Source organism: Phaseolus vulgaris, chromosome 10, assembly GCF_000499845.2.
Source record: "Phaseolus vulgaris cultivar G19833 chromosome 10, P. vulgaris v2.0, whole genome shotgun sequence".
In the NCBI taxonomy this organism is placed as follows: Eukaryota; Viridiplantae; Streptophyta; class Magnoliopsida; order Fabales; family Fabaceae; genus Phaseolus; species Phaseolus vulgaris.
The window spans coordinates 17,352,614-17,424,702 of record NC_023750.2 but is presented as its reverse complement, the minus strand read 5'-3'; the positions used below and the strand labels follow the sequence as shown (position 1 = coordinate 17,424,702).

The 72,089-nt window shown below is 42.8% G+C and overlaps 2 protein-coding genes across 3 annotated transcripts in view; one reads left to right on the top strand and one right to left on the bottom strand.

Moving 5' to 3' along the window:
* Positions 1–2,773, top strand: part of LOC137815837 (uncharacterized) — an 11,575-nt gene extending 8,802 nt beyond the window's left edge. The window contains exon 2 of the mRNA XM_068618950.1: positions 2,255–2,773. Within this exon, the coding sequence (XP_068475051.1) occupies positions 2,255–2,773 (519 nt within the window). The remainder of the gene's footprint in view (positions 1–2,254) is intronic.
* A 17,313-nt stretch (positions 2,774–20,086) lies between these two features.
* Positions 20,087–52,275, bottom strand: LOC137818895 (2-oxoglutarate-dependent dioxygenase 19-like). 2 transcript variants are annotated; one of them, XM_068622542.1, is made up of 5 exons: positions 51,940–52,275; positions 41,613–41,836; positions 40,678–40,688; positions 21,071–21,390; positions 20,087–20,332 (listed from the first exon to the last, which is right to left on the bottom strand). In XM_068622542.1, exons 1-5 carry the CDS (start codon positions 52,174–52,176, stop codon positions 20,087–20,089), a joined length of 1,038 nt encoding a protein of 345 aa, XP_068478643.1. In that variant the 5' UTR covers positions 52,177–52,275. The 2 variants fall into 2 exon arrangements, 1 of the variants encoding a protein (XP_068478643.1); XR_011082169.1 differs by lacking the exons at positions 20,087–20,332; positions 21,071–21,390; positions 40,678–40,688; positions 51,940–52,275 and adding an exon at positions 42,165–42,403 and having other exon boundaries at positions 41,580–41,836.
* Positions 52,276–72,089: the final 19,814 nt, after the last annotated feature.

Sequence of the window (72,089 nt, the reverse complement as noted above, 5' to 3'; positions counted from 1 at the left end):
TGCCTAAGCTATCTCCAACTCAAGTTGATTCCATAGAATGTCAAAGAATCATCTCTTCTTTGCTATTGGAATCATCAAGATGGAATTATATCTTTTGAAAACCACGTCTACAAAACAAGTTTCTACTACAAATTCTTCTACTCCTAAGTCACCTACCAAAACTTCCAATATAAAATGTTTTTAAATGTTTAGGTTTTGGGCACATAGCTCTTCATTGTCCACAAAAAACCTTAATGACAAACAAGGTAAAACAAGACCTACCTCACCCACCTCCCTCACGTAAAAATGAAAAAGACAAAGAAAGCCAAGTTGACATGAGTCTTATCCTTTCACCTCCAAGGTGTTTTCCTTCCTTATCTTTTTCATTACCCAAGGTTTCTATTTCAACACCATCTTGGTTAAAAAGTGTTAGGGATGATTTCATACCTCCTAATGGTTTTCACCATTTAAGAGGCCTTTTTCCAAAAGATATCATCATTCCCAAACAAATTTTTCCAACTTGGTCGATTTATAGAACCTCCTTTTCTGAAATCCCATTGTTTACAAATGATAAGTCATGTTTACAATTTTCTTCCACTTTTAATTGTAAAACTAAACTGACTTTGTTATATGCAGGGATTCAGAATTCGTGGACGAATTCTCTCCAACTCGAGGAGTATGATGAGAATCAAATAAAGGAGGCTTTTATTAATGAAGGGAGAGGCCATTCACCTACACATTTGAAGTTCTTCCTTCTAGTCTTTTCAAAATTAAAAGAAGACATAAAATAAAGAGAGGATCAAGCCTAAAGCCAAAGAAGTCTACAAGCCTTCAAGGAATGGGCTTCAAATAAATATCTCTCTTTATAGTTTCTTTTATAAAATGTAGAATGTTTAAATATATAGTTTTTAGGAAGGTGCTTAGAGGGAAACCTTAGATACCTCTTTTGTAAAAGCATCTTTAGGCATTAGTTTAGAATTTTCTAGAAGGTGACTCTTCATGCTTAACTTTAGGTGCTAGAAGTGAGTAGCATGCAAGGGACTTTTGGTTAGCTTGTTTTGTAAGCTTCATGACCAGCCCTTGCTCTTATAAAAGGAGGGCTTAGGTCCTTCATAATGCAGATTTGGAATTTGTAGTATCAAAACTCTCCCAAATTGGTGATTGAGTGTAGTGAGAACTTGTCTTCTCCTCTTCCTAGTCTCATCTTGAGTGCCTTGGTTCTCTCAAGTGGCGACATTGCACACTTATCTTGGAGCATTCACACTTCAAGTGGCGTGTTCATCAACCAAGAACTACAACCACATAACTCCTCTTTCTTCTCCATTTTCTCATTCCATTTCCGTGCCTATTTGAATTCCTAAACATGTCTTAGGTTCCTTTCTTGCTTTCTATTCGGTGTTCTTGCTTATTTTCATGTTTCAATCGGTTCATCTTCTTTCTCCTTGGATTTGTTCGGTGCATTTCAGTTTTGAAGCATTTTAATCGGTTCATTTCATTTGTTATGCATTTTAATCGGTTCATTTGCATTTTTACATTTTTTAATCGGTTCAATTGGCAAGAAATGGGTCTTCCATGTGAGTTTGGTGTTTGGTGCAAGTTTTGGTGAGTTCTTGAAACATAGAACATAGATCCAATTCTATTAAAAGTGCCTAAGCTATCTCCAACTCAAGTTGATTCCATAGAATGTCAAAGAATCATCTCTTCTTTGCTATTGGAATCATATCACCCCCCGAGCGCCTCCACGCCATATGCATCAACTGGAGGGGGTCCTCCTTCCAATGCCTCAGCCGCAGATGTTGCTCCAATCGGGGATGAGGTTCCCCATACCTCTCCGATTCTGATCACCGAATCCCCGACGTCGCCACCACGAACAGAAGCGCCTACTGAAGAACCAACTAAAGAAGGTGGCGACGAAAACCAACAACAGGCCCACCCAGCGCCTCTACAAGCAGCAAACCTCCCTCTTGAGGTCACGAGGATGTGGGAGCCTTTATCTGCTAAGCTGAAGACGATAGCAGAAGACATCCCCGCCATCATAACCAGAGTTGTGGAGAGCTCCACCAGGAAGCTCCAGGATGACCTCTTCAACCTTAGAACTGAAAACAGCACCATGAGGGTTGAGGTGGAGAAGTTGTCCTTCAACCTGACACTCGCGGAGATTGAACACTCCCGAGTAGAGGACGCAATGAGCACCGAGCTCAGGATGGCGCGCAAGGAGGCCACTGAACTCCGCCATAAGGTGCAGCAACTGGCTCAAGAAAAAATTGAACTAGAGAGCAAGATTGTGCCTTATCGCGTCAGGGTGGCTGACCTGGAGGCTCTGATAAAAACCGACGCCGTCAAGGTGAAGAAACTGGAGCAAAGGTCAGCCGACCGGGAGATCTTCCTTGGCAAGGTGGAGAAGGCGAGGGATGACGCCATGGCTGGGCTCGACGAAGCCAACAAGAAAAAAGGGGAGCTTGCTGCTGAATTGGGCAAGGTGCAAGCAGAATCCAAGAAGGTTGCTGAAGACCTTCTCCAGGCTCAAGAAACCAACGAACAACTTAAGAAGCAAGTTGAAGAGCTGGAGCAACAGAATAAGGGGCTGAAAGAACAAACTGAACAACTCGAGAAACAGATTGAAGAGCTTAAGAAGCAAATTGAAGAACTTAATCTGAGTTCTGCCCAAATTCTGGCTGCTGGATTCGAGGCTGCACGGGAACAGTTCGCCTGCTTGTTCCCCGATCTGGATCTCAGCATGGTTTCTCTGAATAATGAGGTGGTGGATGGAAAAGTGGTTCCCGCCGAAGACTGATCAATTTACTCCATCCACTGCCCTTATACTTCCCTTTTGTGCATAACTTGTAATAAACTTTATGTCTTCCCGTACATATGTTCTGAACTGATATTTACCTTTAATGACAAAAGTCTGTGTTTTTCCTCTTATGACTTCTTCAACTGCTTTAACTTTCCTTGCGTGTTTTACTTCAAGAAATTAACTTAGCGATTTCGTAGGCACGATCTTTTACTTAACTGCTTCGAACCACTTCAACTTCAAACAACAATCACTTTAACAGCTCGTAATCTTAAGGCAATTAACCTTAGCGTAAAATCATTCCTCAAGCAACAAACTTTAACTCAGCTACTGGCTTAAACACTGCTTCACCCGATCTGCTTCATCAAAACGGGTCTTTTAACTTTCTCGCCACTGTTTGAACTTTTCCTGGTCGCCAAAGACTCTTGGCAATCAGCTTCTTTCTGGTTTCATCTCGGCCATCGTTCATTGATCTGGGGGTAGAGGCGCCTTTCGGATCCTCCTCTACCTTCCTGAACTTCAGGACAAAAGGCCGGGTGGCTAGGCGCTATCTTCAAACCTACCTTAGCCACCTTCCAAACTTCGTCCACCCTTAACACCATACCTGAACTCGTTCAAGACGAGAAGGATTTTATCTTGCCTGAACTCGCTCGTGGCGAGAAGGTCTTTAACTCGCCTGAACTCGCTCATAGGCGAGAAGGTCTTTTACTTGCCTCTACATTGCCCCAGGGGTTACATCTTCTCGCCCCCAGAAACACTGAGGACTTTTCACTCTTCCTCGCCTGCACTCGCTCGACGACGAGGAGGTCTTTAACTCGCCTCAGGACGCGCGAGGGCGTTGAGGTCTTTTAACTGGTGCCTCCGATCGCCGAAAGACGATGAGGATTTTAACTTTAACTGATGCCTCCGATCGCCGACAAACGATGAGGACTTAAAACTTTAGCTGATGCCTCCGATCGCCGAAAAACGATGAGGACTTAAAACTCTAACTGATGCCTCCGATCGCCGAAAAATGATGAGGACTTAAAACTTTAACTGATGCCTCCGATCGCCGAAAAACGATGAGGACTTAAAACATTTTAGAAAGCATGCAATATATCCTTAACTTGCCTTAAGTCACATATAGGTGACAAGGTCTTTCTTCAAAACTTTCTGAAAACAACAGGCACGCAATCTAAAACAACTTGTACTTTGAAAACTCTTCTTTTATTGGGTGGCCTCATCAAAAACCCTCCTTAGGGAAAAAAGAGTGTCCCCTGCAACACTATTTTAACAGAGACATTGTAAAGTAACTTTGTGTTTATCTTTACTTACAAAGTTCTCAACTGTAATACAACTTCAGGTGCGTGGCGTTCCAGGTGCGAGGAATCGCCCCTCCTTCCAATGTCTCTAAGCGGTAGGCGCCGTTCCCGAGCGCCTCGGTTATTCTGAACGGTCCAGTCCACTTGGGCGACAGTTTATTCTCCATCTCGTACTGGTGGGCTTTCCTCATCACCAGGTCGCCTTTTCTAAACTGTCTCGGCATCACCTTCGAGTTATATCTTCGCTCAATCCTTCTCTTCACCGCTTCAGCCTTCAATCTCGCCTCTTCCCTGACCTCATCCAGTAGATCCAGGTTCAGCCTTCTCTCTTCATTCGAGTCTTCCTTTACAAAGTTCTGGAATCTCGGCGAGCTCTCCTGGATCTCTACTGGAATCATTGCATCACACCCATAGACCAAACTGAACGGGGTCTCATGGGTTCCTGACTGCTCGGTGGTGTGGTACGCCCAGACTATACGGGGTACCTCCTCAACCCAGCTTCCTTTGGCTTTCTCTAGCCTTCTCTTCAAACCTCTCAGCAACACCCGATTAGCTGACTCCACCTGGCCATTTGTCTGAGGGTGCTCGACGGATGCAAACACTTGTTGAATTCCCACCCCTTCGCAAAGCTTCTTCAACAGGTGGCTTGCAAACTGAGTCCCATTGTCCGACACCAGGCGCTTACGCACTCCAAACCGGCACACAATGTTCTTCCACACGAAACCTTCGATCTTGTGTGCGGTGATCTGGGCCACTGGTTCTGCTTCGATCCACTTGGTGAAATACTCAATCGCCACCACCAAGTACTTCATCTGCCTGATCGCCAGCGGGAAAGGTCCCAGGATGTCGATTCCCCAGGTATGAAACGGCCAAGGGCTGTAGATCGACTTCAACTCCTCGGGAGGCGCCTTGTGCCAATCGGCGTGCTGTTGGCATTGTTTGCAACATTGGGCATACTTCTTGCAGTCTTCTCTCATCGATGGCCAGTAGTAACCTGCACGGAGAGTCCTCGCGGCCAGAGCTCGACCCCCGACGTGGCTTCCGCATATACCTTCGTGGAGCTCTGCCATGATTCTCGTGCACTTCTCGCCATGTACGCATTCCAGGAGTGGGTGAGTGAACCCAAACCTGTACAGATCGCCATCAATCAACGTGTACTTGCTAGAGTTTTTCTTTACCTTCCTAGCCTCTGTCGGATCCTGTGGGAGAAGGCCATCTGCCAGGCACCGCTTGTACTGTGTTATCCAGGTGTCTGGCTCATGGATAGCGCACACCTGCGTCATGTTCACCTTCTCTCCTCGACATGCTCTAATTCTCGGCGATCTCAGAGTTTCTTGTGTCAGGGATTTATGACTTCTCGCTGCTTTCTCCGTCGTCTTGCTTATCTAAAGAACCAGGTGATCTGCCACAAATTCTCTTGGCGTCTTCAGAGTTTCTTGAATCACCGTCCTCTGTCTACCCCCCTTGCCTGAACTGGCAAGCTTAGCTAGCAAGTCAGCTCGGGCATTCTGCTCTCTGGGCACATGCACTACTTCAAAGGAGGCAAAGGAACTCTTCAATTCCTGCACATACTCCAAGTAAGCCGTCATTTGTGGATCTTTAGCCTGGAACTCGCCTGTTACTTGCCCTGTGACTAGCAGCGAGTCACTCTTAGCCATTAGCACCCTGGCTCCCATCTCTTTGGCCAGCAAAATCCTGGCGATCAGCGCCTCATATTCTGCTTGATTGTTACTGGCTTTGAAGGCAAATCTCAAAGATTGTTCGATTAGCACGCCGTTGGGTCCTTCCAAAATGACTCCAGCACCGCTACCCTGCTGGTTTGACGATCCATCCACCGAGAGTACCCAACAGAAATCGTCCCCTTCAACCCGTGTCGCCTCGGATGAGAGCTCGACCACGAAATCTGCAAAGATTTGCCCCTTGATCGGGCCTCGGGGCTCATATTTAATATCAAACTCTGACAATTCTACTGCCCACTTCACCATCCTTCCCGCAACGTCAGGCTTCTTCAAGACCTTCTGGATGGGCAGGTCAGTCATCACCAGTATGGTGAAGCTATGGAAATAGTGGCGCAACCTCCTCGCCGAAAATACCACAGCCAGCGCAGCCTTTTCTAGGGCCTGATATCTCGTCTCGGGGCCCTGCAACACCTTACTCACAAAATAAATAGGCTTCTGAGCCTGATCTTGATCCTGGGCGAGCACCGCACTCACCGCCCTCTCAGTTACAGCAAAATACAACCTGAGAGGGGTTCCCACCAGCGGTTTGCACAAAACCGGCGGGCTCGCCAGATACTCCTTCAGCTTGACGAAGGCTTCCTCGCACTCCTTCGTCCAAACAAACTTATTATTGCGCCTCAAGCACTGAAAATAGGGATGGCCCTTTTCTCCGCTAGCTGACACGAAGCGAGACAGGGCTGCCATCCGACCTGTTAGCTGCTGGACTTCTTTCACCGTAGCTGGGCTCCTCATCGCCAATATGGCGGCACACTTATCAGGGTTGGCCTCTATGCCTCTTTCAGTCAAGAGGAAACCCAAAAACTTTCCAGCCTCCACGCCGAAAATGCATTTCTCTGGATTAAGCTTTAATCTGAACTTGGCGATCGTCGTGAACAATTCTTCCAAGTCTGCAACGTGCTTGCTCTTTTCCGGCGAGGTCACGACCATGTCATCGACGTACGCTTGCACGTTCCTTCCCAGCATCGGTGCAAGTACTCGATCCATCAGCCTCTGGTACGTGGCCCCCGCGTTCTTCAGCCCAAACGGCATCACCTTATAGCAATAGCACGATCTCTCCGTCATGAAGGCTGTCTTCTCTTCATCCATGGGATGCATTTTGATCTGATTATACCCCGAGAAGGCATCCAGGAAGCTCAGCAACTTACACCCTGCAGCACTATCTACCAGGGCGTCTATGCTTGGTAAAGGATACGAATCCTTTGGGCAAGCTTTGTTCAGGTCAGTGAAATCGACGCACATGCGCCATTTCCCGTTACTCTTCTTCACCAGCACGACATTTGCCAGCCATTCAGGGTACTGGACTTCCCTGATGTGGCCTGCAGCGAGGAGTTTCTGTGTCTCGTCCTTGATCGCCTGCCTCCTCTCCTCGTTGAACATTCTTCTTCTTTGTCGTACTGGTCTCACCAAGCTATCCATCGCCAGATGATGGCACAGGAAGTCGGGATCGATCCCGGGCATGTCCGAAGCGGACCATGCAAACGCGTCCAGATGCCGCTCAATCACCTTGGCGATCTGGTCCTGGAGCTCAACCTCCAGGGATCTTCCCAACTTGAAGATCTTTCCCCCGATTTCTTTCTCGAGCCACTGCTCGACGGGTTTTGGTCTGGTTTCTCTGGCGATCACCGCCCTGGCGATTCCCAGTTCTCTCGCTTCCTCAGGGTGATTCCTTGCCTCTTCCTCTTCCAGACTGGCATTCCCCTCCCCTAGCTCAGCATCTACCATCTCCACGTCCCTTCCGGCGGTCTCTTCTGTTACCGTCGATCTGGGCTTCACACCAGGAGGCGGGGTGGTCGTTACGTAACTCACCGATCTCTTGTTTTTCAGGCTATTCTCATAGCACTTCTTTGCTTCCTTCTGATCGGATTTGATGGTGATAACCACCCCCTCCATAGACGGCAACTTCACCTTCATGTGCCGGGTCGACGGTATGGCACCTATCCAGTTGAGCGTGGGCCTTCCCAACAGGATGTTGTATGCTGAAGGAGCGTTTACAACGAGGTATTTGATTTTCTCCGTTCTTGAACCCGCCACATCTGTAAACGTTGTCCTCAATTCTATGTACCCCCTGACCTCCACCTGGTCACCAGCGAACCCATATAAACACCCTCCATAGGGCCTCAACTGGTCAAGGGGCAGCTCTAGCTGCGTGAAAGTCGGCCAAAACATCACATCCGCCGAGCTTCCTTGGTCCACCAGCACCCTGTGGACCTTTCTTCCTGCTGTTATCAGCGAAATTACTATGGGATCGTTGTCATGAGGCACAACATCCTGGAGATCTTGCTTGGTGAATGTGATATCCACTTCTGGCGAGTGGTCTTCAAACATATCCACCGTCATCACAGACCTCGCGTACCTCTTCCTCTGTGATGCAGTGCATCCACCTCCTGAGAAACCCCCTGCAATGGTATGGATTTCTCCGTGCGTAGGCATCTCGTGCTGCTGAGCTTCAGCACCTGCCGGTTGGGGGCCACGCTTCCTCTCTTCTCGGCGACTTCGCTCTCGTCGGCGATGTGAGCCACCGCAAGTCGCCTAACCTCAGCGAACGTGGCGGGGTGTGCCCTGATCAACGCCTCACAGAATGGTCCCGGCAGCACGCCTTTCTTAAATGCATAGACTAGCATTTCTTCATCCTTGGCCGGCGATCTGACCATCTGCGCCCCAAAACGATTCAGGTAGTCCCTGAGGGACTCTCCCTGATACTGCCTTATATCAAACAGGTCGTAAGACACCCTGGGCGGTGCCTTATTCACGATGTACTGCTCGACAAAAATCTTCGAGAACTGTTGAAAACTGGTTATGTGACCGTTAGGCAGGCTCACAAACCATTCCAGTGCCGTTCCCTGGAGCGTGCTCACAAACATCTTGCAGTACACGGCGTCTGATCCCCCTGACAGCATCATCTGCGTATGGAACGTGGTGAGATGAGCTTCAGGATCCTCCACGCCGGTGAAAACAGCCTTAACCGGAACCACGCTCGCAGGAATGGGCGTGTCAGTAATCGCCTGATCGAAAGGCATAGGAAAAACGCGAGGTGGCGATGACGGCGCGACCTCTTCAGCAACGGAACGCCCCTGCTGCTCCTGAAGAGCCTGACGCAGCTCCTCAGTCACCTTGCTAAGCTTGTCATTCCTGGCCCGAGAGCCGGCCAGGTCCTCGTGCATTCTCGCCTGTTCTATGCGCGAGGCTTCCACAGTTGCCTGCAACGAGCGCATAATCTCTACCATCTGCGCCATGGTCATGGCGGCGACGCCTTCAGCAGCGACGGGCGCAACTGGACTTGAACGATTGCTTCTCATTTTTCTCATGAAACTCAGCGAATCACAGAATGCAGCGAACAACACTTACTTCAGCTACGATCGATTCAGCGATCAATCGAAAAAACTGTGCGAAACTTTGCAAGAAAACTCAAGAACACCGCAAACCTTCAAACAAACCTGCAACTCTACCAGAAACCACCGCTTTCCCCGCGGATAACCAAACGAGCGAAAGAACTCAAACTCCACCGAACAAATCACGCGTAAACAGCAGAAAACCTCACTTCACCGATCAAAAACCCAAACGAACGGTATAAAACGCGAAATCACCGAACAAATCTCAAGCAAACAACGAACGATGGTTGCACCAGCACACAACCACGCAAAAAACTTCGAAAACCTCCAAGAACTCACGCTGTGGATGGGAGCAAGTTTTACACGGCCCCACGGTGGGCGCCTGATGATCCTGCCTGTTGACCAGAACGCTGGAAACTGCCTCGTCAAAGGATCGACGTCTGCACCGCTTCAAACCTCCGTTCTTCTTCGAGATCCACCTCAAGAACCTGCAAAGGAACAGAGCGGCGCCGCTGCGGCCGATCGCACTCCAACGCCCAAGTCAGTGACCAAATCACCAAATACTAAGAGGAAACTAGGAACAGGAACCGTGCAATCTTCTCTCTCACAGTAAGCTCTAGAACTCGCAAGCGTAAAGAGTGTAATCTGAACGTGCGTACCTCAGAAAGTTCGTTGAGAACTCTTATGTACCTGGACACTTTCTCTCTCCTGGCAGTTACAGATCTGGACACGTGGCTCGCATCCAGTCGTACACGTGCCACCATCTGGAGCCTCCTTGACTTGGGCGCTGCTTCTGACTCTCTTTTTGGCTAAGTTACTTATGCATGGTACTGCCCAGTGCATAGCTAACTTGGGAGCGCGATCTCTACTGGAATTGGCGAGTTAGGGTGCTCTCGTACACCTTCCCTGTGGTCTCGCCGGCCGCCTTCATAATCTGCACCACCTTCATCTTCGGCGATGTGCTTGTTCTGGCGATCTCCAATCACTTGGTCGCCTGAGTTTACCATCTGGCGATTTCATCTTCAACTGGGCGATCGCCTGGTATGCTGGAGATCGGAGCACGCCAACTTAATAACTGGCGATTACACGAACCCTCCGACTTCCTTCCCTTCTGCAACTCTGGCGCCTTGTCCACACGCCTACTCTGTGGCTTGGTGCCACGTCATTACTTCCGACTACCAGGGCGGTACAGTTTGAATTACCAGTTTTGGAAAGTTAGAATGAAAATATTTATGGAATCTCTTGACAAAGGAATTTGGGATGCAATTGAAAATGGCCCTTTTATCCCAAAGTTTGAAGAAGATGGTGTTGTCATTGAGAAGCCATGGTCTCAATGGACTGATGCAGAAAGTAAAAAGGCCAAATTCGATTGCATTGCCAAAAATATTATAACCCCTGCTTTAAATTCTGATGAGTTTTTCAGGGTCTCACAATGCAAATCATCAAAAGAAATGTGGGATACTTTGGAAGTCACTCATGAAGGAACAAATGAGGTGAAAAGAGCTAGAACGCATGCTCTCATCCAAGAGTATGAGATGTTTAGAATGCTTAAAGTTGAAACCGTAGCTGAAGTGCAGAAAAGGTTTACACACATCATCAACCACCTTAAGAGCCTAGACAAGACGTTTGACAAAGAAGAGATGAACATCAAGATCTTGAAATGTTTTGATAGAGCATGGCAACCAAAGGTAACCGCTATTTCCGAATCTAAAGATCTAACATCATTAAGTGTTGCTTCTTTGTTTGGAAAGCTTAGGGAACATGAGCTAGAGATGAATAGACTCAATGTTCAAGAGAGTGAAGATAAGCACACAAGGAGCATAGCATTGAAAGCATCCAAACATAAGGGAAACCAAGATTCAAGTGATGATAGTGATGAGGAAAATCTAAGTTTGCTGTCAAGAAAATTCAGCAAATTTCTAAAGAGAAACCGCAACAAAGACAACAACAAGGATAGGTATGGAAACAAGAAACCCAATGAATTTAATTCAAATAACTATACTTGTTTTGGTTGTGGTGAGCAAGGTCACATAAAGGCAGATTGTCCTAACAAGAGCAAAGAGTAAAAGACAAGCTACAAGGAGAAGAAAGGCAAGACAAAAAGAGCCTACATAGCTTGGGATGAAAATGAGGTGTCACCATCAAGTTCTTCATCAAGTGAAGATGAAAAAGCCAACATATGCTTAGTAGCTGAGGATGATGATGATGATTCTTGCAGTTCAAGTCAGGTAAGTTCATGTGCTTCCTTAAATGAACAAAACTATAGTGAATTGCTTGAAGCTTTTCAAGAAACTCATGATGAAGCTAGGAGATTGTTTCTTTCAAACAACCGATTGAAAGATCTTAACAATGGGCTTGAAAAGAAAGTTAAATCTCTTGAAGAGGATCTGAGAAAAGCAAAAATTGATTTTGAAAAACTGGAAAATCGTTTAAAAAATGCCTCTTGCAAGTGTGATACTCTCATTTGCACAAATTGTGAAAATCTTGAGAAAATGGTTCACTATCTTGTTGAAACTGTGGACAAGCTTTCAAAAGGGAAATCAAACTTTGAGAATGTCTTGGCATCTCAAAGTTTTGTTTTTGGAAAGGCTGGTTTAGGCTTCAATCCACAGAACAAGCAAGATAGGTTTTCAAAATTTTTTTTAAGAAAATCAGAAAAACAACCAATTGTTAAGACGAAACAACCGGTTGTTACATGCTTTTACTGCATGAAGAATGGCCACTCTGTTAGATTTTGTAAAATTAGAAAATATTGTGTTCCTAAAGGTTTTATGAAATGGATTCCTAAGGAATGTGATGTTTCTAACAGCAAAGAAAAGCCAAAAGGACCCAAATTTGTAAGGGGACCTGATGAGAATCAACTAAAGGTGGCTTTTTATAATGAAGAACAAGATCATTCGCCTTCACATTTAAAGTTTTTCTTGTTAATCTTTGCAAAAGATAAAGCCCAAGCCCAAGCCCAAGAAGGCCAAAGCCCACAAAAGCCCAAAGACCATCCCATGAAGGGCAAGGCCAAGTTTTAAATAAATATTGTTTAGAAAGGTGCTTAGAGGGAAACATTAGAAACCTCTATTGTTAAAGCATCTTTTAGTCTTTAGTTAAGAGTCTTAGGGGGGGTGTATTAGTAGATAGGTGTAGGAGTAAATAAGGAGGTGCCAAAGTGAGAGAAAGGATCACACCTTCCTCATGCCTTGTTTTAGGCGCAAATTCTAGAAGCTTTTTGGGAGGGAGTTTTTTTGAATTTGTGTAGCTTACATTTCAGCACCTTAGGCTATAAATAGAGGTGCTCTCTTTGTAAAATTCAGATTTGAATTTATCTAAAGAAACTATACTCAAAATTGGAGTGAGCATTTGGAGAGCTTTTGAGCTTCTACTCTAGTCTTATCTTGAAGGACCATGGTTTCCTCAAGTGGCGGCTTCCACACTCATCTAGGAGCATCCATACTTCTAGTGGCGTGATCATCCAACCTATCTTCCATCTTCATGAGCATTCTCTTCTCCTTCCTTTCTTCTTCTTCAATTGTTCTTGTTGCCTTGTGTTTTTGAGTTGTCTAGCTTTCGGTTTTTCTATTTTCAACACCTATATTCTGTTTTGTTTTTAATTCTGTTCGGTTCATATGATTAGTAGCTAATTCTGTTCGGTTAATCTAGTTTCTATTCCTTTGTTGATTCAATTTGACAATATTTGGTTCATCCAAATGAGTTTGGGATTTGGTACTTGTTATTGGTGAGTTCTTGATCTTAGAACCATGATCCAACTTCTAAGAAAGTGCCTCTACATTTTCCAGCTCAAGGTGATTCCTCAAAGTGTCAAGAATCTTGTTCTATGTGGCTATTGGAATCACATCAGGACCAAATCTTGCAACTTGAATTTGTTTATGCAGGAAAAATGAAGGGAAAAAGAAGAACTGAGCCATCTGATAAAGCTGTTGAAGAAAAAGGCAGTCATTGAAGCTGTATCAATGCCATGCAAAAGGTCAAAACAGTGAAAAGAAGTTTTCTTGATCAACAAGCAATTGGCTCATTGAAGAAACAACACAAGGATAAGACTTTCCTTTATTTGTTCTCAATTTCTGTTTCAAAGTTCTTTCTTATGATTAATTGTCTTTCAATCAATGTCATGTGCTTTAATCTGTTTCTGTTAATGGTTAAAAATTTCAAAATCAAAGTATTTAACCGCTGCAGAAAAACAACCGATTGTTTCTTCGAAACAACCGATTGTTTTTAGTCTGACAGCACTATGAAGAAATTGATTTAACTGCTTTTTGAAATTCTATCCGTTGCAGATCAATTTCAAAGGGAGAATCTTGGTCAAAGGATCTGTGTTGAAAGCTAAGCATGATTTAAAAGAAGTTACAACAGTCATAAAGGAATATATTCCAAAATCTTGGAAATTCAAGAGCCTTAATGACTAGTCAAAGATCACATGTGAAGACCATGTGATTTTCAGCTTTTTCTGACATTTTCAGTGCAGAACTGAGTCAAGACCTCTCTCTGAAAAATCAGGTACCCATTGAATGAAATTAAATTCAAATTGATTCTCTTTCTACTATAAAATAAGGTGCAGATTTCTTCCATCAAGAACAACCAATTGCAACATCTCTTGCAATATCTCTTCCACCATCTCTTGCAAAATTTCTGTGAAGTGAGTTTTCGTCTCTGCTGTCATGGAATCAACCCCTCCCACCTCTAAAAGAATCAAAACCAGAGACATACCATAAACATCCCATGCCTCAGAACTCTTTGAAAAGTTTGTGAAAACCCCTTCAAACAATTCACCCCCCTCCTCTAGTTTAAAGCCATCTTTTCTAACAGAAATGTCTACCCAGACTTGGTGAAAGTGTTTTATAGTAATCTGGTTCAAGATGGCAAAAATCTGGTCTCCCATGTGAAAGGTGTGAAGCTGAAAACTACAAGGGAAATATGGAGCAATGTGGGAGGAATCAAGTATTCAGGAATGAAGGTTAGCAAAGGAAATACTGCTGGAATTCAAGGGTTTAGCAAAATGCAGTTTTATAGGAGCTGTGTTAGGAATCCTGCTGAACCAGTAGCTAGATTTCATGCTGGAAATTTGACATTAATTCCAAGACTCCTTGCCTACATAATTGCTTGGCAGCTTACTCCAAGAGGAAGTAATCATGCTACTCTCCATGAAGTGGATTTGATTCTGCTGTACTGCATAATGAATCAACTCCAGGAAAATTGGGTGAGTACAATGGTAGAGCATATGCTCAAATCCACAAGGCTTCCAGATTATCGTTTTCCATATGCTATTTTTGTGTCAAAGCTAATTGATTATTTTGAAGTTGACACTACAAATGAGAGAAATGACACCATTAAGGCAACAAGTGAAATAGACAACTCCACTCTCTTGAAGATGGGGTTCCAAAAGGAGGATGACAGCTGGGTATTTAGAAGGAATGTTGCAAACAAAGCTGAGAATGAAGCAGCTGATCCAACAAATGAAGAATAAGAAAATGCTGATGGGGTGCAGCACATGGATGAATCACCAGTGCACTCTTCTGGAAATGAGGATGTTGATGCTACAAGTCAAAATGCACTGGTTACATATGAGGAACCTGTGTATAGAGGTGAACCTCTGTCCATGTTCGAAAGACAAGTACTAAGCAGGCTGGACACACTCACATATGACCAAAAGGCACATTATGAAATGGCTCACGCCAGATTTCAACACTTGGATGACCAAATTGAAGGAGTTCAAGTGCAGCTAGCTGAGCTTTACTACAACAACAAGTGATCCTATTTCTTAGTCTTTATCTTTTATATCTTGTTGAACAATTTGGGTTTAGTCGGTTTGTCTTTATTCTGCACTAGTTTTAGTTGGTTTTATTTTGGGTTGTAATAGAACTCTATAATGGTTATTTGTTTGAACTGTTATGAATGTCTATGGTATGTCTTTATCCCATGCCTTATTCTGTTTGATGAATCCAAAGGGGGAGAAGAACAGAGAAACAGCTCACAAAGGTTGATGTTCTGGTTAAAGCTGCAGGGAGGTAGCACAAAACTCACACACTGCTATTTTCTGGTTTTATTTCTAAAAATTGTTGTGCAGGTTTTGGCAGTTAATACAGTGCAGGTTTTGATCATCAAAGTATGCAAAGCAAAGGGATTTTTGTCTCCATCTCTACCTAGTCTTAGTGTGTTTGATGTAGATGTTAGTTAGTTTGCTTTGTAGGTTGCTATATGTCTTAGATGATTCTGTTGTTTAGGCTTGTGTGTTGTCAAGGTTGCCTTTTGCTGCATGACCCATCCTAGATGCCAAATCAATGTAGTAAGATCAAGCTCATGATGTGGTTAAACGGTTTTGGAAAAGCTTTTTAAAGTTTTCTTAAATGGTTTGATTCAGTACAAAAAATAAATCTGTTTTATTGAGAAGCAATCGGTTTATTTCTTCTCTGTTAAAAGGCTTCTCGAAATTCTGTTAGGGCACCAAAGGTACAGCTCAGTCTGTTATTTCAGTTAAGCTGAGCTGGCAGCCTTATCATCTTTTAATCTGTTGTTTTTAGAATCAATCTGTTGTTTTGCTAACTGCTCTGTAACTGTTTTTTTGAAGTGGTTAGAGACTGTTCTCTATAAAATAAAATGCCCTTCTCATGTAAAATAAGGCTGAACAATCACAGTTTTTACAGAGATACAACATTTTGTGTGTGAGAAAGTGAATTGAAAAGGTTTTGCAAAGGTTTTTCAAAAGTGAAATACATGTGAGCTTGTTCTTGAAGAACCTTGTGCTGGATGAAGGTGTTGGTACTGTCTTGGAGCAAATAGAACAACTGGTTTATGTTCTTGCAACATTGTTTCAAGTGTAATCTTTTCCTTATTCATTCTTGTATTGGTTTTGAAAGTTAGTCACTCTAGATAGGGTTTCTTGGAGTGCAAGGTATGCTGGAATAGTGTTTTTCAGCCTTGATAGTTGAGGTTCTTGAAGGGTTCAAGAACTGCTGTGTGTTTGTAATTGATTGTATCAGTTTTTAGTGGATTACACCTTGGAGTGAGGTGAACTGGACGTAGCTATTGATGAGTGAACCAATATAAAAATCCTTGAGTGGTTCTTCTCTCATCCCTGCACTTAATTCTGGAATTTCACATAATCTGTCAAGAAAGGAATCTGTTATATTGAAACTAAATCTGTTAATTCTAGACCTGGTTAGATCTGTTGTTCTAACTTGTTAATCAATCCTCCAATCATAAATCAAGTTGCTGTGTGAATCTGTAATAAGATAAGAAGGGTAAACTGGTTCCTTTAACTAAACTGTGACATTTGGTTCATTACTCTAGATGGCTTATGTTAAGTAAAAATTGATTAATTATGTACCTTAAACTGCAACTCTATAAACAGTGAAGGTTAATCAATTTGGTTCTTGTATTGTTGTTGGTTGATCTAAACTGTGCTGATCTTGTTTTAATTGTGCCAGATTCATCTGTAAAAACAATCTGTTCTTTTTAATATCAATTTGTTCTTTTCACCTCTGTTACACTATAAACTAGCCTCTTCTGCGAAAATTTGATAAGCTCAATTCACCCCTCCCCTCTTGATCTTAGACACTGCTTAACTCTAACAATTGGTATCAAGAGTTAGGGCTTGTATTTGAGAGCTGACTTGATCTCGCAGGTGATTCGAACGTCAAAGGATTCGCCACGTCAAACTCTGTCTTCCGCAAGAACGCTCCAAGCACTCCACAAGAACTCCAAGCAAACCTGCGAAACACAACAAACGGCGCCTCTAGCGGCCAATTGCACTCCGACGCTCAAGTCAGCCTTGCAAAACCACCAAAGAACTAAGAACTAAGAATCTCAGCGAGACTCGTGTGCACTCTGTGATTCTCTCTCTCTCTGTGTAAACTAGTAACTTGCAAGAATGAATCTTACCCCCCTCTGCATGAGCGCGGAATGCCTTTATATACTCTGTTGCGTGCCTAAGTTATTCGTGTATGAAGTAACTTAGCGCGTTTCTTTCACTAGGTGTCTCGTGCAACCTCAGCGTGAGTACCAAGTGTGGCTCGGCTAAGCGCACGTACTAGGCATCACCTACTGTGTGAACGATCACCTCTGCTTTGCACCATGCGCGTCATGGGCTAGGAGAGCACCAATCACCGACTGGCTACTAGCTCTCTTAGACCACCCTCATGCACGACACTGCAAAGCGCATAACTTCTCCTTTCTCTGATACTCTGCCACACAAGGCTCGTATACAACGCTCTCGCTGGGAATCACCCCTCGTCTCTAGCTTAACTGCGCGTAACACGAAGACCCGATCGGTGCATCATAGCGCCACGCCTTCTGCATCATGGCGCTTATCTAGGCGTTGATCGCGCATCCTCTAGGACCACCGATCACCCCCTAACGATCACTCCCTGGGTGACTTTCTCAAGGACACATCTGCTTCCCTGGCCCACATGTCCCACTCGGAACGGTCCACGTGGCTTTCTGTTGCTGACGTCACCGACTACCGATGACCGACCAGATCACAAGCCCCCCAGTCTCGAGCTGTATACTTGTTTTCAGCGAAGAGACTAAGTGGTCATCCTCAGTGGCCACGTGGCAAGTGATGGGGTGACTCGACATCAATGAGCATGAGAATTTCATATAAGAAAGTCAACACAGAACTTTCAACCAAAACCTTAAGGCATGGGATATGTGGGTTTTCTTTCTTATGTATTTCTCTTCAAGCACATTCATACTCAATGTGAGACAAACTGACACTCGGAATCCTAACAATCACCCCTTCAAGTGCAAGTTTCTTCCACATTGGTACATCCGCACAAGCAGCAGTGGTTACCCACTTGTACCGTCTTTTTTATTAGAACAGGAAACACTTACCTGAAACTCCTTATCAGGAAGACTTTCGATGCAAGGAATCATAACAATACAGCCTCTCACATGACCACTTGTACCGCCTTTTTTATCACAAAGGGATACACTTACCTAAAACTCCTTGTCAGGAAGACTTTCGACACAAGGAATCCTTACCATACAGGATTTAACCACTCTTATGTTCGATGCACACCGCACTATTTTGTTGAATTTTTCATTGGAAAATGTGAGGATAATTTGACACCAATGAGCCATGAACATTTCACATAAGAATGTCAAGACACTACTTTCAACCTGACACCTTAAGTCATTGGGTATGTGGGTCTTCTTTTTTTTATATATTGCTCTTCAGGCATATTTCTACTCAATGTGGGACAAACTCACACTTGGAATCCTAACACTTTGTTTTTCCCTTCTTTGTCACCACCACTCTTCATCATATTCTTGTCTCCTCATTCTTCGTTGTTGTAAAAGATAATTCTATTCTTAACTTCGCCTATCGCATCGCTCATTCACTTTTCTACATTGTCACTCCTTCATTTTCTTTCCACACCTCAATGTTGTTTTTATTGTTGGTTAGTTACACTGGTTCAATCTCTCACTATTGTCTTTACATCTACTCACACTCCTCACCGTTGTCGTTGTCACCACTTACCCCTACCAACACCACATCAAAATTGTAGTATTGGTGTCGTAATTAAATAAGTTGTAAAGTTTGAATTGTGTATATGAGGACGGTTTTGCAAAGAATTATCGTTGTAGGTGATATATTTGACAATGGTTTGAATTGTTATTGAAAATCTCAATTTTCAACAATGACTCGATCAACGACGGTTGTAGAACTATCACTAGAATGTGATTTAAATTGTTAGTGATGTCATTCACATTGCAGGGAAGATCAAGAAAGTGAATCAAGACATTGATGAAGAAAAAGATAGGGCTTATATATGATTCAAGTATATTTATCTCATAATAAGGTGGCAATGGAATGAAGGTGCTTTGGAGAATAGAAGACTGTTGCTGGAAAGCTGTGAAAAAACAAGGGACTGTTGGTTTATTTTTGGAGATTGCAGGGAGAGGAAGAAGTTTGTCAGAGATGGGTGCCAATGGACTCTGAAGGAGAGGAAACACAATTTCTTCTGCTGCAACTATTGGAAAAGTTGACAACAACAGTTTTACTACTGCTGTTGCGGTTTTCCACCATCTCAAGGCGCAAAAGAGATGTGGAATGAAGTAGGGATTTTGGAATCCCATGCATGGCCAACAATGATGAAAAATATTTGACAGTTCTGGTTATGTTTAAATGAATTGCTTTGTCTTTTAGGAAGCTTTTAAATATTGATTTTGAAGTCCCTCATGTATTAGTAATGATGGAATGCAGTAGGGAGGGATTATGATAGGTTTGTTTTGGAATTGCATAAGGGTTGGAGCACCCCTAAAGTGCACCCTATATAATTTGATTGATTCTTTGCTGATTAAAAAAAAAAACACAACCAAGCTAAGATAAGTTTCGGAAGAGGAACTCTCCTCTAAAATGCACACCTTGCATCATAACTCTAATGGTGTATATGTTTGGCAACAATATCATGGATAGGAAGACACATATTACAAGCTAGAACTAGATTGTTAACGAAGCTGCAAAATTTGTATTTGGAACTAATAAGCATTGTAATTATCAAGACAATGTTAGCGAGGCTAGGGCATTATGTGATTGAAATGTTTATGGAAGTACTTTGAGAGTCTAATTAATATACTATGTAAATAGAATATAGATGTGTTTAAATAGGTTGAGCACCCCTAGTGTCTCCTTTAGTTTATATTCTTTTTTAGTTGATAAAGAAATAATATTGTCTTTCTAGTCTAGTTCTTTGAGAGTTTATTTTCCAACTATATATAATGAAGAGCTTAAATTTATTTAGAAAATCATACACTACTTTATACCTGGATGAAATGATAGTACAATAGAAATATGAATATGATAAGTATAGAATACAAGGGAGAAGACTTAAATTATCCACACCTTATTATAACATATTAAGTGAAGCATAATATAATGATGTGCATGTATTTGACACTAATCTTTGGTGTGTGAGAACATAAATGCAAATTTCACTATAATCTTGCTTGCTCAAGTGATGATTGCACATCAACCTCATCATCCCCGTTCACTTTCAAGAATTCTTTAAAAGTCATCTCACGATATTTCTTTGGATGTTTTTCATTAACAAACTTTGTGATAGGGTTGATCAATTTGTCCAGTGAAGGTCCATGAAGGCCAACCACAGATATCCTTTGCACCTTATTGTTGTCAACAATAACTCGATGAATGTGACTCTTATACATCCCATTGGTTAAAATCTACAATTGATTGATGTTAAAAACATAAGCCAAATGGTGAGAAGGAGGAAAAATGTTTATTAATAATAAGGCATTAAAAGAAAGATGATGGAGGAAAAAAATTTGTTTCACAAAGAATGAAATAAATTAACTAACACACTAGAGGTGTGCTTTAACCTTTATACAAAAAAAATCATGCTATATAATCTACAACCAAATCACGTAGTCCAACAAATAACAAAACAGTAGTCCAATAATAATAAGGGTGTTTTGTCCTGCACCCTTATATGCTTTGAAATACCCTAATTACCCTTGACAGTTTTGGATGATTATGGAATAGGATGTTCTCTAAGCAAAAGATATTTCCAGAATAAGAAATTCAAAAGACAAAAAATCTATTCTTTCCGTAACATATTTTTTGGACTTCGAAAAGATAAATCCAAAATTCATAAAATGTGTTATGCAAAGTAAAGTATGTTACAAAAAAATTTCAAAAAAACAATCCATAAGTATTTTTAAAAAGGGTAAAACAGTCTTTTCCAAAAAATATGCAGTGCAAGGAAAAATTTGTTAGAGTGCAGAAAGAAAATCCTAATAAAGAAAGAGATGTGTTACAACCTTAAAACTGGTCAAAAAGAAAATCAATTACACAATCCTACTATATGTGCTCACAATAAGAACACCTACAACAACAAAAGCATCAAGTATCTATAAATCATACAAACTATTTTATGGTGAAAATAATTTGAATAAAAGTACCTCAAGTTGATCACCAAGCTGGATGAGGATGGCATGATGAGGAATGTAGGCATTAATCCAGTTTCCTTTGTGGGAAAGAATTTGGAGACCACCATTTACATCTTGGACAAGTGTAATTATAAAGCCAAGGTTAGTGTGTTGAGGCAAGCCAACAGCTCCCTTGAATTTGGCATTGGGTGGATAAAGGTTCATGGCCAGTACATCAAACCCTGACTTCAATTCCAATGCCTTCTCTACAAAGTGTTCTTCAAACCCTAAGCTTTTAAACACTGCCCTCGCCAATCCAATTACTACCCTTCTCATTTCTTTGCCATATTCTTCTAAAATTTTGTTGATGCACCAAATAACCCAAAACAACTTCATGGGAGTTACAATTAATGTTAAGGAATGTCCATAGAAACTTTAACCATTACATCAGTTAAGTTTTGTTGTCATATTATGATTATTATTATACTTATGAGTATAATTATCAATATTAATATAATTAATAAAATAAAAATTAATAACATTATTCATATATTTAATATCATTATTATTATTAATATTGTTAAATATTTTTAATATTATTAAATATTCTTAATATTATTATAACTTCTTAATATTATTAAATATTCTTAATATTAATAAATATTCTTAAAATTATTATATTTTCTTAGTATTATTAACTATTATTAAATATTAAATATTATTAATATTATAAAATATTATTAATATTATTAAATACTATTCATATTATTATATATTATTAAAATATTAAATATTATTAATATACCTACGGATTCAGAATCTGTGGGTAATGTCCGTAGGTAATGTTGTTCGTAGGTAATATCCGTAGATAATACTAAATTTACCTACGGACTCAGATCCGTGGGTAAAAATCCATAGATAATACGGATTTTTTTTGTAGTGTATGGAAGAGGGAATGCCATAGTAGTTAAACCAAGATAGCTACCTTTCTCATTAAATTTATATATGCTGGAGAGTAATTTACAAATTGTATTATTTTATTTTGCGGAATTAAGAACATTTTTTTTAAAGAACACTTAAAGAAGGTTTAAAATCTTCTTAAAGTTTTTTACAAGAAACCTTGATAAAGATAGCCGTGACATTAAGTATACGCAAGACAAACATTATTAAAAGATTATTAAATAAAAATTATTAAATAAAAATTATTAAATAAAAATTAATTGAAAGATAAAAAATAAATAATTTTATATTAATTAAATTATATACTATTTTAATGATTAAAAAAAATTATTGATATCTAAATTAGTTTCTATTATTAATAAATAATTTTTAAATTTGTATCTAATTAGTATCTAGGATTTAGCTATCAATTATTTAAATCTTGGTAGATAATATTATATACCAATTTAAAAATTATTTAGTAATAATAAAAACTAATTTAGATACATTAATTTTTTTAATCTATAAAATAATATTTAATTTAATCAATGTATCTTTATCTCTAAAATTAATTTAAATTGAATTATTTTCTTGTAGTCACTTCAACCATCAACATTGTAAAAATAAACTTCATTAATGTTGGTCTAAATAATTGTAATTCACTTCAACTAAAAATAATATATACAATCTATTTTAGTGAATGAAGATAAAGTTATCAGAATTAAGGTGTAATATTTTTCTTTATTGAACCAATGAATTATATTTTGAAGTAAACATAAAATTATAGATAATTATATAATTTTGTAAATAAAATAATAACAATTAATTTGAAAATGTTAACATAACTATAGATAACTAGATTTTAGAAAGTGATCCTGCCTGTTGACCAAAACGTTGGAGCTTGCCTCGTCAAACTTGGATCGACGTGTGCACCGTGTCAACCTCCGTCCTTCGTCACGATCCACCTCAAGAACCTGCAAAAGAACAGAGCGGCGTCGCTGCGGCCGATCGCACTCCAACGCCCAAGTCAGTGACTGAACCACCAAATACTTCAAGAGTAACACTCAAGAACTCTCAAGGAACCGTGAACCAGTTCTCTCTCACAGTATACTCAAGAACTCGCAAGCGTAAAGAAGACAATCTGAACGTGCGTACCTCAGAAGTTCGTTGGGAAACCCTTATATACCTGGGCACTTTCTCTCTCCTGGCAGTTACACACCTGGACACGTGGCTCGCATCCAGTCGTACACGTGCCATCATCTGGAGCCTCCTTGACTTGGGCGCTGCTTCTGACTCTCCTTTGGCTAAGTTACTTTATGCATGATACTACTCAGTGCATAGCTGTCCTGGAGTGCGATCTCTACTGGATTGGCGAGCTAGGGTGCCTTCGTACACACCTTCCCTGTGGTCTCGCCGGCCGCCTTCATAATCTGCACCACCTTCATCTTCGGCGATGTGCTTGCTCCGGCGATCTCTAATCACTTGGTCGCCTGAGTTTACATTTGGCGACTTCATCTTTAACCCGGCGACCGCCGGTTCTGGTGTGCTGGAGATCGGAGCACGCCAACTTAATAACTGGCGACTTCACGAAACCCCCGACTTCCTTCCCTTCTGCCAACCTGGCGTCTCGTCAACACGCCTATACTGATGGAGGAGGGCCCAAGCTCACCACACTATGAAAGCCAAGCTTCCAAGGCTAAGACCGTCTAGCTTATGAAGAGGAGCGTCTAAACTCAAAGAGGAGCGTCTAGCCTAAGATATGGAGCGTCTAGACCATGATAAGGAGTGGCTACATAAGGAGCATCTAGAAGGATCGTCTAGCTCACCACACATGGATCAAGCTACGGTTTGGGAAAGCCTTGTAATTGGTACATGAAGGCCCATTAGGGGTACTTAGTAGATAGGATAGTGTAGAAAGCACTTTTGATGGAAACATTCTAGAAACTAGGGTTGTGTGGCCGGTCATTGCACATGGCACATGGCTTAGCATTTAGATTTACTTTTGGTTTTCTTTTCCTTAGAAGTTAGCTTACCATTTACGTCCAAGATAGCTTATAAATAGGAAAGCTATCTCATTGTATTTTTCAAGTTTAATTGAGTAAGGTTATGCTGCCATTTTTGTGCACAAGCTTTACTTCTCCTAGAAATCTAGGCTTTAAACTTCAATCCTTTCACCTTCTCCCTTGAGCTGGCCGAACCACTCAAACACCACACTCCTCATGCACCTTCAAAGCCAACACAACTCCTAGGAGGGCTTTGTTTCACTCACCCATTGCTTCCGCATCACTTTTTACTACTTTGATTCAAGAAGAACACATGAAATGCCATCATTTGGTATCATGAGCTTTTGGTTCTTCAAGATGAGTAGCTTGGTCTTTTAATTTCAGTTCTTCTTTATTTCATCTTTGTCATTTCAATTCCTTACTTGTCTTGCTGTTTTTATATTTTAAGTTGTTCTTGGTGTGCTTATGGAAGATCCAACCAAAGCACAATTGTTCAATTGATCTTGAACAAATTCTGTGCAGCTTGTGATAGGATTCCTTACACCATTGTGTGGCTGTTTTTCTTTTAGGAAATTGAGTCCTTATTGCTTTCTTATAATTGCTTCATTTTATGCTTTGAGTCTTTATTTTCTGAATCTATAAATGTTGTGTCAAGTCATGTGAATCCATAATTGTCATCAATTCTTAGTAGTCCTATTTTTTTTTGGCTTGATTGTTTCTTGTTTTTGGGTCTGTTTATATTGCTTTAATCTGCTGTTATTTTGATCCTTTGGTGCTTTTTATTTTTAGTTTGAGTTCATAATTGTGTCTTAGTTCTTACACAATTTCCATTCTTACATTTCCATTGTGTTAATTTTGGTTATCTTGCTGTTTTCTTCCAGTTTTCCAAAATTCCCCTGTCTCATCTCTCTGTTCTGGGCTGTTTTGTTTTAAAATAAATATTTCCACCCATAGGAAAATTCTGATTTTCTGGAAAATGCAAGTTTAAAGTGTTATAGAAAAGACAAAAAAAGAATGAGGTCAAAAGAAGCAACAGAAAAAAAATGATAAATCTTACAAAATCAGAGTGCAAATCTTGAGCGCTCCAGCTGGCCTAACTGCACACCAAATTTGCAAAAATTATTAAAACAAAATGGTGCATGCGTTTTAGGTGATTCCAAAGCCAAAATTTAGATAAGATCCTGAATTTTCTTGCATCCAAATTTCAGAAACAAATTTTACAATTACAGCTCAGCATAAATCGGGGAACAAACACGTTTTCTGGCCCACAACATTTTCCAGTGGTGCTGTTTTTTTTATTTGGTCATCTAATCTAGTGCTTTTCTTTAGGAATTCCTTTTGTGTGCCAACTTTTATTGAGTACCTTTAATTGTTTGCTTTAATTTCTTGAATCTCTTTCTAAGTTGTCATATTATAAATCCTTTTGGTATTACTGTTTTCTTTCAATTAAATTTGTTTCTTGCTTTTGTTTCTTGACCTCTCATTTTGGGTGCTGGAATTTAATTCTCTCTTGGTGCTTATGTGCATGGAAATTGACTTGGTTTAAGGTTAAGCCCTTGTGAATAGGTGCTGGAAATTGGAGAATTAAAGCCAACTTTCTAAGGAGGAGTCAAAGCTAAGGCCGAAACAAGCTTTCTTGAAACAAACACTACAAACACCTAGAAGATCAACAATCAAGACAACAAAGAAAGTGCACTAACCAAAAAGAGGAACAACAAAGGGGGTTTTCTTATCTCCTTTACAACTTGGTTTATTGTTAATTACCTCTTTTAAATTACGTTTTAGACGGTGAGTGTGTCTTCAAGGGCTCAAAGTGTCCAAGAAGCCTCACCTAGGGCCGAATAGCATAGTAATTTTGCTTAGTTATTTGTTGCTTGTTTGAACTTGTTTTACTTTTGTTTTGGTAGAAACGTTTTGCATGCTTAGTATTGTTTAATTTTGTGCTATACCGACTAGCTTTGCTGCATATCTAGCTTACATAGTTTTCTTGCTTTTTGATTACTCAACTTCTTGTGTTCTAAGTGTTTTACTAAGAGAAAATTTTGTGTGAAGTCATTGGAGGAAAGTTTTTGGCAAGGAAAAGGCTTGGTACTTAAGTAGTCCATTGTGACTCACCTCCCTTACCTGGAAAACTACCTTCTCTAACTTTCCTAAACTTTCTCCAAGTAAAACACCTATATACACAAAGTTTTAGCCATGTCTTCTTCTTCTCACTCTCCAAAGTCTATAGAAAGTGAAGTAAAATCTTTGAAAACTCTTTTAAAAGACGTATCCCAAGCGGTACAATTGATATCTTTTAGACAATTGGAGAATGAGAACAAAATCAATGAGTTGGCTAAAGCTCAAGAAGAGAAGTCACAAAAAACACAAAAATCCAAAAAAACGCTTACTCATGCATCTCAAAGTATTGAGTCTCTAGGGGAGGGCAGCCGTAGAATCAATGATTATTACCAACCACCCCCTAGAAGAACTAGACAAAGGGAGCAAGAGAGCCCAAAGGAAGTAAGGGTAGACCTACCCCATTTCTATGGTAAGGAAGACGTAGAGGCCTACCTAGATTGGGAGATGAAAGTAGAGCAACTCTTTGCTTGCCATAGGGTGAGTGAAGAGAGGAAGGTACCCTTAGCAACCCTTAGTTTCCAAAGCAATGCCATGTATTGGTGGACCTCTTTAGAGAGAGACCGACGTCTTCATAGGGAGCCTTCCATAGAATATTGGAATGACCTTAGGGGAGCCCTAAGACGTCGCCACATACCTTCCTACTACCATAGGGAGTTGATGGACAAGCTCCAAAGACTCCAACAAAAGAACTTAAGTGTGGAAGAGTATAGGCAGAAAATGGAGCTCTACATGATAAGAGCATCCATTAGAGAGGAAGAAACCACCACCATATCTAGGTTTCTAAGTGGGCTCAACCTTGAGATAAGGGATCGAGTAGAACTATTACCCTACCAAGACTTGAATGATTTGGTTCAACTTTGCATTAAAGTTGAACAACAAAATTTGCGCAAAACATCAAGTCTAAGGGTGGGTTCTTACTCCAACTCTTATCCCAAGAAAGATTTTAAAAGGGAGGGTAGTACACCTAGAGACGAATCCAAAGAAACTACCAAACCCTTAGTGAAAGATGCCTCCATCCCATACATCCATGCTAGGGACACCAAGTGTTTTAAATGTTTTGGAAGAGGGCATGTGCAAGCACAATGTCCAAACCAAAGGGTTTTGTTTTTAAAAGGAAAAGATGAGTACACAAGTGGTGAGGATGAACCTAGTACTCAAGAAAAAGGGGAAGGAGAAAGGATAAATCCTTTGGAGGGGGACTTATTGATGATTCAAAGAATCCTCCACAATCAACCTAGTGCATCCAACGAGACACAACGAGAGAACATTTTTCATACTAGATGCAATATTTTAGAAAATATATGCTCTCTTATTGTGGATGGTGGGTCATGCTGCAATTGCTGTAGCACTAGATTGATTGAAAAATTAAAACTACAAGTAGTTCCTCATCCAAAACCGTACAATTTACAATGGATCAATGAGGATGGAGAACTACGTGTAGACAAACAAGTGGAAATCGAGTTTTCTATAGGTAACTACAAAGACAATGTTTTATGTGATGTAGTACCTATGGAAGCTTGCCACATCTTATTAGGTAGACCATGGCAATTTGATAAGAAAACCTCGCATAATGGTCTAACTAACGAGATTTCTTTCATCCACAAGCACAAAAGATTTGTACTTAGCCCTTTACCACATTCCCAAGTGGTAAAAGACCAAATACAAATGAAACACAAAAGGGATGAAGAAAAAATAGAAAAAGAAAAAAATTTTGGGAAACAAAAGGCGTGGGAGAATAGTGTTCCTTCCCACAAGGTCATTCAACAAGTCAAGCACAATGAAACTACCTTTACAAACATGCTTCTTGTTGAACAACCTAGCCTTTCCTATTGTAAAGGAACACTTGCAAGCATGAGCACAAAAGAAAAGTCTTTAAAAGAAGCTTGCATAGATCAAGACTATTTCTCCAATGTGTTAAGATATCCCCAAAAGAATGACAAGTTATCTATAAGCACCTACCAATTTTTGTATGAAGTAGTGCCTAGAACAACTTGCCATGTCTTATTGAGACAACCATTGCAAAATGTACAAATTTTCATAAACAATGGTTGTACCAACGAGACTCTCTTTGCACATAAGAGAAAAAGTCTACAAGAAGGAGAACTCATGGGGCAAATGAGAATTGATGAAACTCTAGAGCTTTTAAGAGGAAAACTTTTGTCACCCATGAGAAAAGAGGTTCAAAGACATTACTTTAGGTACAACTCTTGTTTTCAAACTACACCTAAAGCAAAGTCTCAAGAACTCTATACTCCTTCACCTTTTGTAAAAGATACTTGGGAAGACACACATTTCATATTAGAGCTTCCTAGGACAACAAAAGGTCTTGATTCTTTCTTCATGGAAGTGGATAAACTCTTCTTAAGAAAAGTGACAAGCCTCCATGATTTATTTTCAAAAATAAGGGATAGAGCTCCAAAATTTGAAAACATAGCTCTCCCTTCTATGCTTCACGAAATCATGAGGGACACCCACAATTCTTGGGATGAGAATCCTTTTCCTTTTATACATGCATACAATGGAGTAGTCCACAAGATTACTCATATCTCTCCATTTGAAGTTGTATGTGAACATAGTCCTCTTGCCTTTTTAAAGTTGTCACCATTTCCTAAAGGTATTATGCCTAAGGAAAAAGTAACTACTTTTGAAAATTTTAGAAAATATAAGAGGATTAGAGGACACCTACAACCCTCAAAAAGGAGATATTGTGAGAAGTTGACCAAAACAAGAGAAAAACAAAGATGGCAACTTCACACAATTAATTGTTTTCCAAAGGCTCACCCTAACTCCTTTGCTTTGTTTCAGGATTCACATAGATTGACATTTGATCCGGGAGGATACATCTTGACGAAGCAAGAGGCTGCTATCCGAGATCAAGAATGCACATCTGAGGATAGATCTTCTCATGAAGGAGGAGATGATGGACACCATCCAGCCACAACCATCCCCCAAGCAAAAGCCTTGGATTTGAGGACAAATCCTTTTCAAGAGGGAGGGGATGATGGAGGAGGGCCCAAGCTCACCACACTATGAAAGCCAAGCTTCCAAGGCTAAGACCGTCTAGCTTATGAAGAGGAGCGTCTAGACTCAAAGAGGAGCGTCTAGCCTAAGATATGGAGCGTCTAGACCATGATAAGGAGTGGCTACATAAGGAGCATCTAGAAGGATCGTCTAGCTCACCACACATGGATCAAGCTACGGTTTGGGAAAGCCTTGTAATTGGTACATGAAGGCCCATTAGGGGTACTTAGTAGATAGGATAGTGTAGAAAGCACTTTTGATGGAAACATTCTAGAAACTAGGGTTGTGTGGCCGGTCATTGCACATGGCACATGGCTTAGCATTTAGATTTACTTTTGGTTTTCTTTTCCTTAGAAGTTAGCTTACCATTTACGTCCAAGATAGCTTATAAATAGGAAAGCTATCTCATTGTATTTTTCAAGTTTAATTGAGTAAGGTTATGCTGCCATTTTTGTGCACAAGCTTTACTTCTCCTAGAAATCTAGGCTTTAAACTTCAATCCTTTCACCTTCTCCCTTGAGCTGGCCGAACCACTCAAACACCACACTCCTCATGCACCTTCAAAGCCAACACAACTCCTAGGAGGGCTTTGTTTCACTCACCCATTGCTTCCGCATCACTTTTTACTACTTTGATTCAAGAAGAACACATGAAATGCCATCATATACCGTAGCTCGGTGCCACGTCATCACTTCCGACAGCCAGGGCGGTACACAAGCCCCCCAGTCTTAAGCGAAGACTTGTCCAGCGAAAAGACTAAAGGAGTCACGTCAATACCGATCTACGTGGCACTGGCGCAGAATTCCAAGCAGTTGTACTTTCTACTTTTCTGACGCTCCACCAAACACTCCTCCCATCGCTCGACACGTGGCTTCATCAACGGTTACCTTCAATTGCCGTTTGCGCTTCCCAAACTTATTCGAAAAACCCTTAAACCCATTTCGCTCCACTGTTCCATCACTTTCTTCGTATTCTCAGACGCTTCAACTTTCTTCTGCAAAAGCTCTCAACGTTCTTCAACCTCCTGAATCACCAACTTCCTTCCTCACTTTTCCGATCATAAAAAGGTACTTCCTTTACTTCTTCTGCTGGTTTTTCCTGCATTTTAACCGATTCGCATCATCCTTTAACTATCTGGTGCATACGCTGTGGGCTGTTTTCTCTGTTTCTCCTTCCTCGTAACTTAGGGCTTCGTCTTCGTTACAACGAACCTTCGTTCGTTCGTTTTTCACCCCTCTTTCACGATCGAGTCAGCCTCTGCGAACCCTGATCACCTTTTCTTTTCTTCTTCCTTTGTAGATGGCTCGTTCAAAGATCACCCCAAATCCTCCTCCCTCGTCTCGAAACCCTTCATCTCAAGCACACAACCAACCGCGAGCACCTGGTGCTTCCTCTTCCCAAGCTGAGAGGCCTGCACCCTCCCGCTCTAACCTGGCTCAGGCCACTCCCCCTGTCGCCGGAGGAGCCTCCATTCCTACCCCAGACTTCAAAACATTATACCCCTGGGCCACCTCGACCTTGTTGAAGGAAACATCTTCTGTAAACTCTGCTGGGGCAGTTCTTCGTTTGAAGAAAGGGGACGAGCCTCACCTATCGTTCCACAAGGAGCACGACGAGAAGATGATGGTGCTACCTTGCCCCCCCGACTTGCCAGTGTGCGTCGACGACAAAGGGAACACCGGCGGGTTGTTCTGCTTCATATACACCACCCTGTTCAAGAAGGTGAAACTTAGGTTTCCCTTCACTCGCTTTGAAAGAGAGCTACTTACCGAGCTCGACATCGCCGCCGCCCAGCTCCATCCCAACAGCTGGGCGTTCGTGCGGGCCTTCCAGATTATGTGCGACCACTTGGGGCTGCCAGCGTCAGTGGACGTCTTTCTCTTCCTCTTTGAAGCCAAACACCCGGGAGATCGCCTGTGGGTGAGCCTCAATGGGATTGCTGGGAGGTCGATCCTCTCTATCTTCCAGCAATCCTACAAGAACGCTTCTCTGCTCGACGGTTTCCCCTTGTATTGGGTAAACAAGGGGAACAAAGAGTCCAAAGGCAGCTTCAGGAGGCCAAGGAGTCCAGACAGCATGGGTGCTTTGGACAAGGACCTCTGCTTCTTCTGGAAGAGTGTGGCAGACGCCAACATTACTTTCCTCACCACCACACTCATCTCCTACGAGTTCTTCAAAGATCAACTTGAAGTTCGCATAGGTTAGAACTCACCTCAACGTCTAAGTCTTTACTTTGGCATTATCTCTGTTAACTGTTTCTGGGCGTCTTGTGCGTTGTGCGCAAGACTTTGGTTTTATTTTCTGCACCATTTATCTGCTTTGCTGCATACTGCCTTATGCATTTATTTTTCTCTCTGAGCTAACCCATGCATCTTTGCTTTATGCAGATCGTATCTTGGGTCAGGGAAAACTTGCTGAACTGAGGGCGCTCGCCCGAGCCCACGGGTTGGCATCGGGTTCCCAGACCGTGCCAAACTCGGTGGTGGAGATTGCCGCCGCACAGGGCATATCGCCACCCAAAGGCCCAACTTCCTCCGAGGCCCAACCCGCCAATCAGCGCAAAAAACTTATCCTCAGGAAACCCAAGAGGAAAGCCCCATGAGGAAGAAGAAGAAGATGATGAGGCGACGGAAGATGGTCTTGTCACCAAGAGGAAGAGGGTGGCGCCTTCTTCACCATCTGCTCCACCCCCTCTTCCAACATCAACACTGCCATCCACACCCGCTCTGCCTCCAACATTGCTTCCTCCACCAGCTCCTGCCTCGCCAGTCCAAGCGATTCCATTGGCGTCTGCGCCTCCTGTGATTGAGGCCGCCGAAGCCAACTTCTTGGAGAACCCCCCGAGCGCCTCCACGCCTTATGTATCAGCGGGAGGGGATCCTCCTTCAAATGCTTCAACCGCAGGGGCTGCTCCAGTCGGGGATGAGGGTGCTCACAACTCCCCAATCCTCATCACCGAATCCCCGACGTCGCCACCACGCCAAGAAGCACTCACTGAGCAACCAACTCAAGAGGGTGGCGGCGAAAACCAGCAACAAGCCCCCCCGGTGCCTCCACCAGCAAACCTCTCTCTTGAGGTCAAAAGGGTATGGGAGCCCTTTTCAGCAAAACTGAAGATGATGGCGGAGGATTTCCCCTCCATCATCTCTAAAGCTGTGGAGAGTTCTACCAAGAAGCTCCAGGATGACCTCTTCACACTCCGAGCTGAGAATAACTCCATAAGGATTGAGGCGGAGAGGTTATCCTACAATCTGACACTCGCCGAGATCGAGCACTCCCGAGTAGAAGATGCCATGAGCACCGAGCTCCGGGTGGCGCGCAAGGAGGCCACCGATCTACGCCATAAGGTGCAGCTCTTGGCTCAAGAGAAAATTGAGCTGGAGAGCAAGATTAAAACTGACATCGCCAAGGTGAAGAAGCTCGAACAAAGGTCAACCGATCGGGAGGTCTTCCTGGGGAAGGTGGAAAAGGAGAGAGACGACACCATGGCCAAGCTTGCCGAAGCCAACAAAGAAAACGGGAAGATCGCCGCTGAGCTGGCCCAGGTGCAGGCAGAATCCAAGAAGGTTACTGAAGACCTTCTTCAAGCTCAGGAAGCAGTTGAAGAACTTAAGAAGCAAGCTGAAGAGCTGAAGCAGCAGAATGAGGGGCTAAAGAAACAAATCGAAGAACTTGAGCTAAGCTCTGCCCAGATTCTTGCTGCTGGATTCGAGGCCGCCCGGGAACAGTTCGCCTGCCTGTATCCCGATTTAGATCTTACCATGGTGTCCCTCAACAACGAGGTGGTGGATGGGAAGGTTGTTCCCTCTGAAGATTGATTGGCTTCCCTCCATCCATTACCTTTATGCTTTCTCCTTACATATGATTGTAATAAACTTTCTATTTTTCTGTACGTGTGCTTTGAACTGATATTCACTTTATGACAAGGTCTTTGTATTTCCTCTTGCAACTCCTTTGTCTGCTTTATCTCTTCTTGCACAATTTTCTTCAAGAAATTAACTTAGCGATTTCGCAAGCGCGATCATATACTTAACTGCTTCGAACCACTGACTTTCGAATAACAATCACTCTAACAACTTGTAATCTCAAGGCAATGAATCTCAGCGTAAAACCGCTCTTCAAATAACGAACTTCACCTCAATTAATGGCTTAAGACACCGCTCACCCGATCTGCTTCATCAAAACGGGTCTTTGACTTTCTTGCCATTGCTTGAATTTCTCCTGGTCGCCAAAGACTCTTGGCGATATCAGCTTCTTCCTGGCTTCATAACTTGGCCATTGTTCCTTCATCTGGGGGTAGAGGCGCCTTTCGGATCCTTCTCTACCTCCCTGATCATCAGAACAAGAGACCGGGTGGCTAGGCATTCTCTTTAAACCTACCTTAGCCACCCTCAAAACTTCTTCCACCCTTTACACCATACCTGAACTCGTTCGAGACGAGAAGGATTTTATCTTGCCTGAACTCCCTCATCGGCGAGAAGGTCTTTAACTCGCCTGAACTCGCTCATAGGCGAGAAGGTCTTTAACTCGCCTGAACTCGCTCATCGGCGAGAAGGTCTTTAACTCGCTTGAACTCGCTCATCGGCGAGAAGGTCTTTAACTCGCCTGAACTCGCTCATCGGCGAGAAGGTCTTTAACTCGCCTGAACTCGCTCATCGGCGAGAAGGTCTTTAACTCGTGCCTCTGCATTGCCCCAGGGGTTACATCTCCTCTCCCCCAGAAACACTGAGGACTTTTCGCTGGTGCCTCTACATTGCCCCAGGGGTTACATCTTCTCCCCCCCAGAAACACTGAGGACTTTTTACTGGTGCCTCTACATTGCCCCAGGGATTACATCTTCTCCCCCCCAGAAACACTGAGGACTTTTTACTCTTCCTCGCCTGCACTCGCTCGACGGCGAGGAGGTCTTTATCTCGCCTCAGGACGAGCGAGGGCGTTGAGGTCTTTTAACTGGTGCCTCCGATCGCCGAAAGACGATGAGGACTTTAACTTTAACTGGTGCCTCCGATCGCCGAAAGACGATGAGGACTTAAAAACTTTTTAGAAAGCATGCAATATATCTTTATCTTGCCTTAAATCACATATAAGTGACAAGGTCTTTCTTCAAAACTTTGGAAAACAGCAAGCATGCAATCTAAAACAACTTTAAGCTTCGAAAACTCTTCTTTATTGGGTGGCCTCATTAAAAACCCTCCTTAGGGAAAAAAGAGTGCTCCCTTCAAACTGTTTTAACAGAGTCATTGTAATATAACTTCGTGTTTGTCTTTACTTACAAAGTTCTTAACTGTAATACAACTTGAGGTGCGTGGCGTTCCAAGTGCGAGGAATCGCCCCTCCTTCCAATGTCTCTAAGCGGTAGGCGCCGTTCCCGAGCGCCTCGGTTATTCTGAACGGTCCCGTCCACTTAGGCGACAGCTTATTCTCCATCTCGTACTGGTGGGCTTTCCTCATCACCAGGTCGCCTTCTCTGAACTGTCTCGGCATCACCTTCGAGTTATATCTTCGTTCAATCCTTCTCTTCACCGCCTCAGCTTTTAATCTCGCCTCTTCCCTGACCTCATCCAGTAGATCCAGGTTCAACCTTCTCTCCTCATTCGAGTCTTCCTCTACGAAGTTCTGGAATCTCGGCGAGCTCTCCTGGATCTCCACTGGGATCATTGCGTCACACCCATAGACCAAGCTGAACGGGGTCTCATGGGTTCCTGACTGCTCGGTGGTGTGGTACGCCCAGACTATACGGGGTACCTCCTCAGCCCAGCTTCCTTTGGCTTTCTCTAGCCTTCTCTTCAAACCTCTTAGCAACACCCGATTGGCTGACTCTACTTGGCCATTCGTCTAAGGGTGCTCGACGGATGCAAACACTTGCTGAATTCCCACCCCTTCGCACAGCTTCTTCAACAGGTGACTTGCAAACTGAGTCCCATTGTCCGACACCAGGCGCTTGGGCACACCAAACCGGCACACAATGTTCTTCCACACGAAGCCTTCGATCTTGTGTGCGGTGATCTGGGCCACTGGTTCTGCTTCGATCCACTTGGTGAAATACTCAATCGCCACCACCAAGTACTTCATCTGCCTTATCGCCAGCGGGAAAGGTCCCAGGATGTCGATTCCCCATGTATGAAACGGCCAAGGACTGTAAATCGACTTCAACTCCTCAGGAGGCGCCTTGTGCCAATCGGCGTGCTGCTGGCATTGCTTGCAGCACTGCGCATATCTCTTGCAATCTTCTCTCATCATTGGCCAGTAGTACCCTGCACGGAGAGTCCTTGCGGCCAGAGCTCGACCCCCGACGTGGCTTCCACATATCCCTTCATGGAGTTCTTCCATAATTCTCGTACATTTTTCTCCGTGCACGCACTCCAGGAGTGGGTGAGTGAACCCAAACCTGTACAACTCGCCATCAATCAATGTGAACTTGCTAGAATTCTTCTTTATCTTCCTAGCCTCTGTCGGATCCAGCGGGAGAAGGCCATCTGCCAGGCACCGCTTGTACTGTGTTATCCAGGTGTCTGGCTCATGGGTAGCGCAGACCTGCGTCATGTTCACCCTCTCTCCCCGATATGCTCTTATTCTTGGCGATCTCAAGGTCTCTTGAGTCAGGGATCTGTGACTCCTCGCGGCTTTCTCCGTCGACTTGCTTATCTGAAGAACCAGGTGATCTGCTACAAATGCTCTCGGCGTCTTCAGAGTTTCTTGAATCACCGTCCTCTGCCTACCCCCCTTGCCTGAACTGGCGAGCTTAGCCAGCAAGTCAGCTCGGGCATTCTGCTCTCTGGGCACATGCACCACTTCAAAAGAGGCAAAGGAACTCTTCAATTCCTGTACATACTCCAGGTAAGCCGCCATTTGTGGATCCTTAGCCTGGAACTCGCCTGTTACTTGCCCCGTGACTAGCAGCGAGTCACTCTTAGCCATCAGGACCCTTGCTCCCATCTCTTTAGCCAGCAAGATCCCGCCGATCAGCGCCTCATATTCTGCTTGATTGTTGCTGGCTTTGAAGGCAAACCTCAAAGATTGTTGGATCAGCACGCCGTTGGGTCCCTCCAAGATGACTCCAGCGCCGCTACCCTGCTGGTTCGACGATCCATCCACCAAAAGCACCCAACGAAAGTCGTCCCCTTCAACTCGTGTTGCCTCAGATGAGAGCTCGACCACAAAGTCTGCGAAGATCTGCCCCTTGATCGGGCCACGGGGCTCATACTTAATATCAAACTCCGACAGCTCCACTGCCCACTTCACCATCCTTCCCGCAACGTCGGGCTTCTTCAAGACCTTCTGGATGGGCAGGTCGGTCATTACCAGTATCGTGAAGCTATGGAAGTAGTGGCGCAACCTCCTCGCCGAAAATACCACAGCCAGCGCAGCCTTCTCCAGGGCCTGATATCTCGTTTCGGGGCCCTGCAGCACCTTACTAACAAAATAAATAGGCTTTTGAGCCTGATTTTGATCCTAGGCGAGCACCGCACTCACCGCCCTCTCAGTTACAGCAAAATACAACCTGAGAGGGGTTCCCACCAGCGGTTTGCACAAAACCGGCGGGCTCGCCAAATACTCCTTCAGCTTGACGAAGGCTTCCTCACACTCCTTCGTCCAGGCAAACTTGTTATTTCGCCTTAAACACTGGAAATATGGGTGGCCCTTCTCTCCGCTAGCTGACACGAAGCGAGATAGGGCGGCCATCCGACCTGTGAGCTGTTGTACTTCCTTCACCGTGGCCGGGCTCCTCATCGCCAAGATGGCGGCACACTTATCCGGGTTGGCCTCTATTCCTCTTTCAGTTAGGAGAAATCCCAGGAACTTTCCAGCCTCCACGCCAAAGATGCATTTCTCTGGATTCAGCTTCAACCTGAACTTGGCGATCGTCGTGAACAACTCCTCCAAGTCCGCAACGTGCTTGCTTTTCTCTGGCGAGGTCACGACCATGTCATCCACGTACGCTTGCACTTTCCTTCCCAGCATCGGTGCAAGTACTCGATCCATCAACCTCTGGTACGTGGCCCCCGCATTCTTCAGCCCGAACGGCATCACCTTGTAGCAGTAGCACGATCTCTCGGTCATGAAGGCAGTCTTCTCTTCATCCATGGGATGCATCTTGATCTGGTTATACCCCGAGAAGGCATCCAGGAAACTCAACAACTTGCACCCTGCAGCACTATCTACCAGGGCATCTATGCTTGGTAAAGGATATGAGTCCTTTGGACAAGCCTTATTTAGATCAGTGAAATCGACGCACATGCGCCATTTCCCGTTGCTCTTCTTCACTAGCACGACATTGGCCAGCCACTCAGGGTACTGGACTTCCCTGATGTGGCCTGCAGTGAGGAGTTTCTGTGTTTCGTCTCTAATCGCCTGCCTCCTCTCCTCGTTGAACTTTCTTCTCCTTTGCCGCACTGGTCTCACCAAGTTGTCCATCGCCAAACGATGGCACAAGAAGTCGGGATCGATCCCGGGCATGTCCGAAGCGGACCATGCAAACGCATCCAGATGCCGCTCTATCACCTTGGCGATCTGTTCCTGGAGCTCGACCTCCAGAGATCTTCCCAGCTTGAAGATCTTTCCTCCGATCTCTCTCTCGAGCCACTGCTCGACAGGTTTTGGCCTGGTCTCTCTGGCGATCACCGCCCTGGCGATTCCCAGCTCTCTCGCTTCCTCAGGGCGATTCCTCGCCTCTTCTTCCTCCAGACCGGCGTTCCCCTCCCCCATCTCCACGTCTCTTCCGGCGGTCTCTTCTATCGCCGTCGATCTGGGCTTCACACCAGGAGGCGGGGTGGTTGTCACGTAACTCACAGACCTTTTGTTTTTTAGGCTATTCTCATAGCACTTCTTCGCTTCTTTCTGGTCGGATTTGATGGTGATCACCACCCCCTCCATAGATGGCAACTTCACCTTCATGTGCTGGGTCGACGGTATAGCGCCTATCCTGTTGAGCGTGGGTCTGCCCAGCAGGATGTTGTATGCTGAAGGAGCATTTACGACAAGGTATTTGATTTTCTCTGTTCTCGAACCCGCCTCATCTGTAAACGTAGTCCTCAACTCTATGTACCCCCTGACCTCCACCTGGTCGCCAGCAAAACCATACAAACACCCTCCATAGGGCCTCAGCTAGTCAAGGGGTAGTTCCAACTGCGTGAAAGTCGGCCAGAACATCACGTCTGCCGAGCTTCCTTGGTCCACCAGAACCCTGTGGACCTTTCTTCCCGCTGTGATCAACGAGATGACTATGGGATCGTTGTCATGAGGCACAACGTCCCGAAGATCTTGCTTGGTGAACGTAATGTCGACATCCGGCGAGTGGTCTTCAAACATATCCACCGTCATCACAAACCTCGCATACCTCTTCCTCTGTGATGCGGTGCATCCACCCCCTGAGAAACCCCCTGCAATGGTGTGGATTTCCCCGTGTGTAGGCATCTCGTGCTGCTGAGCCTCAGCACCTACTGGCTGGGAGCTCGACGCGCCCCCCGTCCTTCTATCCAGCAAATAGTCATTTAGGAACCCGCTCTTGACCAGATCGTCGAGCTGGTATCCTAAAGCCAATCATGAATCCACGGTGTGGCCAAAGCCCTGGTGAAACTCACACCAGCCGTCTGGCTTTGGTCCCAGCACCTTGTCGCCTACCTTCTCGGGCGCTTTCAACCTAGCTGATATGTTGGGAATGGCGATCAGGTCCGCCAATCCCATGACAAACTTGTGCTTAGGCATGCGATTGTATTCCCGGCGTGCTGGTTGCGGGCGTCCTTGGCCCCTGCCCTTGTTCTTCCTTGGATTATAAGGATGGCGAGTCCTCTGATCCCTTCTGGCCGCCGCTGTCTCCAGCACCCTTTGTGGCTGGATCCTGGTCTGGGCGCATGGCCTAGCGGGAGCCACGCTTCCTCTCTTCTTGGCGACTTCATTCTCGTCGGCGATGTGGGCCACCGCAAGGCGCCTAACCTCAGCAAACGTGGCGGGGTGAGCCCTGATCAATGCCTCGCAGAATGGCCCCGGCAACACGCTCTTCTTAAATGCATAGACCAGCATTTCTTCATCTTTTGCCGGCGATCTGACCATCTGCGCCCCAAAGCGATTCAAGTAGTCCCTGAGGGACTCTCCCTGATATTGCCTTATATCAAACAAATCGTAAGACACCCTGGGCAGTGCCTTATTCACGATGTACTGCTCGACGAAAATCTTCGAGAACTGTTGGAAGTTGGTTATGTGACCTGTAGGCAGGCTCACAAACCATTCCAGCGCCGTTCCCTGGAGTGTGCTCACGAACATCTTGCAGTACACGGCGTCTGATCCTCCTGACATCATCATCTGCGTATGGAACGTGGTGAGATGAGCCTCAGGATCCTCCACGCCGGTGAAAACAGCCTTAACAGGTACCACACTCGCAGGAATAGGCGTGTCAGTAATCGCCTGAGCGAAAGGCATAGGAAAAACACGAGGCGGCGTTGACGGCACGACCTCTTCAGCAATAGGACACCCTCGCTGCTCCTGAAGAGCTTGACGCAGCTCTTCAGTCACTTTGCTAAGCTCATCATTCCTGGCCCGAGAGGCGACCAGGTCCTCATGCATTCTCGCCTGTTCTATGCGCGAGGCTTCCACATTCGCCTGCAACGAACGCATAATCTCCACCATCTGCGCCATGGTCATGGCGCCGGCGCCTTCAGCAGCAACAGGTGCAACTGGACTTGAACGGTTGCTTCTCATTTTTCTCATGAAACTTGACGAATCACAGGGCGCAACGAACAACACTTCCTTCTGCGACGATTAATTCAGCGATCAATCGGTCAGAACTTCGCGAAACTGCGAAAGAAACCTCAAGAACACAGCGAGCCTCCACAGAAACCAACGTTTCTTCCACGAAAAACCAAACAAGCCAAAGAACTCAAATCTCACCGAACGAAACTCACGCAATTAGCAGAAAACTTCACCTCACCGAACAAAACCCCAAATGAACGGTGAAAAACGCGAAAACACCGAACAAAACATAGATGAACAGCGAACAATGGTTGCACCAGCACACAACCACACAAAAAACTGCAAAAACCTCCAAAAACTCACGCTGCGGATGGGAACAGGTTTTACACGGCCCCACGGTGGGCGCCTGATGATCCTGCCTGTTGACCAAAACGTTGGAGCTTGCCTCGTCAAACTTGGATCGACGTGTGCACCGCATCAACCTCCGTCCTTCGTCACGATCCACCTCAAGAACCTGCAAAAGAACAGAGCGGCGCCGCTGCGGCCGATCGCACTCCAACGCCCAAGTCAGTGACTAAACCACCAAATACTTCAAGAGTAACACTCAAGAACTCTCAAGGAACCGTGAACCAGTTCTCTCTCACAGTATACTCAAGAACTCGCAAGCGTAAAGAAGACAATCTGAACGTGCGTACCTCAGAAGTTCGTTGGGAAACCCTTATATACCTGGGCACTTTCTCTCTCCTGGCAGTTACACACCTGGACACGTGGCTCGCATCCAGTCGTACACGTGCCATCATCTGGAGCCTCCTTGACTTGGGCGCTGCTTCTGACTCTCCTTTGGCTAAGTTACTTTATGCATGATACTACTCAGTGCATAGCTGTCCTGGAGTGCGATCTCTACTGGATTGGCGAGCTAGGGTGCCTTCGTACACACCTTCCCTGTGGTCTCGCCGGCCGCCTTCATAATCTGCACCACCTTCATCTTCGGCGATGTGCTTGCTCCGGCGATCTCTAATCACTTGGTCGCCTGAGTTTACATCTGGCGACTTCATCTTTAACCCGGCGACCGCCGGTTCTGGTGTGCTGGAGATCGGAGCACGCCAACTTAATAACTGGCGACTTCACGAGCCCCCCGACTTCCTTCCCTTCTGCCAACCTGGCGTCTCGTCAACACGCCTATACCGTAGCAAGGTGCCACGTCATCACTTTCGACTGCCAGGGCGGTACAGAAAGGTTATAAAAGTGTAATAAAAGAATAAATGAGATAACTAGATTTTAGAAAGGCTAAAATGGTGCAGTAAGACTGATAGGGTGTGTTTTGAGTGGGTGCAAGGTTTGGTGGAGAAAGGTAGACTATGAAGTTAAGTAAGAACAGTATATGGTTGAGGCCCAAAGTCACAGGTACATGAAGAATCCTGCTGAAGAGATACATGTGTATTCTGCTACAGCTTTAGCTTTAGTTATTTAGAAATATTGAATTTAAATACTTTTGGAGTGTTGGGGTGTTGAGGTGTTGGCCAATTCAGAAACAGTAAGGTGAGGTTCTCTACCAGATTCTAATGGCAGGATGTTTGCGGGTGTAGTTTTGTATGCCTTTAAGCAGCAAACGGTTATTTTTTATTCTTCCTGGCTCGTTTTGTACATCAGAAACTCTTTTTGAAGGTATCGAATTATGGATAAGGGTGGAGATATCTTAAATATCCCTCTTAATTTTATTTAATTATTTGATAATAAAAAAAATATGAAACACCTTAGAACATAAAGGGAGATAGAGAAATAAGTTTTGTGTAGTTATTATGTACCTGAAACCAGATGGGTTGGAAGGAAAATGAGATTGAGGATGCGCAACAACCTTCAGATATTCCCTGTTTTCCCCAGTGGAGGAGTTTAGTTCCCATCTGATTCTATCCGATGGACTTCTTTTGCTGTAGATCCTTCTCTCATTCAATGTTGTTTGATCAAAGAAATCAGAAACTCCATTTAATATATTGTCAAATACTCCATCTGGGATGCTATGGTTTACCAACTGCATACATATCAAACAATGAGAAACTATATATATATATATATATATATATATATATATATATATATATATATATGTTGTAATATGCAGCTTGCTTTACTTGGTATGGAGTTGCACGGATTTTTGATGGACCAAGTTGTTGTAATGAGTGAGTGTATAACAAGGTTTTTGGGAGGAAGATTTTTTGTTAAAATTAATTAACTATTAAAGTTAGTTACAAGTTATTTAAATTCTAAAATTGATAAATACTTGATATATAGTTAATTAGATATTAAAATTATTTATTATAAAAAAAAATTAGAGAAAAGAAAGAGCAAAGACAGTTTACATAGAAGAAGCCATATTCTAGGCAAGCATGACGGAGGCATTGAAGGGCATGCAGTTGCTAATTAGGGCTATCAGAGAAGAGAAGAGAGTAATCAATAGTGGGTATTTCATCATCACAGGCTGAGTAAAGATCAGCATGATGAAGATGTTCTATCACTGCAAGCTCTGAGAAATTAGCATTGGAGAAAATAGGTTCAGAAGACTGAATTTGGGATGCAAAGGAACTTATTTCAGCCATTATAATCAAAGATTAAGAGTGAAAGAGAAGCTATTCTTTGGTAGTAACTTATATCATATCTGAGATGCATAAGCACTGCAACTATATATTTCCTCTACCGACACAGACTACGGCGATTGTCCAACTTAGCATTTAATATCAACTTCTCAACTACCATTAAATGTGTTACATGTTTTTTAGTTTTTCTTAAGGTTAAGAAAGCAATTTGCTCCAAAAGTTATGTATATCATTGTTCTAATAAATTTTAACAGAGTAAAATTCAATTTAGATTTATGTTCTAAATAAAGTATTGAAAACTCAGAAAGGCTAAAACTTTCAATGTATATCATAGTATCAATCTATAATATAAATAGAAGGCACTTTCATGGTAAGTTCTAAAAAAAATTTCAACAAGAAAAAATTTGAAATTTTAACTAAAAATAGCAATCTGAAACTCATTCTGGGAGTGACAAGTGGCACGCTGTAGAACTTACAAGTAGCACGCCGTAGAACTTACACGTTTCACAAAATTCTCATTTTATTATCACCCACATCTCCCTCTTTCCTCTCATTTACGCCTTTCTCTAGACACATTTCACCCTTTCTTGGATTTCTTCTTCTCTGGGTATGCTCTATGTTTTTTCTCACATTTCGCCTTTTTCTTTAGTTTGTGCAGCAATCTGTAGTGGAATGAATTTTCCTTCATATCCATCGTATGTTCAAGTACCAAGGTGAACTATTTTCCTTCCTCTGTCCTCATGGTTGTTTTCATTGATGATTTTTTTGTTGATTTAATTGTTAATGGAGATTTTTTTTTGGCTACTTAATTAGGGTTTGGACTTCCTCTCAACGATATCTCCTTTTTGTTGTTAAACTTTCTTTTTAAACTATTTTACACCTTTTTCCCATCTATATTTCAGTTTGTGCAACAACCGGTAGTGAAATGGATTTTCATTCATATCCATCGTATGTTCAAGCACCAAGGTGAAATCTTTTCCTTCTTTTGTCTTCATGGTTGTTTTCATTGTTCATTTTTTTGCTGATTTAATCGTTAATGGAGATTTTTTTTTTGGCTACTTAGAGTTTGGACTTCCTCTCAAAGATATCTCCTTTTTGTTGTTAAACTTTCTTTTTAAACCTTTTTACACCTTTTTTCCATCTATATTTCAGTTTTTGCAGCAACCGGTAGTGGAATGAATTTTCCTTCATATCCATCGTATGTTCAAGCACCAAGGTGAAATCTTTTCCTTCCTCTGTCCCCATGGTTGTTTTCATTATTGATTTTTTTGTTGATTTAATCGTTAAGGGAGTTTTTTTGGCTACTTAGGGTTTAGACTTCCTCTCAAAGATATCTACTTTTTGTTGTTAAACTTTCTTTTTAAACTCTTTTACACTTTTTTTCCATCTATATTTCAGTATGTGCAACAACCGGTAGTGGAATGGATTTTCTTTCATATCCATTGTATGTTCAAGCACCAAGGTGAAATATTTTCCTTCCTCTATCCTCATGCTTTTTTTTTTGGCTACTTAGGGTTTGAACTTCCTCTCAAAGATATTGATGGAAAATTTCATGAAGGTCTTCTTGAATCATGTAAGATATGGTGCAGAAGCTATGTATGAGTGTGTGCAAGATCCTCCTAAGAGTGGTGTTGATCTTGAAGGTGCACGAGGTGTATGAATATTGGGAGGTTCGGCCAGCCCAAGGAGAGGTGAAGGATGTGAAGTTTAGAGCCTAGAGTTCTAGGGAGAAGCAAAGCTTGGCACAAAATGGCAGCATAACTTTACTCACAATAAACGTGAAAATACAAGGTGTAGGCTCCTCTTTTTATAGGCTAAAGAGGACCATAATGCAACCCTAATGCTAGTCAAATGAAATGTAAATGTGAAGCACATGGGTGCACATGGCACATGGGTGCACAAATGAGCACATGGGGAGGGGTGTGTCTAGTTTTTATGCTCACCCCCTCCATGGGCTTTCTAGACCGGCCTTGGTAAATTTAGAGGTTTTTTTAGAAACTCTAAGTTTACCTAGGTTGGTGTTTTAGGTGCCAAAATTAATTCTAAGAAAATTACAAATAAAGTTCCTATGCTAATTTTGACAAGAAATTAAAGTCTACTCTACACTAGAGTTTATGGCATTTGAACATGTAAAAGAACGTCTTCTTGGATCCTCTTGGCCATAACTCTATGGTTGGCCCAAATCTACCCTTTGGTGGGCTTGCATGTGGGCTTGTGCTTGGGCCTCTTCCATCATCCCCTCCCTCTTGAAAAGGATTTGTCCTCAAATCCATTGCTTCTTCTTCTTCATGGCTAGGGGAATGGATGTGGCTGGATGGTGTCCATCATCCCCTTCTCCTTGAGAAGATCTATCCTCAGATCTAGAGATTTAATCTCGGATAGCAGCCTCTTGCTTCTTCAACTATGCTTGCCCTCCCGGATCAAACGTCCACCTAGGGGAATTATCAAATAAAGCAAATGAGTTAGTTGAAGCAGTTATATACAAATCAATTTTATGAAGTTGCCATTTTTGTTTTTCTTTTGTTTTTGGCAACTTTTTACAATATTTCTCTTTTGATGGTTGCATGTGTTCTCTAATCCTCTCATGCTTTGTAAAATTTTCAATAGTGGTTACTTGTTCCTTAGGCATAATTCCTTTAGGAAGTGGTAACAATGCAAAAAGAGAAAGAGGACTATGTTCACATACAACTTCAAATGTAGAAATATTAGTAGTCTTGTGGACTACTCTATTGTATGCATGCTCAATAGAAAAAGGATACTCATCCCAAGAATTGTGGTTGTCTTTCATGATTTCTCTAGGCATAGTAACAAGAGCTATGTTTTCAATTTTATTTTGACCATTCTTTTGAGGATGATAAGAATTTGAAAAGGACAACTTAGTTGCAAGTTTTTACAAGAGAATCCTCAAATGATGGTTTTCAAATTTTGGAGCTCTATCCAACACTAAGTTTGAAGAGAAATCATGAAGACTTGTCACTTCTTTAAGGAAGAGTTTATCCATGTCCATGAAAATGGAATCAAAACCTTTTGTTGTCCTAGGAAGATCTAATATGAAATTTAGGCTTATGTCTTCCCAAGGATCATTTGCAAAAGGTGAAGGAGTATAGAGTTCATGAGACATCGCCTTAGATGTATTTTTAAAACACGGAATGTATCTAGGGTAATGTCTTTGAACATCTTTTCTCATGGGTGACAATAATTTTCCTTTTAAAAGCTCTAGAGTTTTATCAACTCTAATTTGACCCATGAGTTCTCCTTCATGAAGAATTTCTCTTTTATGTGTGAAGGTAGTCTCGTTGATACAACCTTTGTTCATGGAAATTTCAATTCTTTGCAAAGGTTGTCTCAATAAGACATGACAAGTTTCTTTAGGCACTACTTCACATAAAAAATTGTCTTTGTAGATGCCTATAGATGACTTGACCTTCACTTGGTGATATCTTGGCATGTATGTAAAATAATCTACTATATTTTTATCTATGCAAGCCTTTTTTAAGGATTCTTCTTTTTTTTCTAGGCTTGCAAGTGTTCCTTTACAAAAGGTAAGGCTAGGTTGTTCAACAAGAGGTATATTTTCAAATGTATTTTCAACTTTTCCTTCTTGTTGAATGACCTTGTGGGAAGGAACACTCTTCTCCCACGCCTTTTGTTTCCCAAGGGTTTTCTCTTGCTTTTCTATTTTTACATTTTCTTCACTCTCACTAGCTTCTTTTTCTTGGCTACTATTTTCATCTTTGTCCCTTAAGATCATAGATCTTTCATTGAAACATTGAGATGCTAATTGATCATTGCCAAGGTATTCTAAACATGGAATTTCTCTAGCTTGAGTGTGAGAGATATGCTTGGTTAGGTTTTCTTGTCTCTCTTTCCTAGCTCTCCTAGGGAATTGTTGATGATATTCATTTTTCCTAAGACTTTCTTCCCCAAGATAATCATGATGTTTAGAGCTAGATGCATGAGAATGTAATTTTTTTGAAAATTGAGACTTCTCATTCTTTGCTTTAGTCAAAACATTAATTTTAGTCTCACTCTCCAATTGTCTATAAGCAATTGATTGCACAGTTTGTGAAACTTCTTTCAAAAGAGTTTTTAAAGATTTTAATTCACTTCCAATAGACTTTGTAGAATGAGAAGAAGAAGACATGGCTAAAGCTTTGTGTATACAAGTATTTTACCTTGAGAAAACTTAGGAAAGTCATAGAAGGTAGTTTTCCAGGTAAGGGAGGTGAGTCACAAAGGACTACATAAATACCAAGCCTTTGCCTTAGCCAAAAACTATCCCTCAATGTCTTCACACAAAACTTTCTCTTAGTAAACCACTTAGAACACAATTAAGTTGAGAAATCAAATTTTCAATGAAAGAAAACAATGCAAGCTACTAATCAACAAAGCTAGTCGGTTTAACACAAACTTAACAAAATAACCATGCAAAAGCGTCACTAACTAAGCAAAAGAAAAGGCAATTACAAACAATTAACAATTGCTAATTAAGAATTCTATACTAGTCGGCCCTAGGTGAGGCTTCTTGGACACTTGGAGCCCTTGAAGACACACTCACCGTCTAAAACGTAATTAAGAGGTAATTAACACAAATTAAGTTGTAAGGAAATTAAGATAAACTCCCTTTGTTGATCCTCTTTTTGCTAAATGCACTTCCTTGTTGTCTTTGCTTGTTGGTCCTCCAAGTGTTTGTAGTGTTTTTCAAGAAAGCTTGATTCGGCCTTGGCTTTGTTTCCCCTTGGAATGAAGGTCTTAATTCTCCTATTCCAGCACCTATCAAAAGAATAGACCTTACCCAAGTCAAGTTTCAATTCAATTAAGCACCAAAGGAGAATAATTTCCAGCACCAAATTAGAGGTCAAAGAACAAAAGCAAGAAACAATTTAATTGAATAAAACAGTACCACCAAAAGGAGTTAGATTATGACAACTAGAAAGAGGTCCAAGAAATATTAAGCAAGCAAATAAAAGGTACCAAAATAAATGTAGGCACACAAAAGAATCCTAAGAATAGCACTAGAATTAGATGACCAAATAAAAAAAACAGCACCACTGGAAAATGTTGTGGGCCAGAAACGTGTTTTTTCCCAATTTATGCTGAGCTGTGTTTTTAAGATATGATTCTGAAATTTGATATTCAAGATATTCAAGATCTTAGCTAAATTCTGGCTTTGGAATCACTCAAAACGCATGCACCAATATTTTTTAATAAATTTTGCAATTTTGGTGTTCAGTTACGCCAGCTGTAGCGCCTCAGATTTGCACACTGATTTTAAAAGATTTATCATTTTTTTTCTGTTGATTCTTTTGAACTAATTCTTTTTTTGTCCTTTCTATAACACTTCAAACTTGCATATTCCAGAGAATCAAAATTTTCCTATGAGTGAAAATATTTTTCTGGAACAAAACAGTCAGCACAGAAAATTTGAAACAGGGGATTCTGAAAACTGGAAACAAAAACAGAAAGATACCAAAATTTAAACACAATGGAATTTGTGAAATAGAATTGTGTAGGATCTAAACACAATATGAACTCAAACTAAAATTAAAAAGGCACCAAAAGATCAAAGAACAGCAGATTCAAAGCAATTAAAGATACCCAAAATCAAGAAACAATCAAGCCAAATAAAGGACTACTAAGAATTGTTGACATTGTGGATGAACATGACTTGACAAAACATATATGGATTCAGAAATTAAAGACTCAAAAGCATAATATGAACCAAATTAAAAGTGCAATAAAGACTCAAAAGCCTAAACGAAAACAACAACTCAAAGGTGTATGGAATCCTATCGCAAATTGCACAAGAAATTGTTCAAGATCAATTGAACAAAAGTGCTTCGGTTGGATCTTCCAAATAGCACACCAAAACAAATTAAAATGCAAAAAAAAGCAAGACAATTATGGAAATAAGATGAACAACATGAAATAAAGAAGAACTAGAAATGAAAAGACCAAAAGCAACTCATCTTGAAGAACCCAAGCTCATGATACCAAATGATGGCAAATTTCATGAAGGTCTTCTTGAATCATGTAAGAAAATGGTGCGGAAGCTATGTAGGTGTGTGTGCAAGATCCTCCTAAGAGGGATGTTGATCTTGAAGGTGCATGATAGGTATGAACATAGGGAGGTTCGGCCAGCCCAAGGAAAGGTGAAGGATGTGAAGTTTAGAGCCTAGAGTTCTAGGGAGAAGCAAAGCTTGGCACAAAATGGCAGCATAACTTTACTCACAATAAACTTGAAAATACAAGGTGTAGGCTCCTCCTTTTATAGGCTAAGGAGGACCATAATGCAACCCTAATGCTAGCCAAATGAAATGTAAATGTGAAGCACATGGGTGCACAAATGAGCACATGGGAGGGGTGTGTCTAGTTTTTATGCTCACCCCCTCCATGGGCTTTCTAGACCGGCCTTGGTAAATTTAGAGGTTTTTTTAGAAACTCTAAGTTTACCTAGGTTGGTGTTTTAGGTGTCAAAATTAATTCTAAGAAAATTACAAATAAAGTTCCTATGCTAATTTTGACAAGAAATTAAAGTCTACTCTACACTAGAGTTTATGGCGTTTGAACATGTAAAAGAACGTCTTCTTGGATCCTCTTGGCCATAACTCTATGGTTGGCCCAAATCTACCCTTTGGTGGGCTTGCATGTGGGCTTGTGCTTGGGACTCTTCCATCAGATATCTTTTTTTTGTTGTTCAACTTTTTTTTAAACTTTTTTATACCTTTTTTCCATATATATTTCAGTATGTGTAGCAACTGGTAATGGAATGGCTACTTATTATGTCCCTTATTTTGATTATGTTGGAAATAACTCTTTTAAGTTTACTTTGTTTAAGGAAGAATCGACTTCTTTTCTTACTTCACATTACTTCATTACTGTATTTATACATGTGTTTATTTGCTTTTAGGATCTTCATTTTGCTTTTGCCAATTACATTCAGGAAAACTGGTTAAAGTATGTTGTCCTTCATTGACATAATAGTGAAGTAAATTGCAAAATTCCGATAAGGCCACCTCTAAAAGCTTCTGTTAAATTTGGTTGTGGATGGAGGGAATTTTTTCAGATCCATGCACTTTGTGAAGGAGAAAAATTGATCTTTGATAGTGGAGTAACCCCAATACATATGATGGTGTTGTTAGTGTTGTGAAAATTCAAGATTATCTTCTTCTGAATATAATTTGTCAAGAACAATGTTCTCACTATAGAGATTCAAATTCTATTATAGAGTTATGTAATTTGCAAATTGTTGTAATGTCAACTAGAAAAAATTAATTATGTTTACTTTGTTTTAGTTATCAAGTTTTGTTTACATACATGATCAAAGTATGTAATTTCATATTAAATATTATTATGGAATGTTTTTTTGTTTTTTTGTTTCATTATGCTACTTTATAATTTACTTTGAAAAAAGACATGAAATGTGTGTTATTTTTTTTTATAATAATGTGTTGGCATAAACAAGTTAAATTTCATAAAAAGTTATTCGCATTAATGTATTTTCCATAAAAGCTTTAACGTTAATATTATTCGCATTATATTATATTTTAAATTTCAAATTCAATTTTGTCTTTAATATTTGTGAATGGTTATTATGATTCTATATTATTAATATTAATATTTCATAATGTATCCATATTAATATTAATATTCAAAATTTACAATTTCAAGATCATTAATTACCTTTCTGATTCATATAAAATGTACATTATTATTATTATTTAACATTTGATTCAAGTTTGATTAACTTTCATTTTATTATTATTATTATTTAATGTTAAATATTATTATTAATTATTAATATTTATTTTTTCATATTTTCAAAATTTACAATTCCAAGATCATTAATTACTTTTCTGATTCGTATATTTTTTGTCTGACTTCTGTTGCACACTTATTTCCAATTCCAATATTATTATTATTATTATATATTATTATTATTATTATTATTATTATTAAAACTCTTCAAATATTTAATTTTTCAGATTTTTAAAATTTAAAATTTCAACATCATTAATTACCTTTCTCATTCATATAAAATGTCCATTATTACTATTATTTAGCATTTGATTCAAGTTTGATTTAAAATCCTAAATAAATACAGAATTTAAATCATTTAATGTTTTACACAAATAAAAGTTATTTTAATTTATAAAATTTAATTGAAAAATTATAAATATCAAATACCATTAAAGAAATGTAATTTTTCAGTCATTTTGGTTTTTCATTTCATCCAATAGTTTTCTCATTGTGGTTTCCCGCAATACTTCATTTATTGTGCTTTTTTCAGCTTCATGACAAGTTTATTCATTTTCATTTTTTATATCCTCAAAACAGTCCAATGAATGGAAGTGATTCTTTTTATTGGATAAAGAACCAGTTTTATGTTCATATAAGACCTTTACTTTTGTTTTGGTTTGTGTTCTTAATAGTCAAGGTAGGATCACAGGAAGTGTGTGGTTAACAATGAGGCTGAAAGGGGATAAAGGTTTCATCTTTTGTCTTTTTCCAGAGAAAGTGTTAAGAAAGTTTGTATTTTTAATGTATTCAAGTCAAAGATATGTTTGTTTCTTCAATTTCATGTTTGCACAGAATGTGTTGATAAAATTTTCATTTTTACACAGATATTCCATTTGGTTCAAAACACTTTCTCTAAAATTTTTGGATCTAACATTCTCATTTTCTACTTTCAGTAAACTTAAATATGATTTTAAACCTTTACCCGCGTGCATTGCATTGGCTTTTTTGTTTCTATTACCTTCTTGGCTTAAGTCATTAATGTTGTTATGTTCTCTTTGTATCAAAGTTTTTCTCTTCTTTGATTTGTCTGCCTTTTCCAGTAATCTGTCAACGCCACCGCTACTTTCATAGGTTTGGGTCATTTTCATGTTTTGCAAAGGAAGTATTAAAAAGTTATCATTTTTTCAAATATCATTTTGTACATATATGATTTTATACTTCTACCGACTTTCTTTCATTTGATTCTTTTGTTTATATTACCTGATTATGTTAAGTCATTAATGTTGATCTCTGCGCTTTCTATCTCACTTTTTCTCCTCTTTGATTTCTTTAAATTTTCAGTAATCTGTGAACGGCACCGCCACTATTATAACTTTGTTTCTTGATTTTCATGTTTTCAAACTGATTCCCCAGTATATCAAGCACTAAGGAAAAAAAATTTCCTTCTTTTGTTTGCATGGAAAAGCAAGAGTGTATGGTTATATGAAATTGGTAAGATTTCTCGGTTAGGGTTTCCACCTTTTTTTGTCTATGTTCTACATTTGTGCATTATGACAATCTGTGTATTATTTAAGAAATTTCAAAGCAAGGATTTTTTTTATATCTTTTATGCTTCATCTTATACGAGTTTGAGTTAATGAATCCTATTGTAATTGTTGAAGAGAAAAGAAGCACTCGATTGTCCTGAAACTTTAATATAATTAAAGTGAGGGATAATAAATTTAGAAGAGAAAATAAGGCATGCATGATGAAATATGTTGAAAATAAATAGTAGGACACAATAAGAGCAAAGACGGTTTACATAGAAGAAGCCATATTCTAGGCAAGCATGACGGAGGCATGGAAGGGCATGCAGTTGCTGATTAGGGCTATCAGAGAAGAGAAGAGAGTAATCAATAGTGGGTATTTCATCATCACAGGCTGAGTAAAGATCAGCATGATGAAGATGTTCTACCACTACAAGCTCTGAGAAATTAGCATTGGAGAAAATAGGTTCAGAAGACTGAATTTGGGATGCAAAGGAACTTATTTCAGCCATTATAATCAAAGATTGAGAGTGAAAGAGAAGCTATACTTCGGTAGTAACTTATATCATGTCTCAGATGCATAAGCACTGCAGCTATATATTTCCTCTACCCCTACGGTGATTGTCATATTAGCATTTAATATCAACTTCTCAACTATACCATTAAATGTGTTACGTGTTTTTTTAGTATTTCTTATGATAAGAAAGCAATTTGTATGTGACTAAAACATAAATTGTATGTGACTTTCCAACATAAATTCTCCAAAATAAATATGTTCAAATAAATAAAAAAAATATCACAAATATCCAGATAAAATTCAATACGTAACTTACTAAAAAAATATTTTACATTTTTGTTATATTAGTCAGTGTCCAAAAAAGTTTTTTAGTTTCCACATTTGACTTTACCATTAATTAAAGTGATGTATACTGCCTTGCATTATTATTGTTCACTAGTCTCCGCATAAAAGAAATAAAGATAATTATGTTTAGAGTCTTTTTCAAATTTGTGCAATTTTAATTAAGCTCTTGTACCGGTACTGGGCGAGGCCGGGACCCACCTGCCTGTCCGACTCCCAGTCAAGCCTGACCGAGAGACTGATAAGTCAATATCTTCAGAAATCTGGCCGAACGGCCGGCAGACCTAGACCTTTATATACTTGGCCGACTGACGACTGGCCGAGACCTTCGTATACTTGGCCGACTGACGAATGGCCGAGACATTTGTATACTTGGCCGACTGACGAATGGCCGAGACCTCCGTATACTTGGCCGACTGATGAATGGCCGAGACCTTTGTATACTTGGCCGACTGACGAATGGCCGAGACCTTTGTATACTTGGCCGACTGACGAATGGCCGAGACCTCCGTATACTTGGCCGACTGATGAATGGCCGAGACCTTTGCATACTTGGCCGACTGACGAGTGGCCGAAACCTTTGGAGACTTAACTAAGATGGTCGAAGACCACACTTATTTGGCCGATGGCCTACCCTCACCATGAGAATGTGGCCGACAGCCGAACCCTATTACGATTAACGCTCAAATCGAGATCAGTAAAGCTAATCCATCATCAAGAATTAGGTAATGCAACCCTAAGCGGTATCCACCTCGATAAACGGGCCCAACAGGTAGGCCCATTAGAATAATATAAATAGCACGCATTCCAAGGAGTAAGGTATGTCATTATTACTGTTCACCTACCTGAGAGCTAACCACCCGCTTTACTGACTTGAGCGTCGGAGTGCCTTCACAGGTACCCCCACCATCCGGTGTTCACCCGACGACCGAGTCCCGAGTGCCGAAAGATAAGCAGAAGGAAGAGAAGGATCCCAGTTCATCACTCAGCCACCTGCCCGACCGAAGGAAGGAGAAGAAGACTTCAACAGTTCTCTAGGTCCCATTTCCCTAGCAGGAACAATTGGCGCCCACCGTGGGACCGAGGGAAACTAGCTGAAGGAAAAAAGTAGATGGTTTCGACAAGAAGCATGGAAAGAATGACTGAAGCCGACCAGACAATGCTGCTGCTGTCTCTCCAGAGGGAGATGGCCGAGATGCGAAGAAAGGCCGAGGAGGCCGCTCAGAAAAATGAGCAAGAGCTGCAGGTTCTCCGCAAGGAGAACGAAGATATGAGAAAGAAGCTGGGGGAGGGAGGACCCTCTGTCATACCGACGAACGTGGTCGGCAAGTCCTACACCTCTCCCCCCAACCCGGATGTGGCCGAGGGGACAAGAGGCCGACCCCCTCCCCGCGAGACTGAAACGGGCGACGAGTCGTGCCTAATCAGATCCACCCGGACGACCCTGACGGCCGACCCGAACCGCCGTCACCCCTTTACAAACAACATCATCGAAGTCCCACTTCCTGAGAAGTGGAAGGGTTTCAACCGAGACCAATACGACGGGTCGACCGACCCGGACGAGCATATGGACGCCTACACCACCCATATGAGTCTCTACACCTCGAACGACGCCGTCTTGTGCCGAGTGTTCCCCACATCCTTGAAGGGTGCAGCCCTTAGTTGGTTCACCAAGCTCTCACCCAACTCCATAGATAGCTTTGCCACGCTCATCGCAAAGTTCGAAACACAGTTTGCGACCAGCCGGCCGCACCACCTGACCTCGATCGCCCTGGTAGGCATCCGCCAGGAGAAGGGAGAGTCGCTGAGAACCTTCGTAGATAGGTTCAGTAAAGTGGCAATGAGCATCCGAAATCTGAGTCCGGATGTCGCCATCCACCACATGCTGACGGCCCTGCGCCCGGGGCCCTTTGCCGACAACCTATGCATACAGCCGGCCGACAGCCTGGACGAACTGAGAAAGAGAGCCGCTAAGTACATGCAGCTGAAGGAGCTAAGAGAGTTCCGCAACCAGGCCCGTGCCGAGGCCGGTGGAGAGAGGAAGGAAGAAAAAGACCGACAGGCTCGGCCGATACAGAGAACGGACCGGCGCCGGGAAAACCGAGACCGACCGATCCGTTTCTCGAGGTATACACCCCTAACGGCCGAGCGGGGAAGGATTCTGGACGAAGCCCTTAACGCCGAGCTGATCCCTCCCCCAAGGAAGGTGGCCAGCCCAAATAACGCCGACCGGAGGAAGCAGTGTCGGTACCACCAGAACACCGGACACTCAACCGACGAGTGTCAGGCCCTTAAGGACAAGATAGAGGAACTTATCCAGGCTGGGCATCTCCGCCGGTTCGTCAGGAATGGCCGAGACCCACCAGGCCGGGCGGATCCTCCCAGGCGGACGAGGTCACCTCAGCGCGGCCGAGAAAACCAAAACAACAGAGGCGACCGACAACCCGCAAGGGCCGATCCCCCTCGAAGAGACGACCCCCCCAGGGAGGCCGATAGGAGAGGTAACCGAGAGGTTATCAACACTATAGCCGGCGGCTTCGCCGGGGGAGGAAGCACGAACAACGCCCGAAAGAAGCACCTCCGGGCAGTACATCAGGTAAACGCTGTGGCGTTCCGACCGAGAATGCCACCCATCACATTCACGGACGATGACTTCAAGGGCGTAGACTACCGCCAGCAGGACGACCCGATGGTGATAGCGGTCGACATAGATCGATTCACCATAAGGAAGACCCTCGTAGACCAAGGAAGTTCGGTAGATATCCTCTACTGGAAAACTTTCAAAGCCATGAGAAAGACCGAGGCCGAGATGATGCCATACGATGACCACGTGGTAGGATTCTCAGGCGAAAGGGTGGGTACCAAGGGGTATATCGACTTGTACACCACCTTCGGAGAGGGGAAGAACACCAGGACCATCAAAATTCGGTACCTGGTCATCGATGCCAACACCTCCTACAACATCCTCCTCGGCCGACCATCCATCAACCGGCTGATGGCCATAGTATCAACCCCTCATCTCGCAATGAAATTCCCTTCGAAGACAGGAGACATTCTCACGGTCCACGTGGACCAGAAAGAAGCACGGGAATGCTACGCCGAGAGCCTCCGGGTGGAGCCTCTAAGGGCAGACACCTCTCCCCTTCGGGCGAGAAAGTCCTCCCGAAAGGACCGCTCCCCCAGGAAGGACCGGCCCAGGGAGACCCAGCCAACCGTGGCACTAGTAGACCTTGATCCCCGGGCAACCGAGGACAGGCTAGAGGCAAGAGAGGAGCTGAGGAGAGTCCCCCTCCTCGACGAAGAGCACAGCACGGCTGTAGGGACAGCCTTGGCGGCGGCCGAGGCCGAGGTCATGTACGCCGCGCTAAAAAAGAATGTCGACATGTTCGCATGGACGCCGGCCGACATGCCGGGAGTAAGTCCGGATGTCATCACCCATCGGCTGTCCATATTTAAGGAAGCCCGTCCGATCTCCCAAAAGAAGAGGGACTTGGGCGACGAAAAACGACTCGCAGCGAAGGAGGAGGCCGGCAAGCTCCTGTCGGCCGGATTCATAAGGGAGGCCCGATACACGACATGGCTGGCCAACGTCGTCATGGTTACCAAGCCTAACGGTAACTGGAGGATGTGCGTCGACTACAAAAACATCAACAGCGCATGCCCGAAGGATACCTACCCCCTCCCGAACATTGACCGACTGGTGGATGGGGCGGCCGGCCACAAAATTATGAGCTTCCTGGACGCTTACTCTGGCTATAACCAAATAAGCATGCACCCGCGGGACAAGGAGAAGACGGCCTTCATGACGGCCGATGCCAACTACTACTACGAGGTCATGCCGTTCGGCCTCAAGAACGCCGGGGCGACCTACCAGCGTCTCATGGACAAAATTTTCAAGGGTCTGATAGGCCGGGCGGTAGAGGTCTATGTGGACGACATAGTCGTGAAGTCCGACTCCTTCGAGCAACATCTGAAGGATCTGGACGAGGTCTTCAAGGCTCTAAGGGGAGTCAACATGAAACTCAACCCCGAAAAATGTACTTTCGGGGTAGAGGGAGGAAAGTTCCTAGGTTTCATGCTCACCCACCGAGGGATAGAGGCAAACCCCGACAAATGTCAGGCCATACTCAGCATGAGAAGCCCGAACACCGTAAAGGAGGTACAACAACTCCTTGGGCGGCTGACCGCCCTCTCTCGATTTGTCCCCCGTCTGGCCGAGAGGACGAGGCCGATCGTTCGGTTGCTCCGAAAAGGCAAAAAATTCATCTGGGACGACCAATGCGAGGAAATCTTCAAAAAATTTAAGGAGTTCCTCACATCCCCGGCCGTCATCCAGAAGCCGAGACCCGACATCCCAATCCTGGTATATCTAGCAGTCTCGGAAGAAGCAGTCAGCGCTGCCTTAGTGCAGGAAGCCGAGGGCGAGGAGCGACCCATATACTTTGTGAGCCGAACCCTCCACTCGGCCGAGACCCGATATCAGATGATAGAGAAGGTGGCTCTCGCACTCGTCCTCACGACAAGACGGATGCGCCCCTACTTCCAAAATCACTCCATAACTGTAAGAACTGACTACCCTATTTTTAAAATTTTATCTAAACCGGACCTTGCAGGGAGGATGATAGGATGGTCGGTCGAACTCTCCGAGTTCGACATGAGTCGAGGGGTGCCATCAAATCTCAATGCTTGGCCGACTTCTCGGCCGAGCTGACACCACTGCCCACCCTCTCGGCCGGTTGGACCCTCTACGTGGACGGCTCCTCAAACAAAACAGCGTGTGGAGCGGGAGTTGTCCTGGAGGGGCCGGGCGACCTCCTCCTGGAACAAGCTCTCCAGTTCGGATTTCGGGCGACCAACAACCAGGCTGAGTACGAGGCCTTGCTGGCCGGGCTAAACCTAGCCTACGACATGGGAGCGCGCGAGGTTACATGCAAAAGCGACTCCCAGGTAATGGTCGGCCAAGTCAATGGAGACTTCGAGGTTAAAGAACCTTTGCTGCAGCGATACTACCACGCGGCCAAAAACAGTATCGCCCGCTTTAGCAAAGCACCCTTGCAACACATACCGAGGGAGGACAACAAGAGGGTCGACATCCTGTCCAAACTCTCGGTCACCAAAAAGAAGAGCCATCAGAGGTCGGTCATACAAATATGGCTAAGACACCCCAGTGTGACGGAGGCCGAGGCCGAGTGTCTAGCTGTAGGAGAAGAAGAGGCTGAGGCCGACAGTTGGATGACACCCGTCATCCGATACCTGACGGACGGTACGTGCTCGGCCGACCAAGAGAAGGCGATGAAGCAACAATGCGCCCGGTACACCTTGATCAACGAAGATTTGTATCGGAGAGGCTACTCAACCCCCCTGCTAAAATGCATAACCAGCAAAAGGGCCGAGTACATCCTGGCCGAAATGCATGAAGGAGTCTGCGGAAATCACACCGGGGCGAGGACTATGGCCGCCAAGGTCTTGAGAGCCGGCTACTACTGGCCGACCGTACAGGGCAACTGTGCCGAATACGTAAAGAAATGTGCCAAGTGCCAAGAATTCAGCCCCCTCCTCCACACCAGGCCGGAAGAACTGCACAGCATCATCTCCCCATGGCCGTTCGCCATGTGGGGGATGGACATTATCGGTTCATTCTCTCCAGGGAAAGGGCAGACCAAATTCCACCTGGTGGGAGTCGACTACTTCACAAAATGGATCGAGGTCGAGCCCCTCGCCTCCATCTCAGCGAAGAATGTACAAAACTTCGTATGGAAGAGCATTGTCTGCCGATTCGGCGTCCCACACACAATAGTGACTGACAATGGCCGACAGTTCATCGACCGAGGCCTACAGTCCTTCTATGACGACCTGGGCATCAAGTCCATCACGGCCTCGGTAGAACACCCACAAACAAATGGGCAGGCCGAGGCCGCCAACAAGGTCATACTCAACGAGCTGAAGAAGCGGCTGGGCAAGGCAAAAGGACGATGGACCGAGGAACTAATCGAGGTACTTTGGGCGTACAGGTGCACTCCCCAAACTACCACACAAGAAACGCCCTACAGCCTGACATACGGAACCGAGGCCATGATCCCGGTAGAGGTGGCCGAGCCCACCATACGACGGCAGATGTTCGATCTCACCCTAAACGAGGAAAGCCTAGCGGTCAACCTCGACCTGGTAAGTGAGCTTCGTGACAAAAGCAAGATTCGGGAGGCTGCCTGCAAAGCCCGGGCGTCCAGACGGTACAACACCAAAGTCCAGCCTAGAGGTTTCCAGAAGGGCGATCTTGTCTGGAGAATGCGCAGCGATGCAAGAAAAAACGAAGGGAAGTTCTCATCCAACTGGGAGGGGCCTTTCCGAGTCCGAGAAGTCACACAAGGAGGGGCCTATCATCTAGAATGGCTTTCAGGAAAAATTGTACCGAGGACGTGGAATGCCACGCACCTCAAATTCTATTACAGCTAAAATCAATAAAATCACGCAATCTTTCCTCACCCAATCAGGGAGGTTTTAACGAGGCGTTTTCATCAAAAGTGTTGGAAATATTCTACCGAGAGTACCGGCCGACCGCCCACTCGCTCGATTAACATCGCGAGTGCCGGCCCACCGACTGCCCACTTGCTCGATTAACATCGCAAGTGCCGGCCTGCCGAACGCCCGCTCGCTCGATTAACATCGCGAGTGCCGGCCCACCGGCTGCCCACTTGCTCGATTAACATCGCAAGTGCCGGCCTGCCGAACGCCCACTTGCTCGATTAACATCGCAAGTGCCGACCTGCCGAACGCCCGCTCGCTCAATTAACATCGCGAGTGCCGGCCCACCGGCTGGCCACTTGCTCGATTAACATCGCAAGTGCCGGCCTGCCGAACGCCCTCTCGCTCGATTAACATCGCGAGTGCCGGCCTGCCGAACGCCCGCTCCCTCGATTAATATCGCGAGTGCCGACCCACCGAACGCCGTCCCACCGGACGCCCGTTTGCTCGATTAACATCGCGAGTGCCGGCCCACCGACTGCCCACTTGCTCGATTAACATCGCAAGTGCCGGCCTGCCGAACGCCCGCTCGCTCGATTAACATCGCGAGTGCCGGCCCACCGGCTGCCCACTTGCTCGATTAACATCGCAAGTGCCGGCCTGCCGAACGCCCTCTCGCTCGATTAACATCGCGAGTGCCGGCCTGCCGAACGCCCGCTCGCTCGATTAACATCGCGAGTGCCGGCCCACCGAACGCCCGCTTACTCGATTAACATCGCAAGTGTCGGCCGACCTATCGCCCGCGTGCTCGAATCCAACATTCGCAGATATGGCCGATCGCCCACGTTTTACCTATCCAAATCCAACATTCATAGATAGTGGCCGAACGCCATACTTTACCTACTCGAATTTATGGCCGATCGCCCGTATATCATTCGCTCGAATTTATGGCCGATCGCCCGTATGTCATTCGCTCAAATTTATGGCTATTCAAACTTAATACTCGCAATCACTGGCCGACTGCCATGTTATGAATCCAAAACAATCGCAGTTCATGGCCGACCGCCCAAGGTCTTGCTCGCATACATTCGTAAGTTCTGGCCGATCGCCCGAACCAGTGGGAGATCGATTCGTTAACTTGTCAATTGTTTGATTCAAAATGATAAAGGAAGAAACTGGACGATATATTCATAAAAGCACTGGGCGATACATCAAAATACAAAATAAGAAGGCCACGCCCCGGCCTAGGAGGATGCTAAAAGAAAAAGGGGAAAGGCCACAACCCGGCCAAAGGTATAAACCTAATCCCGCACTTCAATGCACTCACCCTCGTCGGCTTCGGCCTCCCTACCCTGAACCTCGGCCTCCCCTCCTTCGGTCCCGTCCGGTTCAGCCCTTTGAGCAGTCAGAGCGGCCACCTCAACACTCGGCATAATCCGACCCTGATAAACCTCACAATCAAGGTCGAACTCCCCAGTAGCCGGCGGCCCTCCATATAGCACGTGCGCTTGACGCACGGCCCTTTCAAAACACTGCTTCAGTAACTCCTCGACCTCGTCATAGTTCTCGTCGAGTTCAGCTTCGACTTTGGCCTTGGCAGTTTTAAGGGCAAGCACCTCAGCGGCCGACTCCGCGAGCTTCTCGTCGGCCCACTTCTTCAACTGGGCGACCTCAACCGCCGCCCTCCTCCTCTCGGACTCCAGTTGACGCCTCACCTCGCCGGCCTCACTTTGGGCCAACTCTTTCTCGGCCACCTCCTTGGCAATCTTGGTGGACAAGTCATCATTAGCGGCCAAAGATTGCTCCAAGGACTGAGCGGCCTCCGAGAGCTTGTGCTCCAACTGCGACACGGTCTCCACGTGTCGGTCTTGCGCTTGGAGACCGTGTTGGAAGAGTACGACCGAGCGACAAACGAGCTCAAGGCCGCTCCTCATAAGCTCTGAAGGGGCGACGTCCCGAAGCGACTCCCGAGACTCATCGGGGAGCGCCACACGCACACGCCGTGTGAATTGATGGCCGCGCCCCAGGAGATCGAAGGGGGTCGGCCCAGACCTCGCCACGGCATCAGAAGAACCCGGGCGAGAGTGGGGAGAAGGTGGCACCGCCTCGGCCGCCTCTCGACGAGGAGGAGGAGGCGTCGGCATCGAGTCGGGCGACCTGACGGTAGTTTCAATGTTGCTACCCTCCCTCGGCCGCTTCTTGGACTTTTGGGAAGGACCGGCCTGCTCCCTGGCCGCCACTTCATGAACCGGAGGCATCACCTCCAAACTACGGCGACCCTTACGTGCGGCCGCTTTCTGTCGGTGCTTGTCAAGCACGCTAACAGCGTTAGGTCGTTCGTTCACCATGGTCTCTGCAAAAAAAAAAAAAAAAAGAGAGAGAAAAATACAAGTTAGAAAAGGCCGAACGATAGAAATCGACTGACCGACTGACTGGCTAAACGCAAAAATAAAGCCCATACCCCGAACGGCCGCCCAACGCCCAGGCTTAGCGTAAGCCCCGATCAGCGTCCGACAGGGAAGCCTCCTCGGGAGGGCGTCAAAGAGCGCAAGAATTTCTAGCTCATCGGCACCCTCTGTCGGCCTCGGCCACTCTTTGAAGCCACAAGGCTCGCGAGTCCAGTAGAGAGGGAACCTCGATCCACCGGACTCGTCAAAAAAGATGGCCGTCGCCTCCGGCCGGATGATAACTTTAACAAAACGCTCCTTAAATCTCTTATAGGAGCCAGCAAATAGGTCGAACAAAACGCTACCCGTTCGCCCAACCAACGAATGCCACGAGGCCTTCTTAGCCGGATGAGGAGCATAGTAGCAAAGAAAGCAAGAGGGAGATGGATGGAGGCGCATCACGTCGCACAACAAGCGAAAGGCCTGAAGGGACGGCCAGGTGTTCGGATGAACCTGGGTGGGCGCCACGTTAAGCGCCCGAAGAACGCCCATCGTGAACGTGTCAAAAGGCAAAGACACGCGCAAGTCAGAAAAAAAACAGGTGTACATATAAAAGAAAGGGGGACCGTCGCCCGGTCTCCCCATGCATACTCTCTCCGTTGGTCCGCAAGGAACAACGTCGAAATAACTGGACAGTCCGCCCGGCTTTAATGCTGGATTCTTGGCGAAGAACCGAGCCACGCCCTCCGCGGTACTATAGGTGGAGGATTTCTCAACCACGTTGCGATCCACCCAGCTAAAGTCCATAAGCGGTATGGCCGAGGGAGGAGAGTCCGACCGGTCACACGCAACCGCCAGATCATCCTCCCTCACGACTTCTACCGGGGACGAAGTCTCGGCCAAGCCGGTGGTAGAAAAAGAAGAAGAAGAAGAATAAGAGGAAGAAGACGAAGAGAAGGACTGGCCGATTGGGACAATCGAACGACCAACGGGACACACTGGACGGGCGGGGGGAGAAGATGTTCGACCAGATGAAGAAGATGTTGGCCGAGACCGGCTCGACATGACTAACCTTTTTCTGGGAAAGAAATGTAGGCGAAAGGTGACTCGGCTATTAGAGATGAGGGCGAGAGATCACTCGGCTACCAGTTCGCTCGCTCCAATAGAAAATACAAGAGTATGACACTGGTGGACCCCTATATATAGGGCCCATGGGCCTCGGAATTCGAAACGTCGTATCAATCTCAACCGTTAGATTATCTAACGGTTCACAAATTCCCCCGCCCAAAAAAACCCCTCATCAATGCGCGTCACGTCGCGCCGTCTGAGGTCATGTCACGCTGCTTAGTCAAATCACACCTCGAAAAACGAAACGACCGCACGACCAAGGGAGCCCAACCGTCTCCCATCATCAAAGACTCATCGGACATATCTAACACATTTGTCCTTGAGCCTGGGGGGCAAGTGTACCGGTACTGGGCGAGGCCGGGACCCACCTGCCTGCCCGACTCCCAGTCAAGCCTGACCGAGAGACTGATAAGTCAATATCTTCAGAAATCTGGCCGAACGGCCGGCAGACCTAGACCTTTATATACTTGGCCGACTGACGACTGGCCGAGACCTTCGTATACTTGGCCGACTGACGAATGGCCGAGACATTTGTATACTTGGCCGACTGACGAATGGCCGAGACCTCCGTATACTTGGCCGACTGATGAATGGCCGAGACCTTTGTATACTTGGCCGACTGACGAATGGCCGAGACCTTTGTATACTTGGCCGACTGACGAATGGCCGAGACCTCCGTATACTTGGCCGACTGATGAATGGCCGAGACCTTTGCATACTTGGCCGACTGACGAGTGGCCGAAACCTTTGGAGACTTAACTAAGATGGTCGAAGACCACACTTATTTGGCCGATGGCCTACCCTCACCATGAGAATGTGGCCGACGGCCGAACCCTATTACGATTAACGCTCAAACCGAGATCAGTAAAGCTAATCCATCATCAAGAATTAGGTAATGCAACCCTAAGCGGTATCCACCTCGATAAACGGGCCCAACAAGGTAGGCCCATTAGAATAATATAAATAGCACGCATTCCAAGGAGTAAGGTATGTCATTATTACTGTTCACCTACCTGAGAGCTAACCACCCGCTTTACTGACTTGAGCGTCGGAGTGCCTTCGCAGGTACCCCCACCATCCGGTGTTCACCCGACGACCGAGTTCCGAGTGCCGAAAGATAAGCAGAAGGAAGAGAAGGATCCCAGTTCATCACTCAGCCACCTGCCCGACCGAAGGAAGGAGAAGAAGACTTCAACAGTTCTCTAGGTCCCATCTCCCTAGCAGGAACAGCTCTTATTAAAAAAATTATTTAATTTAGGAACGTAATGATTTTTTTTAATAAAATCTGACTTAAAAATATTTAAATTTATAATAAATTTAATACTTAATTAAGTTTAATTATTATAATTAACATTTATTAGTCCTGTGTTTTTTTTTATCAATAAGAATAAATAAAATGAAATGAGAAACTCTTATAAAAAAAAATACCAAGACCAAAGTGTATAACACCTACCCAATTCCAACAAACTCAACAAATTAACCAGAACCTCATAGAAAATGACTAAAAAGATCTAGACATGACCACATCAGAGCAAGAAAATCATCCCTCCAAAAGGCCCTAACAATCTTTTAGCAAAAATAGCAATAGAAAACACCTCGCAAAATGAAGAAGCCCCCACACAAAAACCACCCTACAACCTTCTTCTTTTGACATGGATCTAAATTCCCAAATGCATCATTAACCATGACACATATGGGATCATGACCTGAAACTTTATGCTCATTTGATTGGAAAAGTGAAGGTGTTTCAATCGTAATTTGTACAAAAATTGTCTCGCCATGTAGAGGCCAAAATGTATAACCTTTTGAAAAAAGATGAAGAATCAAGTGCTTAAATGTTACTTCTCGAGTTTGTCATTTTTTGAGATTGAATTTCGGACATGGACAAATTATCTTACCCTCAACGCTTTTATTAGCAAATGCAAGGTCCAAAAATGTATTCAATCCTGATATGTATTTCGAGGCATGTTATAATCCAAGACTTTGTTACGATGCTAACTAATGAGTGGTGGATTTCTTTCTTTGAAATAGTATTAGAATTAGTTGTGCTGAAGTAAAGAAGATAATGGGATGCCCACGTTTCCATTTACAGTTATTAGGCCACGTTTTCATTTACAGTTATTAGAAGTAGTTTACGTTTTCCCTTTAAATTGTAATGTTTGCTTTCAGAAAGAGATATGAGAAAATTGCCTCAATCTCTCTTGTTTCTTCTCCTTCATCTTTTTTTTCTTAATTTCCTTTGGCCAGTGGTTTAGCCGTAGACCACCTAACAGACTTATCCATATCTAAATGGAATTATTTGATAAAAATAAAGCAAACTTATCACGAAAGTTTAAAAAAAAATATGTGTCAACAAGAACATTAGAATGCGTAGAAGAATAAGAGTAGAGAAAGTGTATAAAGAAGTTGTACAAATTTAGTGTATGAAGAAGATATGAAAGTGATAAAAAAAGTAACTTTCACTATTAATACGTAGTTGAAAGAGAAATAGTATATGACGGAATATGGTACCAAGAACCTATGAAGTGCCTATCATTAATAAACAACAAAAATTATAACAAAAAGTTTACGTACCTGTGACATTTTTAAGTGACTAGAAATAACTTCAATAAGTGCAAATCTACATTTGTTTTCACCAGCAAACAAAGTATTTGGAAGGTAAAGAAGAATAATGTGTTACTTAAACTCAAACTACTTCTGATAGGAGTAATCTTAGCACAAAAAAGTCAAAAAGAATAGACACAATCAGAAAGTCCCACACAGAATATATGTATATTCTATCTTGAATTTTGGATAAGATGCATCAACATCTACTTTAAAAAAAACAAAAAGTTATTATCAACAAAGAAACCGCTTCAAAAAAAAACCAAAAAGTTATTATCAATAAATAAAGTTGCAACTTGCATAAATACTAAATCAAAACATAATTGATAAAAAATGAGAAATATGATAAATTTTAAATAAAAGAAATATTACATACTATCTATGCAATCGCAAAATTTATTACATACTATAAATTATATGGCTTAACCAAAAACTGTAAATATAAAACCACATATTACATCTATTACTATTGTAGCACAACTACAATGAATCCACTCATATCATCAACATCATAATTATTAATTAATCTATATACTATACCAATTCACCAATAAGTTATAATAGATGTGAATAATTGATTTTAATGTAATATGTAAAAGAAAACATTTTCATTTTCCTATTTTTATCATTTTTTTTCAAAAATTTTAATATATGTATATCTCTCTTTACACATCTTTTTTTTTCTCACATTCCTCTTTTTTAGTATCTTCTTTCTCTGATATTTTCTTTTCTCTCATTCTTACTATCCTTGTTTTTTCATATAGTCACTCGACATTTTCCATTCTCCCTAGTGATTATAATGCAAACCCTAGGGACCAAGGGTTTAAGGTGTCAGAGATTTGAAGTGGAAAATTTCGACAATGGGGAAGAAGTTATTACGAAGTGGTGAAGAAAGAAAAGAATCATATTCCACGTTAATTATATTCAATCTAATATTATATTACTTGCTTTAACTATTGATGTTATCACTCTCTACTTTCTATCATTATAGTTACCCTATATCACGTTTTTCTCCTCCTAATGCTTATTTATGCACCAACCTTAACAGTGCATTGAATGTTTTTATGTGGTTGTCGGTTTTTTATAAGGTTGGAACATCCCTCTTAAGTTAATTTTATTCTTTCCTTTTCAAAAAAAAAAAAAATCACGTTTTTCTCTTCACTCAACTCTTACGTAGCTATATCAGTTGCAATATGATTGTTTAACTAATTTAAAATTGTCATCATATTTTTTACATCAAAGATATAAGACTTTAGAATTTAAAATGAATTCTTCAATTATCACACAAAGAATCGTTAAAATCGGTTCTTTATATATATATAAACAATTCTTATATATAATAATGTCCTGTAATTGCCATTTTAGGAATCGAAATTTATGATAATTTATAAATGTATTTTTCCATTAATTTATGTGGGCACTGTTTTATTGAGAACAACAATGAATATTAAAATATACAAAGCAATGTAATTGAATTTGTTAATCTTCCAACCTACCGTTTCAATATATCAAAATAGTCTCCCATCATGGTGGCGGGTAGCAATCTGTTTGTGAGAGATGGCTCAGAAATAAAAGTTGAATAACAGAGAATGAGAAGGTTGAAGGAAGGTAGGGGATGAAGGTGAAAATGAATTATGTAGGTTAAAAACCCCACCCCATGCCCTAATTGCTTTCTTGTTTGCTTTTATGCCCTATATTTCCATGTGACTCATTGTTTTGGCCATGCATTGGGCCATCAAATGCTCCTGCTATCAATGCGCCTTCTTTTTAAGATCTCATCATCATTCATAAAAACAACTTCATCTTTGACTACTGCACCTCAACTTTTCTCCTCACCTAACTTTTCTTCCTTTGCTTCCTCAACTTCTTTTCATTTCGCACCTAATCACTTTTCTCTTTCTATAACACTCCAAGTCATAATCACACTTTTCGTTTGCTTCATTCCTAAAAATAAAGTACTAAAACAACTTCTAATTATGTGGTTGAATGTCATATCGAAAAGATGTATTGAGTCTATTCATCTCTAACTCATGTTCCCTAAACTTTCCAAACAAAGAAGCAACACTTAATGATGTTAGATCTTTAGATTCAGAAATAGCAGTTACCTTGGGTTGCCATGCTCTATCAAGACATTTCAAGATCTTGATGTTCAACTCTTCTTTATCGAAGGTCTTGTCAAGATTCATGAGATGATTGATGATATGCGTGAATCTTTTATGCACCTCAGCAATTGTTTCTCCTTTAAGCATTCTGAACATCTCATACTCTTGAATTAGAGCATGCTTCCTAGCTCTCTTCACCTCATTTGTTCCTTCATGAGTGACTTCCAAGGTGTCCCACATTTCTTTTGATGATTTGCATTGAGAGACCTTGAAAAACTCATCAGAATTTAAAGCAGAGGTTATGATATTTTTGGCAATGCAATCGAATTTGGCCTTTTTGCTTTCTGCATCAGTCCATTGAGACCATGGCTTCTCAATGACAGATCCATCTTTTTCAAACTTTGTGACAAAAGGACCATTTTCAATTGCATCAAAAATTCCTTTATCAAGTGATTCCATAAATATTTTCATTCTCACTTTCCAAAATTGGTAGTTCAAACCACAAAACAGAGGTGGTCTGTTAATTGAAGCACCTTCCCCAAAAGGTAGTCTATCAGCCATTTTAAAAACAGTTTTAGGATCAACTTGAATAACTTTCAATAACCAAGTTCTTGATGCCAATTGTTAGAATGGATGGCTTTAAACTAGAGTGGGGGTGAATTGTTTAAAGAGGGTTTTCGCAAACTTTCAAAACAAGAATGAAATTATCTCAAGAAACAATTGATAAGAAATTTAGTTTGCCAAAACAGCAATCAAAAACAGCAGTACCAGAAAAAACAATCGGTTGTTTCACAGAAACAATCGGTTATTTATACCAGCAAACAACAAACAAAACTGAATTTAAAGAGTTAAAGGATAGAGAGATTGCACACAGATGTTTATACTGGTTCACTTCAAACCTAGAGCTACATCTAGTCTTCTCAGAAACCCTAAGGAATTCCACTAAGCAATCACACCTTGATTACCTACACCACAACCAAGAAAGTGACCTTGAACACCTCAAGACACACACTCTTCTTGGCCAACACACCAACACTAAGATTGCTGATCTTGATCCCCTCAAGAACACACGGTCAATCTCAGCAAACACAGAAACGAAAACTTGTTTCACAGAGTACAAGGATTACACTTGTTACAGAAGATAATCTGAAATCAATACAAGCATAATCCTATTCCACAAACTTTGATCAATCACAAACTTTCAGCAATCTCAATTCTTTGAAAAACTCAAAAACTCTTAGCAAAAACTTGTCAAAGATTAATTCTCAAATCTGTTTTTCTGAATATATTCAAATATGTAGTTTGTTATCAAATCTTAACAAACTCTTAAATTGCATTAAAAGATTGGTCAAAGTATTTAATGACTGGAGCGTAAGCAATTAAATCATTTAAAGCTCAGTCAAAGATAAAACAGTTTTTCTGTTATGGTCCTAAAACAAACAATCGGTTGTTTCCTCGAATCAATCGGTTGTTTTGGTTCTAACCGTTCAACCATTTGAAAAACAGTTTTCAATCTTTTCTTAAAACATCTAAGTATAAACAATCGGTTGTTTCGACAAAACAATCGGTTGTTTTAACTTAGTTTGAAAACATTTTACTTTCACAAAGATTGAGAATGCCTATGCTTTAGATTCTATCAAAGGGTGGATTACAACACTCAAACTACCCCAGAACTATACTAAACCATCACAGCAAGAGCAAGCACAACCAAGGCTTCAACATCCTTCAAAGGGTTTGAATTCTTCAAAGCTTGAACATCACTTGGTTCAACAAAGCCGAGCGATTGGTAGTAAAGGAATGGGAGGTCGTTGTCATCGTAGGCCTAAGCCTCTTAGAGATTGGCCCCTCAGCGGAGTCCTCATCTTATTCGATCTCCACTATCTTGCTCTCGTAAGGAAATGGAGCGGGAGATGCTTGGGTAGCGGCAAGAGGGACCCCGACTGCAGGAATGGAGGGAGTAGGCGAGGGTGCGAGGGCTAGAGGTGCCCGCATCCCCATACACCCCCCGGTGGCGAGTAAGAATACCAGCCAGCTTCGCCCGTTTCTCCACATTTAGAACTATCCCTGCAAGCAAACTTCAGAATACAAGAGGTTGAGAAACACAAGGATAAAATATGCGAATGTACAAGGGCAGAATGTGCAAGCATAACAGTACGATCACAGGAATCAGTTCGTCGAGGGTCCTGGGTTTCTTGAACCCTAACTCAGGGAAACCCACACTCGAAGGAAACCTAGAAAAAAGGAACAAGGGACGCTTGAAATGCAAAGAGTTAACACAGCCCCAGGCAGCTATCAAGCATCGAAATTAATAGATAAGTGCGATCAACAATTAATGTTCGTACCTTTTGATCAGGTAGGATGAAGGTTCTGGAGTTTGTAGGGAAAATGCGAGATCGCTTGAGGAAGAAGACGAAGCAATCAAGGATGTTCAGAGAATGATGGAACAGAAATTGGACGTGCGCATTTTCGAACATTTTTAAAGTAAACAAATAAGCGTAAGCGACGTTAAGCCCTAGCCGTTGATCAAAACACATGCGTAGTTAAGACAGACTCAGAAAGATGTCACTTTGGTGCACTATTCACGTCCTGTCATACAGAGCCACGTAGGTCACCAAGGACAAGAACTTAGTATCTTCGTTGAACAAGTTACAACTCGAGACTTTATTATGTTTTCTTACTATTCCTAGCTATTTCAATTTGAAATTGTACCGACCAATCATCGGGCGTCGTTGACCACTGATAATATTAGTGTCACGTAAGCAGGGTCCCACGAGCGCTAAGGAACCCAAGAGTGTCAGACATCGGTCACCAGGATGTACCGACGTGCCACCAGAGAGTGTGGAGAGGTCGGACATCGGGACCCGAAAAGCAGAGCTGGGCCACGAGAGGTGGATCCCAGACCACACACCAATTATTAGTAAGGGAGAAGCCTAGGTCACGAGAGTCCATGCGTGTAGAGTGGATGACGTGTTTTAGGCATAACACAAGTATAGGGCCACTGGAAAGATATGACCTGTGAGGGTCGCGTTCCAAGGGTGAGCTGCATGCATGGCACGTGAACAACTAGGGCACTCCCAGAGGCGGGTGACCCAGAGATCAGGTGCACGAGGAGGCACCCAGGTGGTCACCCTGTTAGAGGTTGCACTCCAGTTAGGGAACCCACGCGCTAGGTTATCCTAAGAGTAGGATAACGATAATGTTGGGCCCACCCGCTCAGAAAGCCCATTTTCGATAAAGTGAAAACTCTAGTTTCAGTCTATATAAAGGAAAACAACAAACTTAGCAAGGTACACTATTCATTTGCGTCGCTCAACACACACAATTACATACGATATAGGTTTGGTGTTTCCTAGCCCTAAGATTGACTTGAGCGTCGAAGTGCAAACAGCCTCTAGGGCGCCCTTTGTCTTTGTGTTTTCAAACATTCATCAAAGGAAAAGCACGTGCGATCGCAGGGATTCTGGACGTGAGAGTGACATAGACGCACGAAGACGTATTTGGTCAACCGACAGGAACAAAATTTATAAAATTATTCTTTTGATATTTTTGAAAATAATTTCGTACCCCACTTCCTCATTAGTATATATTCTTTTTATATGTTTTATGCTTGATCTTATACGAGTTTGAGTTAATGAATCCTATTGTAATTGTTGAAAATAAAAGAAGCACTCGATTGACCTGAAACTTTGATATAATTAAAGTGAGGGATAATAAATTTAGAAGAGAAAAGAAGGCATGCATGATGAAATATGTTGAAAATAGTAGGACACAATAAGAGGAAAGACAGTTTACATAGAAGAAGCCATATTCTAGGCAAGCATGACGGAGGCATTGAAGGGCATGCAGTTGCATGATGAAGATGTTCTACCACTGCAAGCTCTGAGAAATTAGCATTGGAGAAAATAGGTTCAGAAGACTGAATTTGGGATGCAAAGGAACTTATTTCAGCCATTATAATCAAAGATTGAGAGTGAAGAGAAGCTATACTTTGGTAGTAACTTATATCATGTCTCAAATGCATAAGCACTGCAGCTATATATTTCCTCTACCCCTACGGTGATTGTCATATTAACATTTAATATCAACTTCTCAACTATACCATTAAATGTGTTACGTGTTTTTTTAGTTTTTCTTAAGGTAAGAAAGCAATTTGTATGTGACTAAAACATAAATTGTATGTGACTTTCCAACATATATTCTCCAAAATAAATATCCAGATAAAATCCAATACGTAACTTACTAAAAAAATATTTTACATTTTTGTTATATTAGTCGGTGTCCAAAAAAGTTTAATAGTTTTCACATTTCTTTTAATCAGCAATAAAAATTTAATAAATAGAAGTACTCGGGGTATTCCAACCCATTTACAAAAATTTCCTATGTTAGAGAAAAAGGTTTACAGATAAAGTACCTAAACATAGCCATATTCTACAGATATAATTCTGATGATCTTACACCTCTTTAAAAACATTAGGATGTCTATACATACATCAGATTATCTATCAAGGAATCCAGCCCTTAGTCCTAATCCAAAATATAAGCGTATTAGCTCAAAAGAAGGACTTTGTCTCCTTGCTATCCACTGCAGTTTCCAAGCATCCATTGTCCATTATGACTATAATTATACCCCTAGAGATTCCTCTCATGCAAACCGATAGTCTAGCCAAAAGTAGAGGAAAGGCATTAATCATCAATATAGTGATTTTAAACATATTCATATACATTAATACACCAATCAGAATAAGAAAAATTTGACTTTGGAAATTTATAACTAACCCATGGCCACGCCTTTATTTGGGCCAAAGCAAAAACTTCAACCGGATCCATCACTGCATTATTGAAAATTATCCTATTCCTATGGTTCCATATTGCCCAAATGATGT

Bases quoted from the DNA above. Each gene is read 5' to 3' on its own strand.
- LOC137818895 (XM_068622542.1), bottom strand. From the start codon at position 52,176: ATGGCTGAAATAAGTTCCTTTGCATCCCAAATTCAGTCTTCTGAACCT. The intron at 41,837-51,939 runs GTAAACCGTCTT...ATATGTATGCAG, and splicing joins TAGAATATGGCTTCTTCTAT to TTGGTAAACCATAGCATCCC. The intron at 20,333-21,070 runs GTACTTTTATTC...AATCAATTGTAG, and splicing joins AGCTTGGTGATCAACTTGAG to ATTTTAACCAATGGGATGTA.